The 72,089-nt window shown below is 44.4% G+C and overlaps 2 long non-coding RNA genes across 2 annotated transcripts in view; one reads left to right on the forward strand and one right to left on the reverse strand.

Moving 5' to 3' along the window:
• Positions 1 to 30,182: 30,182 nt before the first annotated feature.
• LOC125701607 (uncharacterized) lies at positions 30,183 to 31,263 on the reverse strand. Its single transcript, XR_007380294.1, has 2 exons — positions 31,038 to 31,263; positions 30,183 to 30,534 (listed from the first exon to the last, which is right to left on the reverse strand). It is a non-coding gene; the product is annotated as an uncharacterized LOC125701607 (long non-coding RNA).
• Positions 31,264 to 70,294: 39,031 nt separating this feature from the next.
• LOC125701605 (uncharacterized) overlaps positions 70,295 to 72,089 on the forward strand; it is a 6,642-nt gene continuing 4,847 nt past the window's right edge. Inside the window, exons 1-2 of the long non-coding RNA XR_007380291.1 lie at positions 70,295 to 70,708; positions 71,574 to 71,655. This is a non-coding gene — a long non-coding RNA (uncharacterized LOC125701605). The remainder of the gene's footprint in view (positions 70,709 to 71,573; positions 71,656 to 72,089) is intronic.

Raw genomic sequence — 72,089 nt, forward strand, 5'->3', positions numbered from 1 at the left:
AATTTGGAAGCTGCCTAAAATAGCCACAAGGCCATTTGGGGAGAAATATTCACTTTAACCACACTATCCTTTAGAAATTTACACTTCATGACTGTGCATATAAATTGCTCATGTCTTAAGAGACCAGGGCTTTGAGCTCCCTTCAGAAACTTTGGAAACTATTATTCTGTTCTGTCCACAGCAACAATCACTCACAACTGCACTATTAGTCAGACAGTTTGACATCATTTGCCTTCTTCTTAAAAAGAAAGCATCTCTGCCCAGTACTACTAGTAAACTGAATTGTGCCCCTCTTATCACCTTAAAGATCAGGGCCATGGATACCCAGATGGGACAGCCTTCGGGAGCTTGGATGACACTGTTGTGCTTAGTGTAGCAGTTCCTTGACCAGCAGTGGGATGCAGGAAAGCCCAGAGACAGAAGGATGTAGAGCTGTGGCAGAAACTGAGCAAATCATAGAATCATACGATGTCTGGGGTTGGAAGGTACCCCAAGGATCATCAAGTTTCAACCCCCCTGCCACAGGCAGGGCTACCAGCCTCTTGATTGACTGGTATTAGTTGCTTTGGGCCCCATCCTTGAACACTGCTAGGGATGGAGCATCCGCAACCTCTCTGGGCAGCCTTTTCCAGCACCTCACCGCTCCCTCTGTAAAGAACTTCCCCCTGACATTCAATCTACTCTTCCCATCTTGAGCTTAAAACCATCCCCCCTTGTCCTATCAAAGAAATGTCCTTCAAAGATCCAGACCTGAAGTCTTTACTACCTGACAGTTGAGTTTATGCAACATTCCATTAAAAGAACTTAATGTCACCTGTATGAGACATCCTTCATTCCTTCCCTCCAATTCCAGAATGTCTGTTTTCCTGGTCCTGCCACTGGATCTACCACAGAGCTGCTAGATGGCCAAAAAGAAACCACTGCACTGCTTTCTCATGTGGAAAACAAAGGCACTGATCTCAAAATCCTAAAGGAAATAGTGCTGCAAGCAGATTGAGAAGGAGATAGCACCGAATCAGCGTTTTGAGATGCTACATGGTTATGACACAAAGCAGCAGGATGTCAATGTGATTTTGAAATGATGGAAAATACATTGACAGAAGCCTTTTAAAGTGTAACCGAGAAGAAAAGGGATAGAAAACCCAACCAGCTTCACAGAGGGGAAAACTGGGAATGCTCCCTCCTGCATGCCCTCCCTTCTAAGCAAAACAAAACTAGGAGCCAACTACAAGAGGGACCTGTTGCTTCAAATCTGAATGGAAAAATCCAGACAACTCTCCCATGGCATTCTTGGAGCAGAGGTTAAGAATGAGGGGTGAAGCAGAAAGGGGAGATGGAAGATAAGTTGCTTAGATTCAGATCTCCCCATTTCCTCTGCTTCTTAAGAACTGGGTCACATTATAAACTTATGCAAATGTGTTTACTTTACATTTTATTTTGGTCTTAGCTGTGCAGTTGTCAGCCTGTATCAACAAGTCAGTCTGTTTGTGCAAACAATCGTTCCTTCGTGGAACCATTTCAGTAAAAACAGACAAAATGTTATGACATACCAAAGAACTTCCTAAACATGACAATAAAGGAAAAGCCACTAGAAAAGGATATGTTTTCCCTAGCAATTACACAGCTTAAAACAGAAGAAATCACTCAGTGCATTTGCAGGGTGGGCGCGAGCAAAGAGAATGTCCATCAGCACTGCCCATGTGCAATCTGTGCCACCTAACGAGAGCTTCTCCATCTCTTCCCCATGCAGCATCCGCAGATGTCAATGAGAAGTGGAACCATCTTTCTGCAGTGGTCAGCAGTGGCCACTAAGGCTGGAGAAATATCAAAATATCAGGGTCTCTTGCAGAGGATGTGAGGACACAGGAGGGCTGGAGGTGGGGCAGCAGAGGGAGGGCAGCTGCAGGGAACAGGGAACAGTGCTGGACTGAGATCTCAGCACTGTTTGTCTTGGTGCCAGCTCTCAGCCGCTCTGCTTCCCCCGTGATGTGGCAACATCTGCCCTGCACTACTGTATTTGCCTTGCGGTGTAACGCACTGCACCACGTGATGCGTTCTCAGAATACGAAAAAAAATCTGGACTAGCTCCTTACGCAGTTTGCCCAAATGAGAGCAGGACTGAGGTCATGCAGGGAAGTGAATCTGTTTCTTTTGAATTTTTTCCTGCTTGGAAGCACTAGTTGGGTTTGTCAGAGGCATCTGCTGATATTTTCTTGCAGGGAAATAGGAACAACGGAGACTCAACCCCAGGTCAAGTACTGACACTGAATGGCTCTCGAGCATCAGTGATTGTATTGTGCAGGACAAAGAGCACAGCACAGAGCTGTGCTGCTTGGCCAGGCAGTCTCTTCTTTCAGAGCTGCACTGCTGCTTCCACAAAGCAGATTTCACACCTTCCCTGCAAGGCGAAGCACACCATGCGGTGGTAATGCAAAACGAAAAGCCACAATGTAGGAGAAAAAGCCACTTCCCTGCAGACTCCACAGCTCTTGGTGCAAACCCCAGCACATGGAGCTGCAGACACCAAGACCCACTATCAGAGCCTGCAAGGACCCACCCAGGTGCCTGGCCTGGCCTCGCTCTTGATGCAAGGCTCACCTATGACTAAGGCAAGGCACACAGATGCCTTCAGCTAGGAAACACTGATTGAGGCCTCTCTGTTACCTTAGATGCTCTCAAAATCTTCCAACAAATAATTAAAAGCATTGTCAGCGTGAAAGCACCCTTGTCTGAGACAGGAAGCATGCTGACGGCACCTAGGAGCTTACCTCGTCACTGTAGATCAGCCTTGGGCGCCTGGCACTGATGGGATCACGCAGCCCCAGCCCTGCTCCCCACGCACTGGGAACATCCTGCTCTGTTCCTCTGGAGCCTACAGAGGGCATTGTGGGAAGGCAGAGGAGGATTCCCAAATAATCTGTCTCTCAACGCACTGGTGTGTTGGGTGGGCAGTTTGGGTGAGGTTTCTCTTGGTGCTGCTGGAGCCTTTGGGGATAATTCTCCTGGCCGAGGAAATGGCCTCTTGGCTCGGAGACAATGTGGAGGTGCATGCCTGCTGCAAGGCTGCAGTGAAACAGACCCAAAACATGAAGAGAAAGAGGTTTTATCCCTCCCCTGCCAGGCAGCCTGCGTCTTTGTTGCACAGGATTTCAGTTAATGTAATGAGAGTGGTAAGGGCACGGAGTCTAGCTTATACAAAGGCTGCAATCTTGTTATTGTTAGCAGGCTGAAGCTGCCTGGGGTCAAGAATCACTAATTAATTACTAAATGAAATGTAGCTTTCAGGGCTCAAGTCTTCCTGCTCTGCACACGTTGCACAGAAAAGCAGGGCTGACTGGCTCAGTGTGGGGCAGTGCCCAGCCAGCCCAGCTCCCTCCACTATCCCCTCCTGCCCCTGTCCTGCCAGCTGCAGCACCTGCACTGACAAACCAGCACCTGTATCTGCTGGGACAGATCCAAATGTATCTGTTGTGACTCATCCTGCATGGTTGGGGCTGCCGGAGAGCTCCCCTCCATGTGGTAACTCCAGCTTTTCTTATTGCTGTAACATCCGGAGGACGTTGTAGGTTGTTCTGGGCTTATTTGACAGCCTGCCTGGGTTTTCAGAGCAGGGGTACCATTTAGTAAAGCTTGTTTCTGGTGCCCCAGATCTTCTCCAAACAGTAAAGTGGAGAAGCTCACTTTTAAGGGTTTGTGACCTTGATATCTACTCACCCTCTTCACATCAATCTCTTTGTAGGAAGATTTGGACCCTGACCTTTGTAGAAATCACAATGTATGGTTTCTTGTCCCCTGGTACAGATATTCACATCACTCACAGTACGACATGGCACATCAAGGTGTGTCCAGGACTCATTCACAAGGATAGCTGCTCAGAAAGAACTGTAAGCTGTTCATTTACCCCTCTGCTCTCTTATTTGAAACTTTCACAAGCTTTTGTGAGCAATGTGAGCTTCCAAAGACCAAAACCGAAGCATGTTTATGCATTTGGGTCCAAGAGCCTGCTGAAATTTCATATAGTCCAGCCTCTCAGGGCTTCTCTCTGCAGAGCCTATACAGCTGCTTTTGTATGGAACTGGAGCTGTTACTGGTGGTTGTGTTCCCAGCCCATTAGAAGGAGGAGGTCTTGGCTTTTGACAAAAGAATTTTTTATCACAAGAATCTAAATTAGAAAATTAGGACAAGACTTCAAAGTTATTGATAAAAGGAATCTGGTGACCTAATGTCATTTGACTTTTGGGGCTTCTTATTTCCACAGTGAGAATATCTTTGGCATGTTTTGGGAGAAAAGCTGTTCTTTTTCCAAAATAAAGTTCTTGGAAGAACAGTAACACTTCTCAAAATATTCCCATCTCTTCAAGCATAATTTAAAATCTCCAGCAAATTTCTGTGGAGGTTCTCATCAGGCTGGAGTTACCAGATATTAAAGTCAATGGAAGTGTCTTCATGGGGCAGCTGGAACTAGGAATCTCTTCATTTCCCGCCAAGGGCTGGAAAAGTAGTGCAATCCTCTCCATTCATCTTCCCACCTTGTTCTCTGCCTAGGGCTCTACTGTGCCCTGAAGATGCAACACAGACAATACGTGAATATCAAGCTATGCTTTGTTTTGAGTCTACTGTCCCCATTTCCCTGCACTATAACACAACTTCCAAGCCATGAAAAGCTTTGTTTCATCCTGAGAAACTAAGTGTGTTTGCAACTTGACCTTCGCTCATCAAATACGGGTTTTGGCAGAGTGAGAGGATATGGGCACACTGCAGGTGGCCTGCAGGTCACACCGAGGCTACTTGGTATGTACACATACACTACTGCATCTTCACTGCATCTGTGTCAATGATAGCTAGTACAGATTTGCCTTGAGGTCTTTCAGGGAATATATCCTTAAACTCTCCTTGCGGCTCACACAGCAGGTTTCAGAGTGCACTAAAGATTTAGATGCCATGTATTCATGTATAAAGAAAGGCCTTTTCTATGGGTCCCTTTACCAGCTCTCTCACTCTAACTGGCCACTGCAGCAGCCAGAGAGGAGTCTGTGATTAGCCACTAACAGCTACAATGTCAGACTTGCCTGGCAAGGGCAAGCGATCTTGTGTCTCTGAGTTACAAATGAAACCGTTGCTTAACCCAAATTGGAGCAAGAACCATTAAAGCTAACAGACATGCCATAACGGTGCTGCATTCAGCATCAGCCATGTTAAAAACAACAGGAACATCTCCAAGGAATGATCTTGTAACGTATTTTAAAAGTAGAGAGCAAAATGCAAAATAATTCTTAAAATATTCAGTTTTAGGTGTGTTGGAAGGAAGATGCAGCCGTTTTCTGACATTAACTAGGCTAAGTTGTGTACTGCTCCTGCTCCACTACTCCTTCTAAGTCTGCAGATTATTTAATATCAAAGGGAAAGGCTTCAACCTAGCTGAGAAACTGCAGGAATTCAGAGTGACCTGAAGGGAATTACAAGAATGCTGCTTGCTGATCAGATTAAAGGGAGAAGTGGCGGGGCTCCCAAGGGTCTTCTTATTCAGCCTCTGCTGCTTACAATGCTAGGCTTTGTCTCTGATTTCTGCTCTTTAAAATGATTCGAGTTACTGCACTGGAAACACCACTGCCTCGAGAGGCTTGTCTCCATCCTGAGTTTGCTGGGATAGCCGGAACACCTGGCTGAAGGGAGATGGGCTGGATGCTCAGGTGCCAGCCCCAGCACATGGTTTGCTTCCTGTTGCACATGATAACATCTAAATGCTGGTAGGCTCTTTTCTAAAGGATCAATGGCACTGTAAACCATTCATTCACCTTCCACAGGTCCAGAGCTGCAAAACATGTTCCAGAGAAGGAAAACATCTCCAATCTCTTTTGCAAGTCTGTGGGATTTTTCTACTTGCAACCTCGTCTGGCCTCAAAGGTGGACTTTAGCAAGAGTGGCCTTGCCACAGCCCTTTTTTCATTTGGGTATTCGCTTTCTCTTTTTTTAGGGTCAAACTGTCTTGTTGTACCTTCTTCACTGCTGCTTGAGGAGAATGTGGTCCTTCTTGAGAACTACCTCTCAAAAGGCTTCACAAAAACATGCAACATGATTAGGAAGTCAAAGACAAGTCTGGTCAGTGGTGCCCGTCCTGGATCATGTTGGCTCAGTAAATGTGAGAACAGAAGAAAGATGCTCCACCAAGGAGTAACGTTGCAGACAGGCTGCTAGCACTGTTAGTGCTCATGTGTCAGAAGCTATGGAAAGAGCCTGGAATGGCAGAACTTGGTTTGTCAGAGAATTACACATATCAATTTGAACACTTCCTTCTGACTCTTTCAGAACTCCAAATAACATTTTTTTTTTCCTTTTAACACTGAGGGTCTTTTAGAACTTTTGTCAGGGTGTCCAGCAGTCAGTTCTACCTTAATAGCAATTTCTAACAAACAGTTCCACTCTGCATCTACAGACCAACACCTCTTGCTCATGCCTCCAATAATTTAAGAAAGTAACTATGCACTTCTGATCATTTTTTCTTCTCAAAAGCCAATCAGATCCAAAAATACTCCATCTGAAGGGAAACTCCTCATATCTTTCTTTATGACAGGGATGTCCATGACTCACTCCTATTCCCAAGCATCTACCAAAGGCAGGGTGTGTTAAGCCAAATCCATCTCTCAGCTCGGGTGATGCTACTTCAGCAGGCCAAATGTGAGTCACTGAGATCACTGCCAAAGGCCACATGAGGAGGAAGTGCGCTGAATTCGCTCACAGCTCTCTTTCATGTGACCAGACCTATTTAGGTAGCATCTTTTGGTGGAGAGGCCTTTGATCTCTGACATTTCTGCCCTGTTTCCATGGTGACAAGTTGACCCTCTGTGTTCGTGAATGAACCCCATTGTGTTCCTCCCATCATCTTCCTCCCCAAATTACCTGTACCTGTTAATGCCAGCAAAGTGAGGCCATCTGCACAGCTTCCACCTAACTCAGAAGATTAACTGCAGAAACCTACCTTTCCCCTCTGCTCCTGGCAAACAAAATAACTTAATGACTCAGAACAATCCCCTGAAGGAGGCCAGGTAATTCTAGGGTTCATCACCGGGACACCCAGCTTTGCCAGCCTCCCCCTCCCCCTGCCTCTTTCACATGGCTCCCAGTGAGAAGCGGGACTTTGTCATTACCCACTGTGAAACCCAAGAGGGGCATGGGCAAAATCAAAGGGGAGCTGTAGGTGAAAAGGAGGCAGAAGGGTGCCTCCAGGGCCCCCTTCATGCCCCCCTGCCCGACCCACCAGTCAAGGCTCCTGAGCAGGAACAGAGATACCATTCAGGACAAATTTGGATGTTATCCCAGGGCACCGGGGACACCACTAAAGGGAAAGTTTTGACAGGTGAAATGACCTTAATATAATTAGCCCTGCCAGCCCCTCCTTCCTCTGCCTCCTTCACCTTGCCATGAAAACGGTAGTCTTTTAATGAGACCCTTTTTTTCCCTGTAATGCAATACTGTGTCTTCTCCACTCTTCTGCTCGCACGTTTCACACGGGACACGCATGGTCTCCTCCGCCCGCGCTCCCCCCACCCATGTGCAGCTAGATGGACATCGAGAGATATTGCCATTGATCCTCCTGCTGCTGCTGGGTCGGGTTGTTTTGTTAGAGAAAAGGCTGAAAGGAACCCCGGTAATAGAATGATTTGGCCTGCAAGTCAAATCCCCCTTGATGAACAATCAGACACAAATGTCAATAACAATTAGATTGGCTAAGGGCTCCAGTCACTTAGGACTTCAGTTTTCTGTCTACAGTGCTCGAAATGAAACCCTCAGCACTGTGATCTCCAAATCAGGTTTGGCATCAGGAATGAAAAGACATCAACAATAATATTATTAAAAGGCTGATGGCAGAATAAGAGCAAAAGACAGACAATGGGGTGTATGTGTGTGCACATGCGCACGTACCAAGAGAAGGGAAATAAAAAAGTGAGAGCTGATGTTAAAATCCATCAAGATATGAAATCAGTCCTGCCTAAAAGAACCTGAGGGCCTAGCCTCTCCTCCCAACAAGTTTTGTTCCTCTGGGCTTTCAAATTTCCACCTCCTCCTGTCCAAAATATCAAGCATGGGAAGTAAACGGAGGGAAGCAAGCCCTTAAGTGCAGGCTGTATTTTTTCCTGTTCCTAAATTGTAAATATACAGCGGAGGCAAGAAATGCCCAATCTAATTAGGGGCAGTTGAGAAGTATGGAGACAGGGTCCTCCCAACGGGAATGCTGCAGGTTAAAGAGGTTAAAAAGAGGAATGTTCTGCCTAATGAGGGGAGTGTACCATTATGAGCACACTTCCCACTGGTGAGGCATGGGAAGAAGCCATTACAACATGGAAGACACGGCTCCACAGCAAGAGCAGGCGTGTGCTTAGTCCCAGTGACAACAAACAATGAATGAGATGTTTTATGTTTGCAGCTTAGCTCAAAACACATCTCAGGAGGGTCAGGAGCTGCACTGAAGCCACTTCCCTAAGGTCAGAACCAGCCTGTTTTTTGTGCCTTCTCTGCGTGTTTGGGCTCTGCGAGGTGGCTGTGCCAAACCAGCAGCCTCATGCTCCCTCTGCATGGGGTGACTGCCCAGACAACTTTGTCACATCAGCAAAAAATGATGGGTTTATGCCAAGGCACCAGGTTGGGAACCAGTGCAGCTAACGCCTGGGCATGCAGTGCTATCTTCCCTAGCAAGGCACTGTTCCATAGGAAGAAATATTTCACACCTTGGCTCATTGTGCACAAGTTGGAGCTCTGCTGCAGCAGGTGAAAATGAGACAAGAGATGCTGTGGGCTGAATATTCCCAGCCATGAGCCAAGAGAGCCTTCATCAACGCCTGTATGTCAGAGCATGGGCTGGGGTCCAGCTGCTCTCCTGGCCACCTCCTTGAATAGCTCTGTGTCTTGGCCAGGCACAGCACTGCACCCACCATAGCTGTCCCACTCTCTATGCTACCCCGATCTCACTGTCCTTGCAGCCTGTGATGAGTGCTCTGCTATCAGTCTCCTCCCAGAAACCAGAGATGAAAAGAGCGCCTCTCAGCCAGGCAGATCTTTGGATCTCCAGCTCAGATCAGGCACTTGCCTCCCATGAACGCCCAACAGGACAACATGCCTGAAGCCCTGGACCAGATGTTCTGCCCTGGGGTGACATGGCAGCCCTTGGCAGTGCACAGTTCCCAGCCTTGCTCTAAGCTTTCAGAGTGCTTTGGCATCTCCTGCTGTATCTGCAGCAGATGAAACAGAAGTGCACAACCATAGAAAAGCCCCAGAGCTTTGGGAAGAAACACTGTGAAAGGCCTGAAAAACAGAAAATGCAAACCTGTGCTGAGCAAGTAGTGTGGCAGCAGCAATGGGCATCACTGTATGCCACTGGCACCACTCTGCCACCAATTGGCCCCATAGGGACAGCGGCCAGCCAGGTCCCCAGCCTGGTCTCTAGCTCCAAGAGGCCTCAAGGAAGGGACAGATTGCCATAGACCGCTGGGACACATCTGTCTCCGCATGGCCGCGACTGTGTATGCCCATTCCTGTGGTGGAGGAGCAAGGGGAGTGCAGCATCCTTGCATGCTCAGGGATTGTGGCAGCCAGGGACAGGACAGCCACCGATGCACAGGACTCCCTTCTCCCACCAGGGCAAAAAGAGTGTGCATGCTCACTTCTGCATAGAAGAGCTCTACCCCCTTCATTTCCCCTGCAGAATGGCTACAGCCCAAGAAAGTTAGCAATGAGTTCTTGGGAAGTGGCTGTGACTGCAAAAATAAAGTATTCATTATTGCTAAAAACTTTTTTCATCTTTGAGGGGAAAACACATACCACATGATTTCCAAAGAGGAGCTGGTCTGGTTTACAAATACAGTACATTAATAGCTTTGTAAACATTTATTCAGTATGACAGCTGACTGCAACATGTGGCATTAATTAGAAGACTCAGCAATGTAGCATATTAAGAGCTAAGTTAAATCTGAATTAGCTGGGTTTGTTGAGACTAAACACCCGTGGGGGAAGTCCTCGGATCTAATACATTATGACTCACTTGACACGGGAGACCCACAGGCCCGATTCCCAATACACTGGGGGGCCCTTATTCATACTCCATCTCCACACGAGAGCTGCAAACTCTCAAGATACCATAGATCAGAGGGTGTTGATGTTGGGATGTTGCGACAGAATGGGGCGCGTGACTCCCTGGCTCCCAGCTGCCCCAACCTTCCTGAGGAGGTAACAGCAGAGAGTCTACAAACTCGTTCCTCTTTTCCAAACTCAAATAGCAGAGCACAGACCAAAAGGATTTTATAACCCTTTGGGCTTGAGGATGTTGCTCAACGCTCCCATGAAGTTATCTCCCAGTGCAGGGATGACACAGCCTGTGCCATCTGCAGCCAGGGAACTCTGCATCCCCAGGATGTTCTCAGCCCTGCATCCTGAGCTCACTGTCCGCCACAGCCCCCACATTTGCATTTTGGCTCAGAGCATGGAGGCACCTTTGGGCTCTGCTTTGCCTCAGCAGGGTTTTGGAGAGACATGATTTGGAGCTGCAAGAAAGGACCAAGGAGATGGGAAATCCTTTGTTGCTCTTGGTTTCCCCTCCAGCATGTGCTGCAGCTCCGGCCGCAGCTGCCCTCTGTCCCCTTGGCTGGCCTCAAGGGTAGGTGTCCCCATCTCACCAGAAGTGGCAAGAAACACCAGCCTTGCTATCATCCCTGCAGAGCTGTCACCAGGACTGAGCACAAGTGGTAAAGCATCGAAACGAGCATGAGTGGTGCCCTGCAAGCACAGCAGGGTTGGTGGGAGTTTACTTCAGCTGCAAGAGGGGCCAGCCAGATCACAGAAGCCCAAATGGGGAAATGCTACTCATTAGAGAATTTCTACTTTCAGGTCCATTCTTATGTCATTTGCGTTACTTCAAAGCTGGGCATCTTGCTGGTAGTGACTGAACAGAATTAATTCCAAGACTGGAAGGAAGTTATCCATCTTCTATTAAAGAAAGAAGAGGATTACATAGCCAAGCAGAGGAATCAACACAGCCCAGGGTGTGAGCTACCACGTCCCAGCTGACCCATGCTCACAAACACACAAAATCCCGTTGCAAATACAAAGGCAGCCCTACTGTGATGGATATTTAGGACAAATGCAGGATAAGCATCTTGGTTTGCATTTAGCCCCTGCAAGAAGATGCTTTGTGAATGAAGACCTTAGAGTCCTCCATAGATCTCTCTCAGAACAGACTGCAACATCCCTTTGCAAGGGTCCAATGAGCTGATGGAGCTTGAATTTTCGACCTGAGCTGGGATCTGAAGCAACAGCAGCAGCGGGGTCCCTCCCACCAATCCCTGCAAAGCAGCCATGGGGTGGGCAATGGGCAGCTGCCCTGAGGGCTAATGGCTTTTCAGTCCACAAGTAACACGAGGGCAATGTAACACAAAAGCAAACACAGGGACTGGTCACAACTAGCTGGAGCACAGGACCCCATCCCAGCTACAGGTTCAGTGAGGAAGATTAGGAGGGAGAGAAGCAATGACAGACAAGCCTGTGTCTCACCAACAATGTATGTTCTGTTCAGACAGCCCAACCAAAGCACAGACATATTGAGCAATGCAGCTATGAAACATCCAGGGCAAGTCTGTTTCCACCTCACAGCATTAAAGCAATTTTTTTTTTTTTTTTTTTTTTTGCCCTGGGCTCTTTGTTGGATGCCTAAAACTTCATTTGATTAGAAGCACATATGAATGTACCTTCGAAGGTGCTGAGTCCATGCATCTTCTATTGAGTCAAACTCATGCTATTAGAGCTGGATGAACCATCTCAAAAGCAATAACATTATTATCCATGGCAGTTCCAGCTCCTCAGGTACAATACTACTAATGCTAATTGCCAGAAGCAAATAAAATAAATCTCTTCGTGGTTCTGTCTTCTTCACTTCCCTGGATCAGATGCTACCACTCTTATCCAAGTCTCTCTCCCTTCATCCTTTCATACACAATTTCATCCACCATAGATCTGCCAAAAGGAGAGTAAAACTACTAATGTGTGACAGCGACAGCTATTTCTGTAATTTAAGCCTTTCTGTTCTTATTAATGTTTCATCAAGGTATGCTCTCCATTGGCCCTCAACAATTGCTTTTGAAATGGGTCAAAACAAAGAGTGAATAACAATGAGCAATAAAGTAAAAAAAAAAGTGTTAATAAAATCGTAACACTGTGTTTCTATTATTACCTCAATTTAAACATGAAATAACAGAAAAATCTGGTCAAAAGCTGGATATTTGTAGGGAAAAATAAATCTTAGATATCCACATTTCAAATAATTGGCTTGGCTTTAAATGGGCGTGAAAAGCCCAAACTCTCAGACTCTGGGAGAGCTGAAAACTAATGACATTTTGTTGCAATTTTTTTTTCTACAGAATAATTTCTTTCAATCAGAACTGACTAATTTCACTTCAGCATTTCAAGCAGGGCTTGGATTTTTATACTATAAATATTGTTTTCTTTATACTGTAAATAATGTGCAGTATAATGGAGGAAAGAATTAAGGCAAGAGGAAGCTTTTCAAGATCACCAAAAAGAAATATTCTGATATATTTCTAATTCTTTCCAGTAAATTTTTTTTGTCAGAAAAAACTCCCGACTGCTGCTATAACAGCGATTAGTAGAACTAACAAACACCAGCAATAATACTCTTTGCACGGCAATTTCAAAGCCATCTAGGTCTTGCACACTAATAAAGCCTTCTCTAAAGTAAAATAAAACAGAATTGCCAACCTGTGACTTTAACACAAATCTCTGAATGCTTTATATTTACTTAAAGGCCTCAACTCCAGGAAACAAGCAATTATGTGAGAGTCTCAGCACTCACTAAAGGAAAATAAATAAATAATAAGAAGCAAGTTTCCTTGCTATTGCAAGGAAAAACTTGAGAGGCTGACTCACGTACATCCCAAATGCACAAAATCCAGAAGTCAAATAAACAGATTCCTTACTTTTAAAAATCTTATTAGCTTTTGATGCCTATCTCCTGTTTTTGGACCATTTCGTGCTAACAGATGTGAACACTGAAGCTTAATAAAACTCTTCAGATCGTTTTCCTTCTACTCCTTATTCCTTTTTCCAGCACAGAATTTGAGGTCTAAACTGCAGTTCCAATGGAAAGGTATTTTTAGAAATACAGTCATTTCCCAACATTTTTCGGAACCGAGAATTAAAAATTAAGAACGTCAGGGGGATGAAGCCAATTTCCATGTTCCATCCAATGGCTCAGAACACATCTTGCTGAAGAGCAAACCCTGCAGCTGCAATTATGCGCTTAATAATGCTGTTCTGCACAACCCTTCTTCACCGAGACCTGAAATCAAGGCCAGCTCATAACAGGACAGTGACTACATGGGACCACTGCTTTCCTTCAGAAAGAACAAAGCAGCTCTGGTGACTTACGGAGACACAGTGTGAGATAACAGCATGCTGAATGTACTTCCTTTTCAGCACAGGTTCCTTTGACATGGAGAAGAAAGTTCCTGTAATGCTCAAAGTTAGGCAGTGAATCCTACATGAAATTCTCACACATCCCTTGGGATGTATGCCTACCTCTCTGATCAGTCTGGAGAATGGCATTTATTTTGTGACTGAATGTAGACAAAGCAAACTTCATATAAGCTGACAAATAGGAAGAGGAAAACAGAATATGAACATTCACATTTTTCCGCCTAATAATGCTCAGCACCTAGAGCTTGAGAAGTGCCACAGAAATAGGTAGAAAGCGATATAGGGAAAGCATATGTGCATCACCAAATTGTCATTTTCTTTACTATTCTAAATGCAGAGATATCAAGCCAACTGATAACATTCCAAGGTTACCAGCAATGCACACAGGGAGATCATCTCTTTGTTGAATGGTTTGCCAAGCCTGCTGTTACTTTGTTCTTGCAGTCTCAAGGGTGTATCCAAGCTTTAGAGCATTGCTAGGACAACCAGAACCTCATTCAATGGCATCTTTCACCAAGACCTTTGCGCTGTGAATGCTCCAGCAGTGAGCACTGCTGTGCCAGCACAGAGGGGACTTGGGACAAGCTCACATGCTTGTGACACCACATTCATTCCATCCACCCATGTCCTGGGAGAGGAGCGAGTTCTGGGCGCAGCACTGTGCTAACAACTCCTCCATGTGGGAGTTAATGTTCTCTCTTAAATATCCCCACATGACATCTCCCTTCCCATTGAAGAAAAAAGCTTCAATACAGCTCAACACAATTCTTTACATGCCATCAAGCTCGTTGCTGGCCTACTACTCTGGTTCTTACGAAGTCCAGTGACTTGAAGGTTAACCAGCTTCCTAAGTTTCTCAGCCTCTCGCTGCCTTCCATCACCTCTGAGCACCAGCAAACTACCAGCATGATGCAACGGATGTCCTTCCCATACAAGCATTGTTGCTTATGAGTACAGCTCCCACTCCTCGGTTCTCAGAGTGGTAATAGATTCAGTATTTCTTATTTTGATGGTCTTTAACACTACTGTGAATCTAAAGATGGGAGCCAGAAAAATGTTATGATCCTCAGATCACAGAAGATTCAAAACCTAGAGAGTTGGGAGGTCTGGTTCCAATCTTCAGTTTAACACCAGGGTGTTACTTCAGGCAAGCCTGGGCTTCTCTTTGCTCCTTTGATTGTTTTCACTGTAAGCTCTTTGGGGCAGGAACTGTGTCCCATTGTGTTGTTACAGGGTGTAGAACAATGGGCCCCTGACCTCAGCTGGGGAATCAAGAGATTACGAGAATTATTTAGAGGAAATCTGCGGTTAAACAAGGAATTGGAATCAGACCTCAAGTCCCCGTCAAGTGCCAGTACCATATGACTATTCTTTTTTACCCTTCTTTAAAAAATAGAGACTTAATGCACATTTATTGTTGCCCAACATTGGCCATTTTTCACACGTCTGCTCGCCCGCCTACATCTGAGTGCTGCACTGTGGCCGCACGCTGGGTCAGCCTCTCGCTCGGTGGTGGTGCCATCGCAGTGCTCTGCTTCTGATAAAAGCATCTATCTGGTGGAAGGAAGCACAAAAAGGAAATCAAAAGGAAGCGTGAGGGCTCACTGTGTTTGTGTGTGCGCATGGGATTCTTCAGCTGTACGTAGGAAATTAGTTCCAGCCAGGGTGAGCTCTGTGTGGTCTCACTAGCCATCCAAGTCAAACTCCAGTTCACCCCGGCTGCCAAGCGGAGCTGGGGAAGAGAAAGACGTTCAAGACAACGTGGAAAAGGAACAAAGCAGCCAAATAGAGTGAGCTGTTGGTATTTTTCTCCAATTTTTGTTTTTCTTTTTTTTTCCCCCCCTCCCTTCCTCTGCCTCTCTTTATTTTTTTAAACAAACCACCTGGATGTTAAGATCTCCAGAACCCCATTAAAGGGCTTTTACTCCTTCATGAATTGGACACGTTTGATGAAAAGGGGCAAGGGGAGAGAAGTGTGTCTGCCTGCAGGAGGGGGAGAGGGGGGAGAGATAATGGGGCATGGGAGGCCCTAATTCCTCCTGTCTCCCTGCCGGTAATAGTGCTGGATGTAAACACTGCTCTGGTGAATGTTGGAGAGTGATTACAGGAGAGCTGAGGAAGGAGGAAGCATTTTGAAACCACAAGTAGGAAAGCAGCTCTTTGATGGAGGGTTAGGCAGATCTTTTTTCTCCATGCCCTTCTCCCTTGCAGAGCAGCCCCCCTCTCCCTCCACGCTCTACCTTCTGTAAACAGGGCGGCAGAAATTAGACATGGGCCAGTCTGTTAAATGTTTGAAGACAAAGTGGGCTCGGCAGCAGCTCTCACTCCATTGGATACAAAAGAAGAGGTTAATAACACTGTAATGGGCTCTTCTGGTCCTCTCCCAGCTGCTGAGAGGAAGGAGCTGCATGCTGTGGATGCAGAAGCACCACTGAGCAGGAGAGAAGTTGGGAAATGAAGACTGCAGGCACCACCCAAGTACTGGTGGCTGAGCTAGCAGCAGCTCCAGGGTGTTCATTGACATGGAAAGACCAGAGATGAGCTTAGTGGGGAAGAACTGAGGTTCATCTGAGATGGTTGAATGGGAGCATTACCAAAATCCTACATCCAGATGGGTTCCTGGAGTCTGGTGCTCACTTCTGGCCTGGGAGACTTGGGTATTCCAACTGCTTTGCTCTGCATTGCTTTTCCTCATGGCAAGGCCACAGGAGGCAATTATTGCTCTGGAAAGAACTTGTGATCAGTGGCTGAGAAAAGCTGGGAATCAATGATCCAGCTGTCTGCAAATGCATGGTTCGGCCCATGGGGTCATCTGTCAGCATGAACTGGTTGGTCATCTGCACTCATACAGGAGTTTTCTGTGCTTCTAAACATCAGAAATGCTCCTGCAATCCCCACCTATCCTTGAGGGGAAGGACAGAAAGGACAGAAACTATAGAAGGTTTAGGACAATATTCCTTCCTTAGCATTTAGGCCCGCAATGACTGCTTGTTGCTTTATTCCTGTAGATTGGAGACAGCAGGAGCTCACAGTGCATCCCAAATACAGTGTTTGCTTTCCAGTATTCAGCAGAGAGCACTTTTCCCTCACTGAGCCAAGTCTATTCCTGGCAAAGGGCAGTGATTTTACAAGATTGAGGATAAATTTAACCTTCAGATTCTTACTAAGCACTCCAGAGACTTTAATGAGATTTAAATGCCCCCACTCTATACAAATCCCAAAGGTATTGGGTATCTAACTCTGCCAACCTCCACCAAAAATTTGTTCATGAACCTCAGATGGTGATTCAGCTCTAATCAGTTTTTAACTGAATATATTCCTTAGCTGGAAGAGATCATGATGGTCCTTTAATTAAATCTCCTGCTTAATATATCCAGCCCCCCGATACCTAATACTTTTTGCCCCAGGCTCACAGTGTTTCCTTGCACGACAGCACCCCCACGAAAGCCTTCATTTAAACAACTGTAAATAATGAAGAGTACACATCCTGTGCTAAACACGCATGCTTTACAAGCTGCAATACACCGGGCAGCTTTGTTGCATGTAGAGTCATAGCTATAAAAAGGTCATTATGTTTCTATTGTTTATTCATGTAAGTTTGCTTAACATATATATTTATGTATACATTGATACATATGCATATATATAAAGCAAACACATATATATTTATATACATACATAAAAGGCAAACCAACAGCTATTTATAACCAGTCTTCTGTTACATCTCCTTCAACGCAAAAAGGTATGCATTCACTACAGGAACTGACCAAAATGAAAACTGATGAAGAAAACAAGTCTTTCAAACAAGGTGGCACAACCCCAGTTCTTCCAGGCACCTACCCAGCACTCATTCTTCCCGTTACTTCCCCTCTCTAGCACTATTCTCAAGCTGTTTGGTCCATACGCCTGTGATAGTTGAGACTGTAGGCTATAATTAGAGAGTTTCAGCTTTAATGCAATTATACCCGATTTTGTGACCATCACAGCTCTCGGGTTCAGTGCCACCTTTGGGTGTCTGCCATCTAAAGAATAAATGAGCTACCATAAAATCATTTTTTAATAATTTCTCTGGCACTTTGTTTCAGTTTTCATTTCTACAAAGGTCCTATCTGTTGTAGGCTCAGCAATAATGTGACTAGGTGATGAAGAAGCACAGTCCTATGCAGTGATGATTCCCGACCTTTCCTTTACTCCTTTTCCCTGTTCCCCTAGACCAGATAGCACTGTTTCTTTGAAGAGGATGGAAATAAGAGATAGTAATATCAAATACTACCTTTTATTCCCTCCTTCTTCTGCCTGCTTCTGGTATCTGAATAAATCATTGGAAGGTTTATTCCCATCACCAAAACTAGAACAATCATACCAGTGCCTATCACAAACACAGGATCGTTTCCCTGACAGTGAAACAGATGGGACAAGGCTCTCTATCACCAAAAGTTTTCACATCAATGCGATCTTATAAGAAGGTCTGGTCCTACTTCAGAGAAGTTTCCCTTCCTGATGAACTGGGATTTTCTTCCCTACTCCCAATCCCTGAATATATAGTTTCCTACCCTGGGAACCACCAACCCTGTATTTCTGAGCCCTCCTTGCAGCACTGGTACAGTGAAGCACCACTCTGTTGGGCAGAAATGGTAAGGCAGCCACAGGGCAGATGAAGCAACACAAAACAGACTACAAAAGTTGAGGTACAGCAGGGCAAAAGCAGTTACAATATCAGGGCATAGTGATTTTGGAGCTGTTCAGTGCTATGCACATTTAAAGTCACAGTATGACATGGCCTTAGCTCTTGTTTCTGATGTCAGAGCTCTGTGGAAAAAGAGATGCTCTCTGTCGGCTTCAGGATTTGCAGCAGCAGCAGCACAGAAGTGGAGCAGGAGCCAGCAGGAGGTTTGTTGCCATTGCTACCACACATACCATACTTCTACCACCCTCCCTCATGCCACTTTGCTTTACCTTTTCCTCTGTCAAAAGCTGGCATGCGGTCTAATGCTACTTTTGTTAATGAACAATCATGATTTAGCCATAAAACAATAAGTGGCGCCATGAGCTCATTAGACATTAACAACACTCTGAAGTTCAAGCATGTTATCTCCAGCAGAAAATTACAGGGAGCGCTTATCATTTGGGGAAAGCTGAGCTGTGGGCTCCTGGGAGGGTTCAAATGTCATCTGTGGATGAGGAGGGCGAGAGGCAGAGTAACTGGAGATGATCAATCACAAAAAGGCCATAACTGAAAACTTAAGAAGATATGAAAGCACATTAGTTCCCACAAACGGCTGAGGATTAAACCCAAGCATAGTTATAGCCAGGAGCACACAGCCAGCGAAGGTACTATTGAGGCGTGATGTTATTACTTCCAAGGGATGCCATTAAAATTTTGTTTACAAACCTAATGTGCCAGGGAATGGGTCAAGGAAAGAATTATTAGCAACAAAGCTATTTGATCTCTTTTATGATCCAGTGAGTCATATCACTCCGTACACTAGAAGGTGAATAATGAAAACCTCAAGACTGTTGATTTATACATGTGTCCAGAATCCTGTGTTCTTTAACCTCAGATGCCCTCTTAAGTGTGATTCATCCTAAATCAAATGGAAGGTTGGGTGCTATCATCCACATTCTCTCCTCCCACACACTAATTGAAATGGTGATTGACATCATGGTAAAATAAAATACCAGTGCCCAGTGATGGATGGCCAGGGCGGAGAATAGGGTCAAGATACAAGAGTTGCAGATATAACTGTCTTCCTCCCCATATGGGATGGTCCTGGTTTCACCTAACATTCCCTCTGGAATGTTAGACCCAGAGTCACTGAATAATTTAGGCTGGAAGGGACCTCTGGAGGTCATCTGTCCATCTGGACACACTTTAGTGCGGCAGATCTGAGTGGATATAAAGGCCTTTCTTCTCATGTCTCTTGCTGCTGTAGCTTCACCAAAGGCATGTAACCATGATCCCAACTGGCTCAGAAATTGCATCAGAAAACTGCAGAACCCAAACAAGTCAAATAAAGAGATGTTCCTTAATGACATGCTAGTCTTAGCAATATCCTGACATAAGCCATGTGGGTTTCCAACAGAAATCTGCCTCTTTATTTCAGGTCATTCTTTCAGCTTCTCAATAGCTCACTGCTGGGCAAGTCTGGTTTTGAGGATCCCAGAGGAAACCTAAAACTCATAGCAAGACTTTTTGGCTTTAAGAAAGATAGACTGCTCTTCCACCAGAGCAGCCCAGATCTCCAAGGTAAGCCTTGAAAAAGGCTGCAGAGCTCAGCCCCATCCCTAGAATGCTGTAATGCATTTCCCATGATGCTTTTCCCAAAAGCTTTTCCCATGATGAACTGTCTGGGCCCAAGGCAAGTCAGGAGATGCATATGGGGCTGGGGGAACATCTGAAGAAGTTCAAAATATAACTTCATTTCAGCAGTGAAAATTAAATAAAAACAAGGGGAAACAATCTTGTTTGTGTGTGTTAATAAGAAAATGTTTGGCAATCATTCCAAATTTCAAGCAAAATATCACTGAAACAATTGTTATGGTTTTTCCACTGGTGGATAAATGCCATCCAGCACCTGGCCATGGTCTCATCAAACTTCTTTGCAGCAGCTATTCAGATTTCAAAATTAGCACTTTGCATGTACCATCCATTAGCACCCAACTGGAGTGTAAAAGTAATTTTCCTACATAATATTATATTCTCTGAACTTCACATATTTCGAATGAGGAATTCAAAGAATATTTTCTGTCATTTCCCTGCCTATGCAAATAGTTACCGTAGAGATCTCCCCAGGTTTTGGAAATAGAAACCACTTAGTTCAAATTTCTACTCCTCTTCACAGGTCAATGCCTCACTAAATGTAAACACATTCAGTAGGAATCTTTTACCTGTGGGGAAAAACATGGAGGGTGTAAGAATCTGTTGTTGCCATTGTGAAAGCAAATACTGTGGCTCAAAGCTAAGAAAAAAAAAAAAAGCTTATTCTTATTTTCTAACAACATAACATCAAAAATTCAATATTCTTGAAATGTTGTATCTTGCAAATTTTCTCTGCACATCTCCAAGGCATTTGGGACACTCAAAGAAAATATCACTGAAACAATCTGAGGGGAACCAGAGGCCTTACGTTTTCCAGCATGTACATACTTCTGCCCGCCCTCCCTTTCTAATAGTTTTACAAATACCTGGAGTTATGTCCAACCCTGGAGGTTTTGAAGCACTTCCAAGATGTATGGCATAGCCATGTGTATTTCTGGACCTTGATCAACTGCTTTGCTGTGCAGCAGAGAAAACATCGCAGGTCATTAGTGGTCTTCTAGTCTGTCTTGCATTATTGTATCCATTTTGTCTGTTTGTCACAGGCTGACTATGGCTGGGAAGCAGTTTCGGACACCAAGCAGGATTCTGTTATGCAGATCTGAGTTCTTTGTAGGAGATACCAACAAAAACCCCAAACAGACTCATAGGATTTGCTAATACCCAAGCCCTGATATCTATCCAAGATGCATGTTTTTCTTGTGATGAGTGAATGCAATGAATCTTGACATGGTATACATTGTATTTTTCATTATAATGCAAAATTTTATTGTTATTTTCTCCACAACTGAAGCCAGGAAGAAAGAGAAGCTGGGATGACAGAGCAAGGCCATGATTAGACTTTCACAGTGTTAAGAAAGCTACGCAACCAAACTGAGAGATCTTTTGCATTGGCACTGCTTTGAATTTGCTTTTCAAACCTACATAATCCTTGATATTTTTCCCTTTGATAAGCAACTTTCACAAATGCAGAACAGAAGCAAAAATGTGGATTAGAGGGATAAGAGCTGCACTAAGCAACACTTTTGAAGAAGGTGCTAATACACAGAGATCAAATGAATGAAGCCTATCAAAGATCAGGAATGATGCTCTACCTTCTATACACTATATCCAGTTATACACTCATCTCAGCACCGTGTCACCAAAATGATGAGGTCAATCTATTCCAATTTGTCAGATACATAAAACTACATTTTAGACAACAGGTTTGAAAATGAGCTGATGTACACAAATACATAACCTGTTCGTGAAAACATTCTACTGAGCTGTCCCAATATTGCATATGACCTTCGCAGTTTCAAACAGTGCAGTGAGAAATGAGTGTGTAGCAGAAATTTAAGCAACAGTCAATTTGGGATCTCAAAGTGTTTTTGGATTAAAGCTTACTTGCAGATTGCTTCTGCATAGGAATCTTGCATTACAATTTAGATTTAGAGAACTGTCAGGTATGCCAGTCTTGTTCTGGCGCTTGTAATTTTTTCTAGTATCATGAAAATTAGGCCTATTAGTTCTTGTCTACTGCCAAACCTGGACAATTAATGTCTGCTATCTTTACAACGCCTCTTAAAATTTGACAATTCTTCCTAGCATACAGCATAATCCCAGAATTTCCACATTCAAAGAGAAGCAAAAGTCCTGTAGTTCCAGTTAAGAGTACTGGCCATCAGCCTGCTATCTCCTTTCTGTTTGGTAGAAATATACATGCGTGGAATTTAGATATTTGTTTTTACTTTTTGGCTATCTAGCCACAAGCATAACTGCCATGTGTAGTGGTTAACAACTACTGTTGTTAAGAAATGAGTAAAACCATTGAAAACTGGGTTTCAGATTTAACCTGCATGTAATACCATTGGTCACTGCATGTCACAAATTACGTGATTTCAGCAGAAGAATTAGCACCATCAGATCTAACAAGCCACTTCATTTGCAAGTACGGTCTAGAAATTTACAGTGCCTGGAACCGTGATGATTAAGTGAAAATAGAGTTGGATATACCAGATACAGATAATTTCTAATTTACCACTTACATCCAGTAACCAATCATTAACAATCCAAAGTCCTTTGGTCTTCATTTTTCTCACACTAGAATTTTCAAACGAACAACAACATAAAAAGATACATCACCAATGTTACAGTAGTGGAAAATCAATGACAGATATGAGGGTAGTCACTAACTCCCAGCCTCAGGTGTCCTGCTTCCAATTCTGGCTATGTTGGGAAAAATTAAGAGAAATGCCAGAGAAATGACACAAAACTGAAAAATAAAACCAGACTTACAGAACATGCACCTTCAACTTTTTCTGATGCAGAAAGCCCAAACTCACATATCCAGTTTCAGAAAATTCATCAACCCCATTCCTGTGAGTAAAGCCTGGTCACATACCAATAGACCAAGACCCCAGACTAAAAACACAGATGGTTTACAAGAGCTGAAAAAGAGTAATTGTCTTTAAAGAGCAAAGATCTGAAGAGATGCATTGGTTTTGATGACTTATAAAATGAAAATGTCAGAATATTTGTTATACTTCCATATTATTTGCCACGATAAAGAAGCTCATGCAAATAATCCCACTGAGAAAGCACTTTGTTACTAGGGTTTTTAAGTTGCTCTGCAGGACTCGATGAGTTTAACATTTTATTCCCATCGGGAACAATCTCTTCCTCCCTCACAAAATGCAGAATTTCTGAGAGAATAGAAATTCTCCTTGGTATCTTCTGTACTGCAGATGGCTACAGGGAGGTCTTTGACATCATTTTTCAAGGTTCCCTTTCCAGTTCAGGTCACTTAAGTAACTATAATTCTACCACCTCTTTATCTTCCTTTGTTTCCTCACAGAAATGGGTCAGAGTGGAAGTAAATAATTCAGCTTTCATGCCCTTTTTCTTTTTCTTTTTCTTTTTCTTTTTCTTTTTCTTTTTCTTTTTCTTTTTCTTTTTCTTTTTCTTTTTCTTTTTCTTTTTCTTTTTCTTTTTCTTTTTCTTTTTCATTACAAAAAGCTTAAAATTTACTTGCACCAAGGTTTTTACTTATGTCATAGCTTGGGTCAGTTTTAATCCACATTCACCTACCTCAATCTGTGACCTCCCCAAAACAGGCCAATCCACCTGGAAAAATTAATGCTTCTCTCTTTCTTTCCACATTAAAGTAATGAAATAAAATAATCAGATGCTGGAATGTGTCTTGGCATGAACAACAAACACAGACAGCTAGCTTTATTAGCTGCTTCTCTGGAATAAAGCTCCCATGGCCCTACAAATATTTACTAATATGCACTGTGAATGACCTCAGATCTTCCAGGCCAGGCCAGGGCAAAAGCTCGTTTAAAAATCTTTATAACTCACTATATACTTCACTTCATGACTTGCAGAGAAGGATGGAAAAACATTCCCATTGCCTGGGAAGCCAATGGAAGGAAGAATGATGTATTGCAAGCAGGGACTTGGCACCACAGTGCCTCACAGACTGGCTGCCACAGCATGTGGGTTACACTCAGCTGGTAGTGTTTAACAGTCCACTCTATTTTGAGACAGGGAAATGCTTGGGATCCCTGCAGAAGCCTGTGCAGAACTGCAGGATTCTCAATCTTGGAACTGTCAGCATTGGAGAAAAAAATCGATAAAACCTGCTCTGGGGATAGGAATGATCCTTTGGGTTAAAGTGCTCACAGTGTGGAAAAGATGTCTTGATATTCCAGTAGCAGAATTCTGTTGTCAGAACACCTCTGGCAACAGCTGCATGGCCTAGCTCAGGTGATCCTCACTGTAGAAGGGATCATACGTTCAAAATTAATGGGTTACTAAAAAGTGAGTGTGTAACAGAGAAGTGTCCAACTGGTTGCTCTCATGGAAACTGTCAGCTCCACTTTCCCATTGTCCTGAAACTTTGTGTTGAGCAGCTAACAGAGATCTACACTATTAGACACAAAATCTGTTTTGTCTCCTGTAATGGGAGAAGTCCCAAATGGGGCAATGGGCTTCCACCAGCCACATGCTTGCACAGCATCTGAGCAGCCAGAATTCTACAGCAAACTAGGGCAAGATTGAGGGATGGAGGGCTGCAGCAACAGAATATGAAGAGAGAAAAGTAATTTATATGTAGCTCATCCAAGACAAGAAGGAAAAAATGACCCAGAGGTAAACAAAAGAGTTGGATCATGGGAGACAGAAAGCAGTTAAATGTGTAGGTAGAGGCAGATGACTGAGGTGCAGGGCAGAGGTGGGTTTCTTTAAACAGCAGAGGTCTTCTGAACTCTGCTCTCATCTAAATCAATCATCTCAGCAGTTTCAGAGAGATGTCAGCCAGTGCTGGGAAGTCCTGCACGAATGTCCCCTGATCAAAAGGGACAAGTGGGGAAGTACCAACTCCTGCTCTGGCCATAGGGAAAATAGGTGGAGGTGTTTCCTAACCTACTGCATTCTTCACCACTAGATGTCAAAAACACTTTGCAAAAACACTCAAATATTCCTGCCTTCACCACAGATAGACAAGACTACCCCAGTTTCTCCAAGTTCATCCTGCAAACCCATTTTCAAGACCAAATCCAGTGCTCCGATCAAAAGAAGTGTATGTAGGACCATGAATGGCATATTGGAGTAAGGGGTCACTTAGCAAGCCAATTCACTAAACGATGAAGCCTAATGAGGGCTTATGATGTTTCAGATGGGTAGTCAAGCCTTGAAAGCAAAACACTGCAGAGCCCAAACCTTGAAAGCTTCTCATATAAAATCAAATTGACTGGGCCTGATGAACAGAGAGTCTTACTTATACCCCAGTAACTCCATTCATTCAAAGGCACGACTTTCAGTGATGTCAGGACAAAAAAGAGTAATTGCAATTCTCACAGTCTCTGGAGAGAGGTTTAGAAATTTTCTCTTTGAAGACGCCTCATAAATGAAGCCTTAAAATTCCATTTTTCCCCCCAATTCTCAATCTGATGCATAAATATTATTTAAAAAAACCCAACACTTGTATAAATAAAAATATAAATGCATCCTGTGTTCTCTCCCACACCCCATTCTTCCTCCCTCCTCTTTCCTCATTGTTTGTTCAACAGGATGTTGGCTTTGCTGTGAGGTACACCAAGCCATCTGTCAAAAACATGGAAACAGTTAACGACGTGCACACACAGAGGCTGGAACGACATGTTACAGAGCCTATTTGAGGTCAGAATTAGAGACCATGCCTTGAGAGAGCAATCCAAGCCCCAAAGCTGTGTCTACTTAAACCAAATTATAGCTTTTCCCTTCTTACAAAGGGAATGTCACTTTGCTTAAGTGGTAGCTCTTCTGGGATACACAAGAGCTGGCAGTACAATGTTCTGAGAGGATCACAGGAAGGCCTGGCACATCCAGGAGCAACTGAAGTAGCATGGTTTGCTAGAAGTCAGAAAGAGTTGTTCTGCATACATGAAGATACCAGGGGAATAGGAAGGATGTAGGAACAGTTTTGGAAGTTTCTACTGAAAATAAAGGATAATAATAATAATAAATTATCACAGAATTTTAATCTCTAGTGACCTCTTTAAAATCTTCCACCTGAAGATAGATGAGCTCTTTGTAGAGTCTTACTCTAGGTCAATCTTTCAGCTGATGCCTGTGAACATCAGAGACTCTCAGGAGATCTTGCACTGCTCTCAAGTTGGGGAAGATGGATCTGCCTGAAATGAGTGGTTTGAAGCCATATCTTAATTTGCTACCCTCTCCAAAGGGTTACAGAAGGGAAAATATCTACTTCAGAACTGCAGTCTTGCATAAGCTGATTTGGCTGGCAGGAAGTTCAAGAACACTGTACTCTCAATCCCAGGCTGGAATACCACATCTAGAGAGGGATGAGTGGATGGTTCCATAGCCTTGCAGTCCTCTGGCGTGCTGAGGCCATCCAATAGAGCTTCTAAGCAGCAAGGTTGCACAATGAAATATGATTCTCAGGAAAGAAGAGACCCCACCTCATTCTGTGATGGAAGAGAAGAGCCAGATGCTGAAGCCAACACCACACATGACACTGGAGCTGAAGACATACAGGTCAAAAGCTCCATAAACCATTACCAGGAAAACACACAACTGGAAACAAGTGGCAATAAAAATTGCAACACTTAGAGATCAAAAACCTTAAATCACCATATTTCTTTATTTTAAAAATACAGGATGAATTGAAATTAAAATGTCCTGCAGCACATTTACATCAACTCATTATTTTTCAAGCACGTCCCTAATTTATTTCACAGCACAGGTCTGAGAAAGCATTTGTTATTTACCACTAAACACAGATGGAAGACGCGGTTTTTATAAAACCACACTTACAAAGGTTGCTCTCTCCTAAAAATGCTATCAACAAAAACCTGACAGCAATAGAAAATGCGAGTGGCTTTAACTCTAGACATCACTGAGAACCATAATAACCCTTTGAAAAAAGTGTCCTCTAGGAAGTAAGACAAAGAAATATCAAAGCCAATAATACCAAGTGCTGATCTTCAGGTCAAGTTTTGCTTGAAATCACTATTACAGTCAAAATTGTGATGAAGGAGTTAAACCTTTATGTTTCCTTCAGCTTCAAAAAGCTGGTCTGAACTGTTGGCAATCTGTTGAAGGATTGAAACATCCTGGGCACCTCAGAGTCCCTCTCAAGACCAAGTTCCCCAGTTTTGAGGGCTCCTCACAGATGCCCACACACTATCCAGACCCTCACATATCCTCAGCATGCATCAGTGATAAAGGAAACCAAGGTGGTTCTGTAGCTACTAGCACTGAATGGAATTAGCTGAAACAGCATAGCAAACGAAAATACAGCTGAAATGTACTACAGCATGTGAGGGCTAAATAAAGCCAGCTTCTTTACTTCTTGGTCCCACTCAGTTTTCAATCACTGAAAATGAAAACCTTGTCCTTTTTAAGAAGTTAGACTGCTCTGACAACAATTTGTCTAATGTCAAAGAGTTGTTTGTTGATTATTTCCCTCCACAAAATTCTAGATTACTCTTGACTGGTTTACAGAGCACTTCTGTATTTGAAGAAGGAAAAAAGCCCACTTTGATCCTAGTGGCTTGTCTGGTACCTGGCCAGGACGTATGTTGAGAGCTATCTGATCCAGGATTTTGCCCTTACAGCAAGAGACATGACAGACTTTTTAGGGTCCTGTCCATATATCATAATAGCATAACGGTAGATTTACCCCAAAACAAAGAACCCAAATGGACCACGTAAAATACATCAGAATTTTACACATTTGGGTCAGTACTAAGGAACAGTATGGCCCGTTTATCTTCTTTAGTGTTTCCCAAGAAGCACACCAACTCTTATACCTACACAAGTCAATGGGGAACAGGGTCAGGCTCCAAGCCAGGCTCAGTGTGGATGTAGCTCATACTCTGCTCCTGAATCTGCATCTGGGCTTCACATTTTTCCCTCATATCCACAATGGCATAAATGCAATAACAAAGGTCACATTTTCGGTATGAGCATAATGAAGGAGGCTCTGCTTAACAACCAGCGCTAGCCCAGCTCTGGTAGCTGCCTGGCATTATCTTGTCTTCTGGCCTTTGTTTGATGAAACCTGAAGACTTCCAAGATATGGTATGCCAAACCACCAAGTTATTGTCTTTCTCATGTACCCTTCCAGGCACTTCCACATGCCCCAGGAGGATGGCAGCAGTTACAGGACACTCATTTGTCATTTTTGTCATTTGTTTTTTTCCTCCAATATCTCTCCTGTCTCTATCTAATCAGGGGGATGTTTCCTGTCTTTGTTCTCAACCATTCATCCTACGGGAATGATTATTATCATCAAACAGTATTAAAATAGAAAGCCTGGGGCCAGCACCCGATTAGCATGGAGTTAGGGAGCCCTGGAAGAGAGCAATGGAACAGACCAGGAGCAGCACAAATGGCAAAGAATGGATGGTTTAGGTGCCATTCAAACACAACATCACCCATCTTTAGAGATAAATCTGGGCTTCAAAGCCAGCATGGACAAGTTTAGAATCAATACATTTCACATACATCTGGCACGTCACCAGTAGGGTTTGAAAATGACACAACTGCCAGCCCTCCAACAGTTTAAATCTTAGGCTGCCTGAAAGAGAACTCCAAATCTCAGAGCATGGGAAATTGTTCAAGTTTCCTTTGTGCATCAAAACCCTGCTTCCGGGAAGCAATGTCAATTATCTCCCAAAGGAACAGTATGATAATGGATAGGTCCTCAGAGTGAACAAGTTATTTTAAGCCTAGGATCCATACTAGAAAAAGACTACTTCTACAACCCCCCACATACACCTCATTGTTATAGTTATAAAAGTTGATGCTTGTACTTCATGTACTTTACATATATTAGCGAAGGACAAGTGGCTAATTGGAAGACCTTTCCAGCTTGTAGGGGGTTATAGGTAAGATACGACCAAAACTTAGGCTGTCTGATCAATTTTTCCTCAGAAACTGTCCCTTCTACATATTAAAAAAATATATATTCTTGAGATAATAAAAGGCATCATTATGATATTGGTTTTTATTTTTGCAGAAAGAGAAATCAACTCACAAAACCAAACTTGCTTTACCTTGATTTCTAGTTAAAAAGAAGAGTCAATAAATCAAAATATTAACTATTTGAAGTAGGAAATGAACATTTTACCATTTTAATTTGAACAGTAAATTAGAATAAGGTCAGTCTTTTAAACCTTATCAAATTAGAATTTTTCCAATCTTTTACAAAGCAGTTTTCATGTAAGCCACCCAGGGCAGTACTGAGGAAGATTTCCCCTGTACTTGGCACTGGTGAGGTCTCTGTTGAGTACTGTGTTCAGTTTTGAGCACCTCAGTATATAAAGGACATGGAGGTGCTGGAGCAGGTCCAAAGAAGGGCAATAAGGTTTGTGAGGGGCTTAGAGAATATGGCCTACGTGGAGAGACTGAAGGAACTGGGGCTATTTAGTCTGGGGAAAAGAAGGATGAGGAGAGACGTTATTGCTCTCTTCCAATACCTGAAAGGTGATTGCATTGAGAGCAGGGTTTGTCTCTTCTCATTGGTGACAAGTGACAGGATGAGGGGAAATGGCCTCAAGTTGTGCCAAGGGAGATTTAGGTTGGATATCAGGAAAAACTTTACAGAAAGGGTGGTTAAACACTGGAATGGGTTCCCCAGGGAGGTGGTTGAGTCACCATCTCTGTATGTGTTTAAAAGCCTCTTGGATGGGGTGCTCAGGGACATGATTTAGAGAAGGGTTGTTAGAGTTAGGGTAGTATGGTCAGGTTGGACTTGATGATCTTTAAGGTCTTTTCCAACCTGAGCAGTTCTATGATTTTATGATTCTATGATTCTAAGAGCTAGGAAAGCCCAGAAGTGTTCCTGCCTACCCAGCCAGGTTTTCTCATCACCTCAAACACAAAGCCACCTGATGACAGAGTTGATGGGATGATGCTCTTCCACCACCCTCTGCATTAGTACAAGTTGACACAAGCGCCAGGTCATGTACACAAGGACAGGTGCAAGGTTGTGCTGTCACTTCTCCTCACTCGAAGTATCTCTGGTTTGAACCTTACTCTGGTCCCTAGTTTCTTCACCTGCTACATATACAAAAAACTAAACCGAGTTGGGACAGTGCTCTGACTTTCTGCATTGCTGTGCCATTATTAATTTAATTGCTATAACTTGTTTGGGGAGGAAAATTCCAAGCAGTGGCCTTTAAGATGTAGAGAAATTCAGAACTGAGGTTTTGGCTCACCACTTTACTGCCCAGTGGAAAAGAACAGAGTTGGGTTTAAAGACATATTCATAAATTTAAAGCTTGGGATTGTAATTATTGTCAGTCTATGTGTTTTAATTTTCCATTTTTCCTACTTTTTAACTGTTGAATAGTAAGAAAAGCTCTCATGCTTTAAAGGACAAGTCTGTGAAGTCACATTTTTCTTTTTTTTTTTTTTTTTTCTTGCTTGTCTTTATACAGCCTGGCGCCAAACATTACATTGGTGTAAATCATGGAGTTGATGGGAACTTTGCTCATTTATATCCAATAAGCGTCCAGCCTCCAGTATCTTCAGATAAAGATCTTGTTGTGTTTAATGCTGCATAAACACACAGGATGATGCGTTCCCTGTTTTTAAGAAGTTTGTTTAACTTTTTGTGTCTCATCTTCAGTTACAATAGCAAACAACGGGAGGGAAGGGTGGAGAGAGGGTGAGATAGCAGCAATGAGATCATGCAGCACAGAATCCGGTAAACTCAAGGGTGAGAAGTCTTTCAAACAAAACTATCTCTGCAAAATCAATGGGAGAAAAAAAAAAAAAAGAGGCTAAATTAAGCCTTCATTCTATTTAAAACCCATATACAGCATCTCACATAATTGCATTACATAAACACAACTGTGTTATATTTACAGTTCAAAACAAAACAAAAAACCCTCAGTTGTAAGACAAAGTCCCACCCTGCTATGGCATTTGCATGCTGAAGAAGCACATCCACAAGTGAGATGTGTCATGCTTGCAGATGTCCATGTCCTGCTGCCCCTCCAAGACCAAGAGCCCTGCTGCAGGGACAGCAAGCCCCAGGCACCAGGTACAACCAGTCCCAAAATACAAAAACACCCATCAGCAACGTGGTACAAAGCATTGGCCTGTGAACAAACCACGGGCTACGATTCTTGCTCAAGCCATTTCACAGTTTCCAGCCCTTCTGCAAACGGCTCTGGATGTTTCCACAGGAAAATCACCAGCCATCCCCCAGCCAAATTCTTCACTGCCCACTGGAACATCTGCTTACCAGAGTCATCCAGCCTCGCCTGTCACTGCTTTCTGAGTCACACGGGAGGCCCATACCAGTTGCTCTGCAGGGGTTGCACAGAATTCAAGTGTACAAGTGAAGTGGGAACATTCAACACCCAACAGCCTGTGGATACCAAATCATGGCCACTGACACAGCTTCCACGGAGCCCTTTGGATTCAGTGGCAGGGCTGGAGGGCACTATGCAAAAGTTTCCCAAGGTGGAAGGAATTGTGGTCCTGCTGTTGTGCAACACGTGAAGTCACCAGTGGTTGTATCGAAATAAACCTTGACTAACGTGATGCAACAGCCTTGGCACAGATTTTGGTGTAAATGATTGCCCTGCAGGGCACAAAAACATTCATCTCATTGGGTAGAGGTGTAGCAGGGAACCCACAAAGCCCTATTTCTCCATTTCTCTGTTCTGGTTTCCCTCTCCACCTAACTTGCAGATCAGGATTCCTCCAGGTGCTCTTCTAACCCACCTCACACATGTTACTGCACTAACATTGGTGCCAGCTGGACTCCTGGAGGACTTTCACACCTTCCTACTTCCTATCCCTGGATCACTTGTCCTCACTTCTGCTTCTATGAAGTTCTGATGTGCCTTGATCCATATGTGAACTAATATTTACCAAAAGTACTTAAATAAGACCTTAATCTTGTGAATACCTAGGACAATTCATTGCAAGCACCATACATTGGCTTTCCAGTTGTTAAAAAAAAAAAAAAAAAGGAAATAAACCAGCCTTTCTTCTCTTTCTCATTCACAGTTCCATTCAGCCCCAGTCCTCTCCCTTCCTCAGAGTGCATGGGACATCAGTGTAACAGTTGTATTTACTTCTTTGCAGTTTCCCTCTGCCATTTCCACTTGAATGAGGTATTTTGCAGCTGATGCTCAGCTCCAGCTGTTTCTAGGCATAAGAGGTGGCTAATGGGATCAGGGACCGACCTTGGCACACCAGGCATGCAAGCATTTAATTCTGCCACCCGATTTATAACCTAGCAGACACTCCTGTGGTGATAGCACTTTGCAGCTACACTGCAGCCACCAATGCGGAGGTGATAGACACTGCTTTTTAAAAAGACATCAGCTCTTCAGGGAAAAGAGGGAATCCAATTATAAAGAAAATTAATTTCTTTTTTGCCATCATTATCCTCAGTCTGAAAGAAATCTCAGACAGAATGACTAATCAGGCTCCAGCCAGCACAACCTTGGCTGCTGGCAGGGAGAAGCAGGTGAAAGCAGAGTCAAGCAGCCATGGGTCCCTACACCAAACACGGGGATGCTGCCGGAGAAGGGTATTGCAAACTGTGGGAGGAAAGGTGGGCAGTTGGACTCCTCTAAACACCAAAAACAGAACAGAAAAAATCAAAAGAAGAGATTCCTTGTAGTCACGTGACTTTAGAAATACATTCTATAAGGGATCCTGCAACATCAGCTGGTGGGAGATGGTGTAACCTGCAGCGAGAAGCAGCAGAGAGAGGAGCCCAGCTTGGGGGAGGGATGGATGGATAGCTAGACCTGTGGGTGCTGTGCACATGCTGGGCACATGTTGGTGCACATGCTGGGCAGTGAGCTCTGAGGAGTGCCACTTTCTCCTTGACTTTAGGCTCTGGCTAAACAAAGCTGCATTGTTTTGTATCAGGTTCTGCTCCTGCAGCCTTGCTGGGGCTGAGAAACAAAGGGGGCTTCATGCAGGACAAAAGGGGCCTGTTCTACCTAATGAGGACCAGTTGAGAGGTATGGAGACAGCACCCTCTCAGCATCAGCCCTGGGGCTGCGAACAACTGCTGTCCCGCGGCTAATGAAGAGCAGTTGAGAGGTGCAAGCGGTGCGAACAGTCCAGCCAGCAGCAGGGCCAGCCTCAAGGGATGGCAGCCCGGTCAGGGCCGGACCAGTGCAAGGAGCCTGCTGGGTTCATCTGTCACCGCACTGGCTGCTGACCTGGGGCCCTGGCCTCGCTCCCTGACCTCTGGGCACGACCTCCCCACTGAGGCGTGGGTGCCCGGCCAGGAGCTCTCTATTGACTACCTGTCAGAGGGCACCTGCTTAAGGAACCCCATTGAAATTAAAGTCAGAAAATGAGTCACGAGGGACTGGTTGAGCTGGGAAGCTAGCATTAGACCCTGGTTGGTAAACCAATCTCCCTAATTATCTGTCAGAAGAATATCCCTCGCTTTTCTTCTCTTTTCTTTTTCCCCTTCCCCCCCACTGCTCTCTTCCCAGTCATCTCCTTGGCTCATTATCTTAATTTCACATTAACTGAAGGGATTAAAAGCACCTTGTGAAGGGAAGGGGGGCTGGCAGAGATTGAAGAAAGAAAAAAGATTCAAGGCTTCCAAATGGAGCCTTTGGGGAGCTGAGCCAAGCAGCAGTGTCACGAGCCATGGGGCTGCTTCCACCCTGGTGATCTGTGTTGGGGTATCATGGGCGTGGGTATGTGGGTGTATCATGTTGCACTCTGCTGCGCTTTCATATCCAGCCCCCATATCTAGCATAAAAGAAAACAAACCCACAACGGAGCAGAGAAACCAAACCCTGTTTAAGGGAGGACGTGTGGCTGGTGCTCATTTTCCCACCCTTCTCCCCTGCAGTGTAATTTCATGCAGCTACTGAGGTGTTTCTAAAGCTTGCGGGCACGCTGCAAAAGATTTGCTGTTACAAAGCCCATGGAGCTGCTCTCTGCTGCTAGCTAGGCTGGGTCTCACTGTGGCACTCCCTGCACCAGTGAGGCTGAAGCCCTATGGATGAGATAGACTCCTCAGTTCTCCTTGAATGAAAATTTGTGCTGCATAACATTCCATTACTTCTGCTTTACTCTGATAACATTAGGAAAGGCATGGGAATGTCGTGGTTTGCCAGACTTGGGTGTCTTTTCTTTACTCTCCCTCGCTTAGATGGGACGAAGGTGGGAGTGCTGCTGCTCCCCACCATACAGCAGGGCTGCATAGAGCAGAAAAAAGCCCAGGGTGGGCTCATCTCCTGCAGCTGCTCCCTATGCCCAGCACCTTCAGTCTGCTGACGCACAGAGCACATCAGTGGGTCATAGCTGAGGGTCCTCCCTCTAACTCTCTTAAGCCAGTACATCCCACACTCAATTAGTGTTATGGCCTGAAGGTCATTAAACACGTTACTTATGAGACTGATAATAACACTGCACTTCTTGAGCAACTATATTTTCTTTATGCTTTTTTTTTTGGAAGGGAAGGCAAGGTTAACGATACTCACCTGCCCAACCTCCAAGGAAGCCATCCTAAAGCAACCACACCACTTCAATTTCAGAAAACTCCAACAGAGCCAGCCAGAATTTGACTGTAGACCTGAGCAATGATCTCCCACAAGTAACAGGAATATTTGATCCAAAACCTTTTCTGAAAAGCTGAATGGGAATCACCTCTCTTCTGGCTGCCTGTGGTGCCCAGCAGAACATCCTGATGCATCCCATCTGGATGCCAGGGCCAGCACTAAAAAGCTCTTGCTCTAGGAAGACAATTGTTTATTATGCTCTGAAACTTCTTAATTACAACAATAGCAGACAAATCCCAAATCGTCAAACCAACAACCCCCTAATCTGAGATGTAATTTGTTCCCAGCTCAAACGGTTGCTCTGAGAAATGAGGCCAGGTGGGCTCGAGTGCCTCCCCCCAAGGATCACGTCCAAGGGTTTATGGCAGAGATAGCTAGCAGGGAATTTTCACATGGGTCTAGGTTTCAACATGAAAAACTTTGCCCTGTACTGCTCCTAACCCCTTGAAAAGACAGGACTGCATTTCAAGTTTTGTTCACAAATCTGGCTGTAACCCATTACCCTGTTAAAAGGCCAAAGATTTAGTAGTATATAACTCTGTAGCTAGTCCCATTGGATTCCCTGGGATTAGTTTTGCAGCCAAATACTTGCATTAAGTGTGAATAAAGACATCAAACTACAGCCTTACGTGTCAATGATTCATTGTCAGAATTCCTAGAAGAGAAGGGACCCACACAACAGCCTCATAGCTGTGAAGTGACCTAATAACATGTTGTCACACAGATAGGAAAACTGCACCCACTGAGAGAAGAGGAAAAATATATTATCTAGTGGGGAAGTCACTGGAAGCAGAGCTGAGCTCACCCCAGAACAGTTGGTTTAAGCAGAACTATGACTCTCCTCCTTTACCCCTAGAACCACTAGCAAGCAAATAAATGTTGGATGGGTCTCAGAGCCAATGCTCCTATCACACCTGAGGTCAGGTATATCTGGTCACTCCACAATGAACCCAAGAAGTTTTGGATGCTGTTTTATTGGGTGAAAACATTTGCTCACAGTCAAATGATAAGGAAGGCTTGATGCAATGGGCAAAAAGGACAAGGAAGAAAACAGTGGTAAAAAGACATTTTTTACATATTTTCTCCTGGTCATCTTCCAGGAAACTGATAAAACTGGTTTCAGATGTAGTTTTTATTCAAAATGCAACCACATATCTTTTGATTGAGTAGAACCAAGCCTGTAGCACAGGGATGGAGGGAAGGCAGCTTGCCCTGCTTAATGGCCCACAGCCGTGAGAAGGCATTGTAACTGCAGCAGGAAAAGAAAGCAGCACAATTCCCATTTCCCATCCCCACTGGTACCTATGAGGGAGCTGAAGCGTTTCCAAAGAACTGTCTGTGCTTGCAAGGGTCTGTGGTTTTACTAGAGATACCTGCTGAGAAACACTGTTAGCTTAGCCGGGAACAAATGTCATGAATGTAGGAGCATACACGTACAATTCAGTGTCATAAATGGGAAAAGTCATCCTCTGGGCTTCAGCCTGCAACATCAACAGGCCTGAAAACCAAACACTGAGCAAAGATAACTCATCCCACCTTAGCGAAAAGACCTTTTGCCTTTTCCTCCCAGTTCAGTCTCCCTTTTTTCCCCCCATTAAGGACTTTGCTTTATCCTCCCATGGAAATTTCATGCATTTTAAACAGCACCATTGAAAAGAAACCCCTTGAAGTGGAGCATTAGGACAACAAAATGGAACATCAGCATTACCCCTGGGACACTGAGCAGGCCCAAAATGTCAGTAAGTGGGGAGGAAGCCATACTCCTCTAAGCTTTGAAAACATCTTTGTTTCAAATGCTTCTCTGAGGATTAAAACCCAAGAAAACCTCATTTGCTGCACTCAAAGGCAGCTTTCCTGAGGCACATTTTGGAGTTTTCAGCACCTCCCATTCTTGGGCACTGTGGCAGGGCACAAAGCAAGGCTTCCTGGCTGTCTGAATTTCTAGCGTGACAAAACTCACTTAGATCCCCATTTGGAAAAAAGCAGCCAAATTCTTAAAAGCTTTCTACAAAGTGAAAAGTCCCAAAGAGTTTTCATTGGTGAAAACCATGGAGTGCTTTCCTGGGAAGAAAAGCATATCTTTTCTGTTCTGGTAAAATAAAAGTTCTGCCATGAATGGGAACAACTCAGCTGCTGAGAACTAAACAGAGGAAAGAGAATCAGCTTCTTCTCTGTGCTTTAGGTCACCATGGCTCAAAGCATTGCCTTTCCTCCAATCAACCTGCAAAGCCAAAGACCCGGCTAATCAGTCCCTTTGGTAGGAGGTAGGCAGGTCCCACCTGTCCCCATTAAGTAAAGGTCTGTTACACTTGGCATTTCAGCATCATTGCAGCACCAGAAAGTTTATTTACTCCACAAGAGAAACCAAAGTGAAGTGAGATGATAGTGCTGAAGTTAAGATTCTAGACCACTGAAGCAAGAACCTTCTGATGGGAAGGGAGCAGGTTTACTGGGTACATGCTCAGATTTGTGCTGCATTTTGCCAAGCAAACACTGGCAAACCTTGGAGGATATCTCTGGAAGAAATCCAAACCTGTGGGCTGGCTCCCATTCCCGCAGGCTGGAATGGGGCAGGGCCACCTTTTGCCTCTTTTTTTTTTTTTTAACCAGCCTGCATAGAGACATTCTGTTAGTACCACAGTAGTGAAATCAGTGCCTTAGAAATGAGTCAACACAAAAAAAACAAAACAACAACAACAACAACAACAACAACAAAAAAAAAAACCACAAGGAACCAGCAGCAACACCTCTTTCCTTGAATGCACAGGAGTGAGAAGCAAATGCCAGCAGGCCAAGCTAAGGGTAAGAAACCCTGCTGAGGTGGACAGTTCCTCAAAGGAAAGTTTCTACTGAGCCTTCAGGCTAGGTGACAGCTTGGTACAGACCACAAGTCAGAAATAGCAAAGCTGTAAATTTTACATGTAACAAGGAAAACAAGTGTAGTTGATACCACATGTGAGCAAAGCAGCTGAACTAATGATGTCTCAGCCTACTTACAATGTGAAGTTTCCAGATCATGTGGGTTGGGTTTCCTGCCCTTCATGTTGCAGCTAAACTACTTTTACAAATGTAACAAGCCAGAATCATCTCTTACGCTCATCAGAGGATACACAGTAAATTCAGCTTTTGGCTACACCTGTTAGTTCAGGCTGCAGAGAGTAGTTCAGCTATCAGGGAAAGCCCTGATGCAGCAGAAGGCAAGTAGGAACTGACTGCAGATGGTCACTCTCTCCTCTCCAAGACTACAGTGCTCAACACCCCCAGAGTCTGAGTTCTGGGAAAGTTTCTTGCAGAGTTTGCAGAGATCCATCTCTTGCCCCAGCCATGCACATGCACACACTGGGCTCTTGACTTCACTTCAGCCCTGCAACCAAATAGACAAACACCAAGTTAACATGCTACACTGGGACATCTCTGATCCTTGCTCAGAGGCTGCAAGAACAGCTTTCTGCCTGTGGTACATCAAATATAAGAACTCACATGCCTGCCTCCCAGGCCAGCCAGCCCACTTCATCCAGAACAGCAGAAACGTGGATCCCGCTCCAAACTGGCAAACAGTGGCTCAGAGATGAAGCCCCAGGTATCATTGCAAGGCCTTTCTACCAGGCCCAGAGATACAAAGACAGAGAAATACATGGAAGAAACAGATCCAGATCACCAGTGTTTTATTTGAGAAAAAGGGAAGAGAGGAACTCCTGCTTAAGCACTTGAAGGATGCCCCAAGGTGCTGAAGCCCTGGGGTTCGAGTCCCATCACCACATTCTTCTAGATGTCCGTCTGCAGCAATCCCTCTTCTCTTTTTCTTTTCCCAGACTGCTCAGTCATCTCAGAAATGGAATGAACCATTCATGTTCAAACTCTGACTGGAGTTTAAAGTGAACTCACTATGTAATGGATCTCCTTTTTCTCCTGTTTGGCTGCTCTGTGCTGCTGTTGAGCAGCTGCTGCGCTCCATCTGCAGGGCAGCATTTTGGGGTGGGCAAAGAGTCCTTCTGGTGCCTGTGCTTTGGCAAAGCACTCAAATGCATTCCCAGTTTTAGGCAGGTGCTAAAATTCCACCCAAAATCTTTTGAATCAAGGCCACAGAGGGTCCTGCACATATATCCAATGCAGTGGCTAAGTACTTAAAAGGTAATGGTTAAATGAAATTGTGGAATTTTTCTTTTCTTTTCTTTTTATTTTTCTTTCTTTTGGTTTTTCTATACTCGGTGCCAAATGATTGCTGGGATCCTTAGTGAAAAAATAACAAAAAACCACAACAGGATGTGTTCCAAATCAGCCACATAGCACAGCAAATAAATTCAAACACACAAGACTACTCCCTTCAACACTATAAATAATAAAAACAATATACCTAGGCTACAGAAACAAAACCAAGTAAGAAACAAACATGTCTCAAGCCACGGGTTGATCCATATATCTGAATATCCATCACCCCTCAGTTTCTCTGTCTATTTTGGCATGTGGCATTAACCAGATTTTTAGAGACGACCTTTAATTTGTTCACTCTAAAGCAAGCCTGTCTTGCCAGAGACTTAACAGATGATATACTCTGGCTCCAAGGAGTCAGCGCTCCAGAGCCTTTGAGCTCCAGATCCGGGACAAAACAGGGCTAAACGCAGCACGTAATACTTCCACTGCTCCCCTTCGGTCTCTCAGACCTATGGAGTTATTTACTACCTGGTCTGACTGCTGGGAAGGCTGGGGAGGGACTGGAGTCTCCTGCGAGAACCCTCTGGGTCTGTGGTATGCCCCGGGCTATCTTCTGGATTAAGGAGTTTCCATTGTGTTTTCTGGGGGAGATGGTGGGGGACATTAATAGGAAAAACATTTTCACAAAGCTCAGCCGCCTCCCATGACTCACTGCGTGGCCCTGACCAGTCCTGTGTCCCCCATCAAGGCGCCAATAAGCACTCAGCAATGTGCTCTGCTGCAGTGCTTGGAGATGCCGGGCTTCCCAGAGCCCACCCCTCCTCCTGACCCCTGGCATGATGGAGGCTTTGTTCTGCTCATTAGGTAGGAGAGGAACTCTTCGATCCGTACACGGAGATGGAGAGCAAGAACACAACGTCCACCCCAAAGCCCCAGCCCTGGGAGGCATCTGTCCTGGCCCAGGATCAAAGGCTCCGTTCCATTTTTATCCACTGCCCTGCCCCACCTTACAACTGCAGTGCATCCAAGCATGTTTTCCCATCATTTCATTGTGTGCCAAAGGATAAACAAAGCCACCCCCTCAGTCAGAGGGAAGGATGCATTCTTGAGAACTGCAAACCGTCCTCCGCAGATAAGTGCCTTTCCCACTGTGGACTGCGACAGCTACTGTAAACCTTGACTGAGCCAGTTTTCCTGAGCTTACATGACACTACGGCGTGCTGAAGAAGATGGATGGCTTTATTTTTGTTAAGAACAAATCTACAGATGTTGGGTTTAACCAATAGAAGGAAAAAAAAAAAGCTCTGTGAGTGATCGAGAGGCAGTGGGAGGGGAAGAAAGAGCAGTCCAGAGATACATACAGACAAGTAATATATACAAAGTGCTTAAAAATAATGCCAGTGGGAGCTGACATCATTCGTTTACTAACGGTCTGCTTGTGCGTGGCTTTGTATAACTGAGGGAAGGGCAGCAGGACACATGGGGCCTCGCCCCACAGTGCTGGTCCATGGATCCTGCAGAGGGACAGGTCACGTACAGCTGTACCTGTTCTCCCTGTAGAAGGCCCAGGAATCCTCCTGTTAGGGGCAGGGATGGATATCGACAAATGGGGGATGTGAAGGTTGCTCCATCTTGCGTGGGGAACACAGCCAGCCCTAGTGCTTCGTTGTCTCTAAGAGGTTCTTCATCCTATCACCGCCACCCACAGCAATGTTGAGCAAAACCAGAAAAATATTCGTTAGAAGTTGTCATGTTCCAAAATTGTGTCCTAATTACAATGTCTCCAAAAGCACAAAATGGCAAAATAATGTATCCCGTAAGTGTAGTTTTTATTTTTAGGCTTCATCTGAGCAGCTGTTTTCAGATCCATGATGGAAAGAGAGGGCACACATCCTGGCTGAGGGAGAAGTGAAGAGCATTGATGGTCCATATCCATTTACTGGACCTGACTCAGGGCCAAGGTCCTGCACTTCTCATTTTGGAATATGCACGCCTTCATTTGTTCTCTCTGTACCTCAGTTTCCCCAGCTGGAAATGGAGATGAGTGTGCAGCCCTACGCTAGAGTCATGTTGCAGATGCATTAATGAAGTAACGCCTGTAAAATGCTTTCCAGGTTCTACTTTGAACCACTTTGGGGAGAGGCAGAAAGCCAGTGACATCATTTTAAATGAAGTCCAGTGCCATAATGTCTTCGATCTGTTTGCAAAACATAAATCTCACACACATCATAGCTTTGATTGCTGACGGGTGAGCATCAGGCAAGGAGGTTCTTGCCACAAAGCATCATTCCTTTTGTATCTCAGTGGGAATGGAAGATGTCTACACAGCACCATCACTCTCAACTAGTCTGCTGCCTTCCCACCTTACCAGTTCCTCACATGTTACATTCACCAGTATCCCACCTGACAAAACTCCCCCTGGAAGCGAGCAGGCTGTGATTCCATCTCATGGCCTTCTTCAGCCATTGGGCTGGCCAGCAGCCAGGTGTGTTTGTGTGCATCAGCCCCAGGTACCTGGCTGTCAGGAAACGGGGTGAGACCATCCACTTACTGTACATAAGCCATCAAGTGGTAACAACTCTCAGTCACTGGTATTGACTTGAGCTGCAGTTGAAAAGGCACTGGTGAGATGAAAGGCTCTGTATCCCATTACTAATCCCCTGAGCTATCCAGTCCCCCAAATTTGGTGGAAGTTTTAAGTTTCACCATGAAATGTTCATAAAATGAAATGCACATTTTTTTGCCAGCTCTGCTTATTCCTATCCAAGCATTTCCTCACACACTCTCCCTAGGAGCATTAGCAGCAAAGTCTCTGCTGCTGCTGGATGCCGTTCCTTCTCTCTGGCCTCTCTGGGTACCAGGGATTCCTGCAGCCCAGGATGACCCCCTTACCTATCTCAGAAGGCTTTCAGGAAGTCACAGTCTTTCTACAAGCACAGCAGGTTGCAGACAGATTCAGATCCATCGCCTGCAGAAGCACAGGGTTGGGCTCTTGTTGCCCTCAGCATCTTCTCTCACAGAATATCACTGTGCCTGTGATGGTGGTTGCCTCTGCCACGCAAGCAGCCTGTCCCGACTGCATGCATCGGGTGTTTGTGAATTTTGCTGAGATTTTGGAGGCCTGTGCCGTGCAGCTGGACCCCAGAAGAAGGCTGGGAACAATGTAGGAACATGCAGAAATATTCATGTCCCACTGGAAGGCCTTTTTTATCCTTTCCCCAGATCTGAGCCACCCCCAAAGAGGAAGGCAAACACAATGCTTATTAGCAGCAGGGAAATCTCTCACACATTTTCTCCAGCTACAGACCAGGGGGCAAAGCCCATTTATATCACTCACATGCTGCAGAGCATCTTCACACCCGTGCAAAGGCTGCTTCTAAATAAGAAACAGCCTCACTAAATACGGACATTGCAGAAACCAAGCTAGTTTGGGATATTGTTGCTCAAGAGAACAACCTCTTCTCAGGGAGATAATGAAGAGCAAAACAGTCACAGGAAGGGGAGCAGCTGTACCAGAACCAGATTAGTACTGCTCTATTCGCTGGGAGACTTTTGGCAGCATGATGTCCTCCCTTGAGGAAGGGTGAGAGGCCTGCTGACAGTTGTTCAGCAATGTGCTGTGGTCACTTGGGAGAATTCTGCACATGTCCCAGCAATGTGTCATTGCCCACAGGCACATCTTGGTCCTTCAGCTCTCTCCCCTGCGGACCTGTAGCTGCTGAACTGCAGAGCCAGACCAGAACGGGGCTTTCTAGGAAGGAACCCCTTGACAGTGCTCACCAGCAAAATAACCAGCTAAAATAACTCCTTTCTTTTCCTCCACCTCTCTCTCTTTAGACTTGTGTATTGTGTCCAGAGACACTGGCCTCATGGTTAAGAACACTTAGAAATTACAGTGTTTTGGGTTGCCTGCATGAAGTGGGCAGAGTTGATGACAGTGCTTAACAGAAGCTGCAAGGCTGATCACCAGCACACTCACGCAGCCTGATGCATCTCTGGGAAAAGCTCCCTGCCCACCCTCCTGCAACTTCACATGTCTTTCTTTGCCCTGTCTGGAGCCAGACCTGGCAATGAGGAAGCTGCAGAACCGACCAGGTCAGTGACTTGACCCCAGAGGAACTCGTCTCTTCCACACTGAGGTGTGATTTTCTTCTGGATCAGCTGATTGATGCAGCTTGTCCTGTGGCACCAGGGGCAGAACAAAGGATGCAGTGGGATCAAGGGTAAGGTAGCTGCCTATGGGCACTCAGGGTTGAATGCAATGGGAGACAAAATCCTTGGTGTGTCATCTCACAAAAAGCCAAAACTGTCTGAAATCTGTCTTTTTATGCCTTGCTCTTCTCATTAACCCCCTTCCTCCATTGGCATGAGCATGCAACAGGCTAAGCATCCACCCAAGGATCCACCACCACCAGAAAGGCTGTTTCTCTTTAAAATCAACAACCTTGGGGTAAAGTCCCAATTCTGTAATGTTTTAGACAGATATTTATTACAACAACTTTTTGACCTAACTCACTACCAGAGCAGCCAAGAGTGTTCTCTGCTTTCAGAGCAAAGATGCTTAGAGCAGCACTGTTCAACTGGAGACTCATGGCTATTTCCAAACTTGGAGAGTCTTGTGGCTCCTCGCAGAAAAGCTGAGGCTCAATGACACTGCCCACAGCAGTAAGCCCAGCGTATCCCATCATACTCCCCCTTCTTCCTCCATCCCAAATCACTCCCAAATCCTGATCACCCCTCAACTGTGCCAATCCAACTGCTCATGGAGCCACATGGTGAATCAGCCGAGGGAGCTGATCCTGAAAAAATTCCAAACACTAACTTTGCAAAAAAAAAAAAAAAAAAAAAAAAAAAGAAAGAGAAAAAGAGAGAAAGAGAGTGTTCAGTAAGAAGGGGCCTTAACAAGAACTGTAAAAATCCATGGAGGCAAACTGGATTTTTAAAGGGTAACTCAGTATTGCGACTACTGCCCTCACATCTGTTTACTGTTATCCCAGCACAAGCGAGGTTCCGGATACCGGCACTACAGGGGCTGAGGCATAATAATGCATGGCACTTGGCTTTTCTACTCCTATTAGAGCTGATTACAACTGTCTGAATTTCAGTGCTGTGGATCATTCTGGGGGCAGGGGGGAGAATATAAGAAGGAGGCTTTCAGACTGTTAAAAGACTTGGAAAAAGTTTTCACAAACAGCTTTCAAATGTCTCCTTCAAATACCTTGCAGCTCTCTTTTCTCCCCCTGATTATCCAAGGGGGTTATCTTTAGGGAGTAATGCTGTGCACATAAAACCCTGCACCACTCCATGCTGATCTGTACAGGTAAAGGGAACATTCAGCAGTTGGAGAGGAAGCAAAAGGAGAGGAATGGAGTCGCAGACAAATCACCAAAACGCAGCTTTTTAAAAGTACATTTTTCTTTGCATGAAAGAACTTGATATAAACATAAACCTCTGCCCCCCCAACTCCTCCTCTCCATTTCCCTGACACAGTCATTACTTTTCCACAATAAAAATGCCAGATTTATGCAGTAATATGGCAAACAACAGCAGAAATTTAGGTTTCAGAGGATAAACTCTTCTAGTACTGAAGATCCAGTCTTGCTCAGGTGATGCTCCATAACTACTGGCCTGTCCCAGGCATCCCTCATCATAGTAGGCAAATCTCCCTGCTGCTCGGAGCTGGCAGCAGGAATCTGGTTGTGGAAAGACAAGAGTGGAGAAGTAGAAGTAGTGAATTTCTGTGTTGTGGGACACTTAATTAACCCAGTTTGATCTCCAAGTTTTTGTGGTTGTGCTGAACAAGATCATGTTTGCGTTTCCCAAATGACAAGGAAGGGAAAACTGATTTGTTCTTTTTTTTTTCTGAGCTCAAAGGGTTTACCACAGAAACCTACAGCTACAATGCAAACATCACGCAACCAGAGCAAAGGAACAAGCCCCCAAACACCACCACACATCTCCCACAACAAACAGTGGTTGACAGGAAGCTGCAGCAACGGGAGGGAGAGAGCCGTGGTGGTCTGCACAGTTACACGATAACCAAGAAATCAGAACTTGGGAACGTGATGACCACAACAAACAAGCAGCCAAGGACTCAACAAGCACAAGAACAAACCCACCGTCACACATCACAGGCAGAGATGATGGCTACCGCCTGCAAGCAGCCCCATCACTTATAAGCTATTGAGCCACAGTCAGCCAAACCCACAGCACATCCCAGCACAGACTGTTCCCAGTAACTGATCCCAGTTGATTAGTTGAGAAACCATCCAATCCCATGACAAAATTAAAACGAGTCTCTAAGACATTCAAAATCATTAGCCTATAGAAGTGGAAAAACACATGGGATATGACAACAAAACACTTTATGTGATCGTCTGCATCTCACCAGGGTACTTGGCCATGAACGACAGCAGCTAGTCTGGCAGCAGCTAGGAAATTAGGGACACATCAGTCTAAATGGAGATATGCTCCTTGATGTCAGCCTATGTGCTTTTGGAGGAGAAATGAGTGACACAGTCAGCTGGGGAAACTCCTTAAGAAGGCAAAGACACAACTGTCAGAAGAATGACTAGATACACAGAGGAATTCTGGTTGTGCAAAAGACTAAATTTGCATTCTTCTATTTTCTTTTTCTTTTTTGGTTAGGACTTGGACTTTTATCAGAACTGATGTCTGTAGTCTAGTAATTTCTGATCCTACACAAAATAAATGCAAAATCTTTTCTCTGGCAATCAAAACAACCAGAAAGGTAAAAATGGTCCTGTGTTAACCTTTTCTTGGTGGTCTCAAACACAAGTCCCTGTTACAGGGAGAAAAAACAGTTTATCCTGTGTCAAGTTTGGGCAGTGAGGTTTGACTGCCCCATTCCCTTGGGGCTGCAGCCCTTCAGGTCACACCTGGCAGGAGAAACACCAGCCCCTTGCAGAAGGTGTGTTGGGCAAGTCTTTGGCTCACTTGCTCTATGGACAGAGGTTAGCAGAACTATAATGCAAGCTTATCAAGGCAGATGATATAAAGTGGGCAGTGGCTTGCCATCTTCTTGGTGCTACTTGATCTGGCAATGATGTAGCTCAGCCAAGAACTCAGGGTGCTAAAAGTCCAGAACTACAAACAAGAGGGCAAATTCCTTCTCCTAAATGAGATTTTCAGGTGGTTTGAGGCTAAATTAGCTGATGATGTTTGTACATTTTGTAATCTAAGTCATTTGAGGGGGGGAAATTGAGGTAGGTACGTCAGGATATAGACACATCTCTGCATCTCTTATAGGCTGGACTTGTCAGTCAAGTTGAACCACATGCCCCAACAGCTTGGAAAGAGATCCCTGTAATGAGGGGCAAGCCTGTAAAGCAAGCAAAATCAGAGGTTTGAGACCAAGCTTCAGGTTAAGGTCCATGCTTGTTCCATCTCAAAATTCCACCAGGAAATCCAGAATTATGAACTCTCAGAAACAAATCCCTCTGATGCTTCCCCCTTTTGAGGAAACAGTGCCAGAGCAGAATAATCCACTTGATTTGCCTTGACATCTACAGAAGGCTGCAGCCTACAGCATCCTAAATAGACCCCATTCCCTGCATGCATACAAGGGGAGTCCAGATTGACCAGCTTAGGCACAGAATCCTCAGCGCAGACATTTGTGCACCCTCAGATGATGTGCCCCCAGCACAGCACGTGAGAAACTTGAAGATTTTGCAGATAATTACTACTGCCCCTATTTAATGACATTTTGCCTGACTTCAGTATTTACAGTAATTCCCAGCACAACACTATCCGGAACATGGCAGGATCGGGTCCAGTGCCCTTTTTCAGCTGATTAAAGCCAGACACAGATGACAAGATCCTAGCATGCACAGCTATGTAACACCTACTTGGGGTGCAATCTATTCCCTATCTTTTTTTTTTTTTTTTTTTAAGGTTAAATAATGATGCAGAGCAGAACGAGGGAAAAATCTCTCTTCCAGCATCTCTATCTGAGCTTTTGGAATGTGCTATTTTTAGTTGTCCTCCTGCCACTTGCAGCTTCATAATATAAATGATTGCTCTGGGCATCTTGAAGTAAAACAAATTAATTTAGTTAAAAAAAAAAAAAAAAAAGTGATTTCCAGTGACTTAGTAACAGCACTTGACAGTCAAATAACTCAGGGCTTGGAGTCCCTGAGTGCCCATTGACACAGAAGTCAGAGCTGGCTTCCAGCACATGAGAACTCTGAAAGGCACAGAATGCCATGAAAACATGTTTTTCAAACAAAATAAATGACATCCTGTAATGCAAAAAGCAGTTTCAAAACTTGCACACATCTGCCCCGTTCCTCCTCTCGCTCTCACACTCTGTCTCCCTTCCACAGAATCTATTTATTTCTCCCACTGGTCTCAGGATGTTTTGTTTCTTGTTTATCTACAAGCATGTCCACTTATAGCTCTGGGAGACTGTGTGATTAGACCTGTGTGAGTTTCTTTTAGGACTGTTTGTGTGGAAAAGAGAAGATTTCCAGGACTATAATATATCACAAACTCCTCTTGATACGGCTAGTTTGATATTTTTATTTACTTCCAATGCTAAAGCCAACAATTTAAAGTTTCAACACTTTCAGTAACCATTTCAATTTGAAAAGACTATTCCATATATTTTCTTTTTCATTGCATTAGGTAGTATTGCAACGTGAACACAATTGCCACTGTGTAAGACAAACACAAAATCACTCTCTTTGGACTTCTAAAGTTCTCATTATACATTAATCACTACTGTTTTTTTTTTTTTTTTTTTTTTTTAATTATAATCTATTTTGTTTGGGGTCTTCATTTTGTGTTTGGTGCTGTCCTCTCACAAAACAGATGCTGAGTGCACAGGTGCTACATTCTGAATTTGTCTAAGAATGGGCAGAATAATGGAAGCTCATGAAGAACGCAGGGCAGCATCCTGCCCTTTGGACACTTCTTGCACTGCTATAAGCACAAATCCCCCCAGAACCAAAGCAACATGAGAGCTCAGCTGGAAGCACGGAGACCAGGTTTGTTGCTTCAGCACATCTATACTTGTGCAAGGTGGAGACCAACACTCTGCAACCACTCCAAGCACTAGTGCAGCCTGCAGCCCAAGAGCAGCTGCGCTGAGCAGGAGGCACGGCCTGCAGGGATATCAGGCTCGACACAAGCCAGCAGCACACCCGCAGCACAGCCAAGGCAAACCATTTATCCAAAAAAAAAACATGGCCAGCAGATCAAAGAACACTATTATCCACCTCCACTGAGCACTGGTGGAACCCTATCTGGCCTGCAGCCTCCAGCTATGGTTTTGCCTGCTCACAGAAGGCTCCAGCCTAACAATATCTCTGCGATTTCACTATCCTTTCATTCGGCCAAATGCTGCCCAGTGCAGCACTGACACAAAGCCCAACAGTGACAGCACTGACACACTAGAGGGACGGAGGCCAGGCTCCAAATGTGGGGAGCAGGAGCACGGAGGAACAACAACAACAACAAAACAAGAAACAAAGAATGTACGATTGAAAATGATGTTTCAATTAGTGCTGGTAACTAGCAACTGCGTGACATGCATCGAGCACATGGGCTCTGCACGCAGCTGCAAGCATGGCACGAGGAGAGATGCAAGTCAGCAAGCAGTATGGCCAGGAGCACAACCATAGCTCCAGGGGACACGAGCCTCCCACTGCCCTCCTGAGGCTTGCTGACTGCACCAGGGGATGTGCAGATACGTGGCTGCACGTGCGGTTGCCAACTATGCCATGTCATGGAGTGGATTCCACTGAAATCTCTCTGTCTTGCCCCTTACTGAAGGAAATGGGGAATTTTTGAAACAAGGGGTTCTTGGTTGCTGAGGGCAATGATTATTGTTCCCTTTCATTCTGTCATACTTGTGGACTAATGCCAAGTCAGCACAGATCCTCCTAATTTAAACACCACTGGACTGGGGGCTTTGAGATCTTCCATCAGACAGCGTGTTGCTGGGTGGGGAATAAACAACAATAACCAGACACAATAATGACATATTGTGGACTTTTAATTTTAATTGAGGATTGTGTAACTTCAACCATATCCACAGCTGGCAGAAAAGGAGAGAAGTACATGTGCATTTTATCAAAGAGGTGTCTATTTTCCCTTGGCCTTCAAAGCATCAACAGAACAACAGAAGTCCCTCCAATTCAAATCCTCCAGTTCTGCACGTCTTTGATGCAACTGTCCCTTCTGGCATCACAAATCTGTGGATTGCCACCTCTTACTTATCTGCCTATCAGTTTTGCTCCTGCACACAGATACATACAGATGTTACCTATCTGTCACATATACTACGTGTCTAAATACACACAATATTCTCTTTCTTCTCTTTTTCACCGGGAAAGAGATAACAGGTAGGCAGACAGACCAACACATGTAGAATATTAGCTATAGGTCCTGTAAAGCTTATCTTATCAGCTTCATTTAAACCTCTACTCACAGCCTTTTGCTGCCAAAATCTTTAATTCAGAAAATGTGGTGCTGCATGGGGAACCCTGACATGTGCTGAAGAGCTGAGCAGAAGTGCTATCAGCTCCCTGCCGCCTCCCTGCCCAAACCACAGCCTCCTGCCCCCCAAAACCCAGAGACAAAATGAAAGGTTGAAAGGGAAAAGAAACGGCTTGGGATAAAATGGGAAGTTTTAGATCTCACAGGAGGAATGCTGCCGAAAATGAGAACCATTTGAAAGCTCTGGGGGTTATAAAGTGGAATTCCCACTCATACAGTACACAAGAGTTATTAAGTGTGTATATGAGACTCCTGTTTTACTTCATGTACATGATTATTTTATACAGGGAAGTTTGGAAAGAATTATAGACTGAGCCTGAGGCCAAGCCAAGAAGCAAGATGAGCAGCAGCAGCAGCTAAAGGAGAAAGGTTGAGCTGGCAGTGGAGAAGCAGCCGGCCAGACAAGGGTTATTTATAGTGCCTGGAGCATGAGAATGTTAATTGAAATCAATCAGTGGCCATGAGGACACTAAGTTGGAGTGTCAAGCTAGAGCAATTAAAAAGCCCTTCTCAGGGGATGAGCATGTTCTGACTTTTTCTTTTTCCATGGGATGGAGATTAAACAGCCATTTACTAGAGAGCGAGGAAGATGCAAGGTGGGAGCACTGCGCATATATAAGGCAGGAAATCAAACCACTACTGTTGTTTAAAATACCCACTGGAAGCACCAACAACTGTGCTTTCCCTTGTCAAGTATTTCTATCAGGGAAAATGGTGGACTTGGTGAAGAAGCACATAGGAAAATGGACAATTTGCCAAAAAACAGGAAAAAAAGCTGTTTTTGAGTGTATTCAGTTTGCCTTTCCTCTTTGGCAACAAGGCCATTTGGCCACTCTGACATCTGACCTGTGTCAGAGAGCAGCAGTTTGCTGTTGTCACTTAATTATGCCACGATTAAGAGAAAAATGGATTAAAAAAAGTGAAGCAGGGGCACTACGGTGCCCTTCATCATGCCAGGGAGAACAGTGTTCTGCTATACAGACAAAAGACCTTAAACTGAGCTCTGTGAGGAGGAGATCTCGCAGAGAGGGGCTGTGTAGCAGCTGGGTAGAGGCACCGGTGGTCCAGCTGGATGCCAGGCAGTTGAAGGAAAAGAAGAAAGTCAGCATCTCTAGGCCTGATACAGTTACTGTGGAAGAGCCAGGTGTCAAAAACTTGGCTTCAGCATCAGGCTGACATGGAACCAGGGCAAGTGAAAAGCGAATCAATATGTATTTTAATTGCACTCTTTCAATTGTTGACAGAACACTTCCCACGTCTTCACCTTCAGTGAGGTAAGGAGAGCACTCTGTTAGCTCTCAGATAAGCCACGTGTGTGTTTTGTGTCCTTTCATTTATCAGGGAGATAAGCTCCAATTGCCGAGGTTACAAATATTGGGAAATCCACAGAGTGCATTTTAAGTGCTGCTGGAAGGGGGAGGATGGAGGCTTGGCAATGCTGCATGTTGGTGGGAAGGAGCAGGAAAGACTTTTCTCTCTTTGGAGCACCTGGCAAATTAGCTGCTGGAATCCTGAGGGAGAATCTCTAAAAACAAAGTGCACTCCATGCCTTGGAGAGAAATCTCCAAGATGCCTTTTGTCAGTTATTCATCAAAAAGGTTGTACAGTTGTAAAGCACCATTCATTCATACAAAAATAAATGGTGAACACTTCATTTTCCCCCAGGACTTTTATTTTTTAATTCTTACAGAACATTTCTGTACCTGAAAATTTCCAACTCTTGCAGAGTGCAGAAAAAAAAAAAAAAAAGAAAAAAAAAAGAGAGATTAAAACTCAAAATTGTTCCAGCTCCTTTCCTGGAATGCTAATTCTCTACACACAATTGCGTTTCCTTTGAACCAGGACCTCACGCATGAAGAAAATCTGCCTCCAGAACCTGCTCTCCTTGCCTTCCCCGAGCTGATACCAGGAACACAGCCGGCCCTGAGTCTCTGGGAATGCGGGGCCTTGGCTGTGACAATCACCTCTGGATCGTGTCTCCAGCACAGCTGGATCTGCACATGCCAGACCTCAGCCCTGGCCAACAGTTTGTACATAATTAACCCTCCTGATGTTGCAACTTGAAGGAAGTTCAGCTGAGTGTTGGCAGTAAAACACCCAGAATCTGCTGACACCAACAGATTACACAGTGAAGAAAGCTTTGGGATTTTAGGTTCGGCAACAAAGGACGATTCTTTTCTTCCACCCACACTTTGGAATTCAGATGATGCTGTTGACTCAGTTGCATTTCTCCTGCTCATCAGAGGAGGCTTGCACTGGGAGCATTCACCAAGGTGCTTTCGCTAAGCTAGCAGGTGCACTGACCGCTTAATAAAGCAAATGCAGCAGATGCAAAGGTGGGGCTCAGCTCCTCAGCTCTTCGCTACAAAAGTGCCACAACAGGTATTTCTGTATCAAACAGCAACCAGATCAAGAGCAACAACAGAGTGTAGTCTGGCATCGCTTGTGCAAGGATTCCTAGGACTGAGTCAGCAAAAGAGTTTGCAGCAACAAGAATAACTTGTGTGTTGCAGCTCAGCCTGCTCCTTAGGAAAAGCCTATTTGCAGGAGATAAGTACACGCATGTACCTACGTGCATGAGAAAGAAGAAAACCTCTTTGACAGAGGCTTCTGTAATTAAGTTGGGGTTTGTTTTACCATGGCACCCCCACCTGCTACCCTCTTGGCCACCCAAGTTGCTAGATGTTCTGTTGACTCTAGGCGTTTCCATTTTTTTTCACAAGCAGGATAAATTACAGAGGAATTTTCATATGAAAATCTTTCATTTGAAGAGATTTTCAGTACCGCAGGAACAGAGAAGTTTGCTGTTTATTGACAGAATATGGGCTCACATGTGATTTTGAGGGCATATAAAATAAGAAGTGTTATTCCATATACGTAAACAGGAGGCAATGGAGATTAAGGGGAGAAAAGCAACACAGAGCAAGTAAAAAGCAGAGAAATTGCTTGACTCACTGGGAATACTGAGATCACAACTGCGTTGATTTCAGACCAATTCACTTTTCTGAGTCCTTGAACTGTGTTTGTTTTACATCAAAGACCAATGAATTGGCACAGAGGCAGAGGAATGGAGCTGCCTCTGCATTACTTCTTCATGAGCATCCTGCAGATGTTCACCAGGGCACCATTTACCAGCACCACATTTAGCATTTCTCACTGGTGTTATGGTACAGTGAAAAAGACAAGCCAAAATCTCTCATCACAGGTTCCTGGGATAATCTGATTAAAATTCTGCTATCAAATGGTGGACTTTGCCTTGGTCTTTCTGATACTCCTCCAGCTCTGTATCGGGAGTTTAATTAAGGTCACCACACCACAGATGTCCTTGCACATGTCCTTTTTTTTTTTTTTTTCCTTTTTTTTTTCTTTCTTTTTTTTTTTTTCTCCCAGAGACAAAAATCAATCTCAGCAAAGACAGGAGTATCAGGATATTGGTTTTGTGCAGCAGCTCTAACTAAGCACCCAGATATCTGGAAACACCACAATGACAATGGAGCGGATCCAGGTTTTGGCACATGCCAGACTGCCAGATCCAAAACACATGCACCGCACTGTCAGACCATGTCTGCAGCCAGCAGGTCTTAGTTGGATTTATTATACTCTGACACATCTGCCTATATGATTCCATCCAGGAAACCAAGGCAGAAATTTGCAGGCACTGGGGTTCATCACTACTGTTATCAGTGACTCAGTGCTGATGGATCAGGATATTTAGGGAGACTCTAAAGAGGGAATTCACCTGCCAGCATCTGTTTTCCAAAATTTACTTTCAGGGAAAGACGTTATCTTGCAAATAAACACACACCGACACTTGCAGACACACACTCCTGATTGCACAAGCTGAACTCTGTGCTGTGCTATCAATACTCTTTGTGTATTTTGCAGCAACAACATATAAACATTTCCAGCAAAATAGCCTTCATTTAAGTTTGTTTGCCAGGTGACTCTCCCTCCTTCCTTGCATGGATTTCTGAGAAAATTGCATTTCAACAGGAGCACTGATGCACTGCAACTTCCCTCCCTCAGTGGTGCAAAAACAGCTCAGGATTCAACACCCATTAACAGCAGGGGAATGGTAGGAGTCCTTGTGAAAATCACAGGCTCAAAGAAAGGTGCCTGAGGCAGCTGTTCAACCTCTCTTTGAGATGCACTTGTTCTGGGATGTCCTTCCTCTACCTTGGCACTAAAATAGGTCTTTTCAAAGCCTTTTTGACTACTGTACTGATTTGATGCCACGTATTTTCAGGTGCTTGGGTATAATCCAGTGCTGTTTTATGTTGCAAGATATATTGTCTTATATTGATATATTGTCTTATATATATTGATATACTGTCTTATTATTGTAAAAACTACCAGCAACATTACTGCACTCAGACTACCTGCTGACACCCAGCCTGGGCATAGCCTGTTTTGCTGCTCACACTAAGTGTAGTTGAGCTCACACTAAGGAGAAGGTTGATCTCAAGGTTTTCCCCTTTGCTGGAGTACCCCAAACTCATCATATGCCCATGTTTTGGGTGGCTAGTTGTGCTCAGAGCACACACAGCCAGCTTGGTCTGAGCAGAGGTCAGGTACATCCTCAGAGTGGCTGCACAAATTTAACTCTGCAATACACTCTCAGAGATGTTATTGGTTGCAAGTAAAGGTTCTGAACATGGTCAGAACCTGCAGGGCAGATCCTTACCCTCCCTCACAGATTCTTTATATGCCCACCCCCTGATACACAGGATATTGCTCACGTGTGTGAGCCTTCCAGCTGAATCTCTACTAAGTAATGCCTTGAAAACCAAAGGAGTTCAAGCTCCAAAAATCACCTCTTGATCAGTGGCCCTGCCATGGACCTCTTCACCCAAGTGTACCCAGCTGAGCAAGGTGCAACCCCTGTTGTGGCTTTGACACTTTATCCTCCTGTCCCAGCTCTTAAATCTGAGCCCTCAATACTGTTTGCTGAAAGGAAAAGGCTCCCAACAGCACAAGCAGAGAAATCTGAACCGACTATGGCATTCTGCCTGCATTTATCCCATGCCTCTTCATTTGCCCTGCCAAAACCAGCAGGTTCTCTCACAGAAATGCAGAGGACCACAGTGGAACTATGCCAAAGATAGTCCTTTGCATGTATAAGATCTAAGTACTGCTAAATATCAGTCCTCAAGTTAGATGCCTGGTGAAAACGGCACACCACTTGCCATGAGAAACGATAGGCTTGGCCTTCTGGATTTTTATTTTTTTTTCTTAAGAATCTCTAGAATGGCAAACAGCTCCCAGATCTGGCTAGTTAGCATCCTGAAGCAGTGCCCCAAATGTTTCCTATGAGGTCATTTATTGCTCTATAAGGCTTTGGAAACAAGCAACGACAGAGAAAAAGTGGCAGATGAAGGTTATAGACTGCAACAACCATTTTATTGGGAAACTCTGCCCCAGCATCTCAGAGGGAGTAGAAGAGACAGTGACTGCTGCAGACACGGTCCTCCAGGGTCACTAGTGCTTGCCCAAGCTCTGAAGCAATCAAATGCCCAAGAACAGTGCCAAGACTTACTGCAAAATAGATATGATAACCTTCTGCAAGGCATCCTTGTGGATGTCATTTCACAATGCCTGACTAGTAGCTCTCTTGAGCAAGGCACAATACCAGAATTACCCAACAGTGTCAGGGCAAAATGCTGCACACCTTTCTTAGAGTACAAATAAAAGACAGCATAGGTCTTGTGTCCTGACTGGCGGGACACTTCTGGAGCTCTCAGGTCTCCCAGAGACACACTGTTGGTCTGTTGTGGAGTTATTACCTCATTGCAGAGGACCTTTTACTCAGAACAGCACAAAACATGCTATGAAACAACTGGGTGACCCTTTTGAGGGATAAATCCCTGAATTTTATGCCTGAAGGACAATTCCTTTCTCTCTCCCCTCAGTTCCCTCCCACTTCCTCCCTCCTCCCTGAAAGAAAGATGAACGACTTTGCTGGAGGAAAGGGTGAAATTTCATCCTGGATCAAAACCCATGAGCAGAATACCCATGTGACTGCTCGCAGAATGTGTTTTGCATGCAAATATCATACATGCAAAGTGAAAATGAGTCATTTCACAGCCGCTCTGGCTCTAGGCACAGAGTGACTTCTCCTTGGTGACTCCTGCAGTTGCCTGCTTCCCCTCATTCACCAGCTCCATCCCTGTCATCCCCAGCTCCGGTGGTTTCTTAGACCTTTTTTCCTGCTTAGGTTCCACTCAGTCCAGAGTGAATATTAGGTGGGAAGGAGGCAGGGTGGTTCAATTAATTAATTATTTACCTAAGCTGTTAGTTTTGATTTACATTCCAGTTTTCACAGCTTTGAGGTTTTCATTCACTTCTTTCGCCATCGGCTTCAGTCACTGTGTTGGCTCCCAAAATCCAGAGAGGCCAGCTGAGTTTTTAAGACACAGTGGTGGTATTTGTATTGGCTGCTGAACCTGCTTGGGCATGGACATGTCTTGGCTTTCTCTCCCCATGCACATGAGCTGATTTCTTTCATTACGGCTTTTATTGTTTGCTTTCAAGATCTAGGTATGGGGAAAATCAGTGTAGGAACAATCAAAATCAGGAGAAAAAATCTGGGCTCCTCTTCCCCATCCCCCCTGTCCACCCCTGTCCCCCCCTTTGTCATTAGCTGATCGCACAGACTTGGAAATCAAGGGCAGGATGAACCCTCTGCACTCCATGTTGGCACAAGAAGGAGAGGGGAAGCTGGAGGTTTTGGCTGCCTGGATGGAAAAACAAATCTCTTCCCACAAATGAGCAACTCACAGCTTTGGATTAGTTCTGGCAAAAGCCACCTAGGAGCTCCTTCAGTGATAGTACTGGGTCTGAAAAGATCAGAGTGGACCTTGAGGCTGTGAAGAAGATCCCTGCTGAAGGTTTGCATGAGTCAAGGTGCATGAGAGATGTGGAGGAGAGGAAGAAGCATAACGATAAAGAGAAAACACACGTTTTCTAAAAAATTACAAACCTGCAGGCCAATACTAAATCCCACTTCTCTTAAATCAAACAGTAGCTAAAACAGCAAAAGAGAGCCCAGGTTTCACTTGGAAAAGCAAAGCTTTAAAATCGCCCGGCCATTTTTCTGGCTGCGATGCAAATCCAAAAGCCAGCAAATAGCACAAAGAACAAGAACTGACTGTAAAAATGAGCGACAAGACCTTGGATCTCAAGCAGGCGTCCAGCCAGTCTGTACACACGGAGTGGTTCAGAGCAGCCATCACATTCAACCGAGAAGCTGAAACTATTTGTCTGTTGTTTACCTCCCCACCCCGCATCCCCCCTGCCTTTCTTCCCAATTCTTCCCCACCACTGACCTCCTCCTCCTGCCCTCCCCACCAATCAGCCAAGCCTGCCAGCGCAGGGGTTACAGCATGACATAATTGCAACATGCATAAACAACATTTGCCATTAAGGGATACTTTTAATGAGAAACAGAGCTGCGAAGGGGAAGCATCAAAGTGGCTCACGGAAGGAAACCGCCTGGAACAAAATCCTACTTGATGCCCCAATTAATATGTTCCCTAATTCTATTTCCTGCACTTGTGGTCCCACAGCCTCCTTGCTTTAATTTCTTTGGGAGGATGGAGAGGAAGGAACCTGGAAATGCAGCGTCTTCATGGCTGACTTGATGTGCAGGCAATGCGCATATTAGAACAAATTAGAGAATTAAAAAATAACCGACGACAGACTGAGGAAATGTCATCCCCAGGATAATAGTATTAATTGAGACCTGGGTTTTGCAGGCCAGGCCAGCTTTTGAAAAAAACAAAGCCGAAAGCTGGAGTAATATGACTGGATTAATTACACTGGGAGGTATTTTACTCTGCCCAGCTTCAATCTTTAACTCAGCAACACTGTTGTGCGTTACTGCGGCATCCTCTTGGCACAAAGGCAAATGTGTTGTCGGCTCTCAGACATGGCAGGAGGGAGCTCTGCAGGGCTTCTGTGCCAAAGGCTATGCAGGTCCATTTGTAGCAGAGCCTAACCAAACTTGGATGCGTCCTAACTGACACGGAGACAACGCCTTCTGCAGATCTGCCGTGTTGTGAACAAAGCACAGCTGAGCACCTTATGTTTTCCTGACCTTGAGCTTGGCTCCAAAGAAAAGGGTAGAGTATACTGTTTACATTAGCATTTAACATATGTATTTGTACACAGCTGACACTCTGTAGTCAGAAATGAACTCTGTCTACACATCAGATGTCACTACAGCAGGTATGTCCAATGATTCCCTGACTCATGAGGCAAAGAGATATATTGAGAGTAAAAGAGAGAAAGAAAACAGTTCCTGTTGATAAAACGCTCAACAGCTGAGCATGGAAGAGGGAGCAAAAGAAACAGAAATACCCTTATGAAAGGAGAGACCTGGGAAGATGAGCCATGTGGTGAACATCTCTGTTTAACCTTCACCAACAGCTTGAAGCTAAACAGAGTCAAGACTCAGCAATGATGTAAGCCTTTTCTTTTTTTTTTTTTTTCCCTGATTCCTATGGAGACAAGACTAGTGTGATCAGGGTTTGTCCGCCCACAGTTACCTCATCATCTCTGAGCCCACAGATCTTTATTTAGTTGGAATACTTGGTTTTTCAGTAGGGTAGAGAACTCAGAGTTATGTAGTTCTGACAAGTATTGCACATACAGGAAGCCAGGTGGAAAAGAGCTCCCATAGTGGTCCAGAAAAGGGGAAAATGAAACCCTTAGCAGCCACCAGAGAATCCTACAAGAGAGAAATTCGCAGCAATTCAGATTTCATTACTTTGCTTGTTGAACAATTCCTTTTAAAGGGCTCTGCCTTTTTCTGCAAGTCTAAGCTATAACTTAGAGCAGCCAAAATTATCACAAAGATGAATATTGCCTTTGAAATTCTAGCAGGAAGTGGAAGAAAATCTTCTGAGAAATCTCAAACAGAAGCTTGCTTTCTGCAGAACTTCAGTCATCACATGAAGTGCAAGCAGACTGCATGACTTGAGATTAAATTCCTACTTATGATCATGAAATAAAAAACACCCTCTTCCACCTGTGAACCACAGTACAAGTGACAACCAGCTTGCAGGAGATCCCCTAATCATTTATTAGATAGAATAAAGAGTAATTTGACAGAGACTGGGCTCAGAAGAGATGTGACTCAAAACCCTCATTAACATGTCCAGCTTTGGTCTCAGCACTGTGAGGAAGAGGATGTGGGGAAGTCATAGTCCCCCACATCCCAGGGCTACCATAATTTGTGGTAAGATTGTAGGACAAAGAGAAATTTAAAAAAAAAAAAAAAGAAAAAGAAAAAGAAAAAGAAAATGAAAGGAGAGAAAAAAAAAGCTGGAACCTAAGAGCTGGAGGAGCAAGTTTCTCCTGGTTTGCAGCTGTTGAGAAGTTCCAACAAGACATCAAAAGCTCTGCTCACACATTGCACTGCCCGGTCTCCATCCCAGCTGATGCCGCAGCACAGCCAATGAGAAGTTAATGGACTGTTGGGTATGGTAACATGGTAACACACCTGCCAGCCTGCCTTGTGCTCTTCAGGTCTTATGCACTGGACACAAAGCTGCATCTCCTCTGCTCCTGGATTTGATTCATGAGGTTTGAGTTCTGCTCCCAGGCACTCTCTCCAGAGGTGCGCGGATGGAAAGGCTCTGGCAGCTTTCAGTATGTGCTAAGAATTTCACAGGAACAGCCCCAAATCTGCATCAGACTCTGGATGACTGGATGGCACATGCAGTGCAGACAAGCAGCCCTTACTTCTCTCATTCCGATTTTACTCATTTGAGATTTGTTAGGGAGACCAAAGCATTTGTTTATGGATACAAAAGACAATGACAGCTGGCTTAAATTCTTGGCATGAGAAGTGTTTTATGTTGAAACCAGTCCTTTCCCGTTTTCAAAAACAAAATTTTTAGCCAAAATTTCTTTTTACTGTCGGCATTTTCCAAAGCCTGCTGGATTCTTTTGGTATAATTTATCAGTATCTTTATTGAACTTATTCAAACTGTTATCATAACAAGAGTGTACTTTTAACTCCTTGCCACAGCCGCTGTTTTAGGAAAACGAAGTTCACTATAATCAAAGATACAGAAGCTGATTACTGAAATTAGTTTGCTAAAGCTATTTGAGAAAGGATTGATGTTCTAGAGCATTTCAAACCTTGCGATCTAAAAACAACCTGAAGTTACAGCTTTAAAATATTTGTGATACAATCTGTCACCAGCTTTAACTGGAAACTTGTTTTGCAACAAGGACCTTTTCTCCTTGTGGAGTTACACATTTTCACCTCTTTCCCACTGAAACAGATTGAAACTAAATTTCAAGGTGTATTCCACAATGCAGGCTCAGGTCTTTACAAGGAATCTCAGAATACGACATTGAGCATACAGGAAAAAAAAAAAAAAAAAGTACTTTCTGAACATTTGCAGACTCTGTTATCCAGAAATCATTTCAAAATGGTGTTATTATACACCAAATTCACTAGAAGCGTTGGACTTCTCACTTACTGAGAAAATATTTAACATATGGGAAACCATTAAAATGCTTCGTGATGAAACAAGAACCTACACAGCCTTTCCACTTGGTTCAGTTTGAGCTCAGGACTATCACAACATGCAGTGGATCCCACAGTGGCTGCAGACATACAATTCTCCTCAGAGATACCACTTGTCTGCAGGTATGTATGTTCTGCAGAGCTTTCTCCATCTTTCTCCACTATTTATTAAGATGCTTGGGCAGTTTCTTGATCCTGGTCAGGCTGTTAGTACTCAAGTCAACATCCTGAGCAAATGCAGAGAAGTTCTATTGCTGGCTTAGGCCCTGGCATGGTCAATACAAACAAGTTAGGGTGAGTTTTGAATATAAGTGGACTTAAATTTGGAAGAAATTGGGTGATCCGGAACACTTAGGAGAAACACAGCAGGTTTTCACCACAGTTTTCAGATGAACATAAAACTATGGGCAATTCAACCATTTCTGTCATAACACAGACCTAAGAAATATTAAAACAGTACTTTCAAGTAACTTTTCCAAGTCTGGGGATTTGAAAATGTGATTTGTTGTAAGGCAACAGGAGAAATATTATGACACTTTTCAGACCAGTCCTGCTGCCATTCTGACAGTCTTCAAATCCACACGTTCATCTAAAGAGAAGCATCAGCAAGTTAAAGGCTTTGGGTATAGGAAATCAGGCCATGAAAGAGAATAAAAATATAGATGCTTCTAACGCTACATCAGCATTTTCCTTAGGTAATTTTCCTGTACCTTGCCTATTGCTTGACACATCATTACCTGGTAATAGGTCTCTCAGCTCTGGGTGGGAACTGGTGGAAAGAGGTGCTGGGAACTTAAGGACCATGGCAAGTCGTGGGCTTAATAAAACCAGAGATGCACGTCTGGAAAAGGTAGAGCAGACATATAGAATTGCAAAAGAGGCCCTTGCTCACATGAACTGGGGCTCAGCCCTGCAAAACTGTCGAATACCTCCTGCAATGAGTGGGAGTTAGAGGTGCTTGCATGACTTTACCGGATCAGTTGCTCATTCATTGCTCGACTCCTGGTTTTACTATTCTCCTTAATGGACTCAACTTCCTCTCTTTTCCCTGTATGAGTGCATTGAAAGGATCGGACCTCCACATGGGCTGACTCTCAATTGGAAAACACTCCATTATAATTCACAGGGAACTCTCTCATCTGCTGTCTGTGACACCTTCCCACAGAGGATGTGCTTTGTACTGTCCTGCATGGATAAAAAATATTGCAAAACAAAACAAGGACAATCATTTTCCTTGTTTAGATTTCATTGGAGCTGCCAGAAAATCCAGCTGGTTGAAACATACTACATGTGTTTTGCAACTATTTTCCTTAAAGTTTTCTTTTGTAAAAAGTCTTGAATGTTTCTTTTGCACACACAAAGAAAAATAACGCCAACAATTCTTAAGAGAATTTTTGCACTTCTCTTTCTAAACCTTTACTTCAGAAAAGAAAACTCAAAAACTTCGAACAACTCAGAGCTTACTTTCTTCTGCAGATTTTTGGTTTGAGTGAAGGTCAGAGCCTTTTAAACATTTTCACCCTTCACTGAACAAACCTTCTGATACCGACATCTATCCACATATGAATGCATGAAACTGTTTGCTTTATCTGGGTTGCAGCCTTCCAAGACATCAAACCCTCAGCTGAGAAATGGATGCAGCTACCCTGCCTTAGTTAGAGAAAGCACTGCAGCCAGTGACCCTGCCTGGCTTGGCAGTTCATGGAGAGAAATGCACGCCTTGAGGGACACAAAGGGCAATTGCCCCCCAAGTCACTTACTTCTCTTCAGGGGCACATGTGGGATCTGCTGCTGACTGGTTGACACATAGCTGCCTACTGCCAGAGAAGCCAAGCCTGCCAGTCCCGTTAAATATTCCTGGCACTCAGACAACCCAATATTCAATGATTAAAGAGCTTGCCTTGTTCTTTCTTTCCTCGAGACAGAAATTAGCCACCTGAGGTTTCCTCATTGCTCTCCACAATCCCAAACAATCAGAAGGCAAATTTCCAACCTCATAACCCAGACTTTGGGAGTCACTCCCTAATCTCCCTGGTTTATCAGCCACATCATGAGATTACATCATGGCCTGGTCTCACCCAGCCTAGCGCCAGCCAGCGGGCAGCCACACTGCCATTTAGGATTGCTTGTTGCTCTGTTTCTAAGGAATAAATTGAGCCTCTAGCATATGCAATGAGGCTGAGCAATGGCTGGTTAATTTTCATTTTCATTTTATTGTTAATGACCAGCTCATATCCTCTCCTCCCTGTTCCTCCTTCCCAGCATGGGCTGACTGCTACAGCAGCAGAATTGTACCTTCTCTGGGTGCTTTCACTTTCAGCCAGGATTAACATGGCTTCTTAGAAATCATTAATATTGCCAGCAGTGAATCTGCAAAATATGAGCATTCAAGTCCAACCGGTTTAATTTGGAAAAAGATCAAGAAGATGCAGGTTATCAGATTCTACTACATCTGAAACACTACTCCAAGTGCAGGAGCTCAGCTGCTCTAATTTGGCCCCAGTAATTTACAGGAAACATTGTGCATCCTCCCTAGTTCCTCCCCACCTTTAGAACACAGCGTTTATATATAAGGTAAAAGTGCCTCTCAGATGTACAGTTTTAAAGCCACTTCACCTGTAAGAGCTCAGCTGTTTTGCTAAAAGCTTTGCATAAATACATTTTGTTAGGGGTCTGGCAGACCTGGCAAGTCAGTGACAACACATTTCTAAGTATAAACAGGCACAATGCGGGTTCCTTGCTAGAAAGCAACATAGCTCCTACAAGATTCCTTCCCAATCTGTCAAAATTACTTCCAAGTCACAATGCCATGCCTGGAGATGCTAACAGATCCCCTTTGAATTTCCTGTTTCAGACTGGACCTCCTTTTGGGCTGCCTTTGTCATTCATGTATTTCAGTTGCCAGCTGCTGGAAGCAAAGATTGGGAGTGTGCCCACTGCCTAAAATTTTGCAGGTGACTTCACCTTAGCTAGTGCATCTGTGAAGTGAATCAGAAATGACAGGGAAATGAGAAGTCTCAGTCCAAAATGACTCAGTTTTCCAATCTGAGCTCACTTTCTTCCTCCACCACTTTGCAAGGCTTTGTGGAGAAGAGAAGGGATGAGCAGAAATGAAGTTGTATACATTAATTCCAGCCTTCCTTCATGGTGTTTCAGAGTGCTGAAAGACCTCAAAAAGGCATCACACACAGCACAGCCCAGTGCCGGAGTCACTTCTGCAGCTCAGCCCTCGGCTCCCCAGCTCAGGAACTTGGCTCACCAGCCGTTTCATTACATGTGAATGGCTTTTGCATTACCAGATATCAGGCCTGTTCCTCCACCTCCCAGCCCCCCCAACACCCCATGTACCACCCCTGTCACTTCCTGCAAGCAACAGCACAAGCCTGGCTTCAACCCTCCAATTTGTCTGTTTAGTGTCTTCATACAGGAGGTAGAAAATGAAAGAAAGGCTGGGGGAAGGGGATGGGATGACTGAATGAGTAACTTGTCTCTTTAATTTCTCTGCGTGCCCCCCCATATATCCCCTGGGGACAAAAGCTTCAAAGTGAGCTACAAATATTTACTAATTCTATTAACAGGATACAAATTGTTTTCAGGGGAGCATCAACCACACAGACCCGTGTCAGTCCCCTTCTGATCACAGACCCCCGGCGCACACCCCCACACTGTGCAGCCACATGCGCTCCATGGCCGGCCGCTCCTTCCCGCCCCCCCAATTTTTCCTAAGTTCAAGATGAGTTGAAGGGTCAAAAAGGCAAAGGGTGTTTCAGAAGTTTAGCAGACAGCATTTGGTAAAGGGAAGGCAGCGAGGGGCGGGAGGGGGCGGGGGGAGAGGAGAGAGGAGAAATCTGGCATGCATTAGGCTGAACAGTTCCAAACATCCATCCTCCACAGACTTGTTACTTTCTTTCTTTCTCACAAGAGGTTTTTTTTTTGTTTTTTTTTTTTTTCTTTCTTTCATAATTTGTGGTTTATTTAAGATTTTTTTTTCATATCGGCCAACAACTGTATTATAATCTCCTTCTCCCACTCTCCTATTGTGCCTGCTTGCTTCCAAAATCTCACTTGTAATAATTGACAACTCTCCTAGTGAAGCTCTCAGACACATACTACACGTGCTACCAAGTAGTTGCAAGGACAGTTGCTGGAAACCAGAAAGCTGAATAAAATGCCTTATTGTGGACAAGCAAGGTGCACAATGTGCTCAGATGCTCTATTCCCAGCAGAACTGGGGAGGGGAGGCACGGTGCTTGCATCTGGGCCCATCAAGAGCATCCCAACATTCAAATGGAATGCCAGTGGTGAGCTCTAGAAAGGAGAACAACACTCACAGCTTTAGGCAAAGGGTGCAGTTGCTGCTACAGAGTTCAATGGAGTATAATTAGAGCTAATACCAGCTAAGCCTTCGGCTCCACAAAGTCTTCCAGGATGTAATTTTCCACAGGACTTAAATGTTGACCCATATCTCGTTATGTTTTATGAGCTTCAAATAAGAGAGACACAGGCTACATATTCAGAAGAAATAATACTTCCCAAATGTCCAGCTACTTAAAGCAGATCCATCTGGTTGGATGGACAGATGACCAAAGCACTCCCAAGGATGTCAGGATGCCATCGATTGGGGTTGTTGCATGAAACAGGACACGTCTGACCTCTGGACACTACGTTCTCCACTGAAAAGTTATGGACAGGACATCACTGTGGACAAAGTGGACACTGGACAAAGGCATGGAAAGTGACTTGTAGAAGATGTGTCCCTTTGCTAGTACCGGACTGCCAGGTGGGATGCAGGGGAGATCATTCTCCTCCCACTGAGCTGATGTCATGGGGAGGAGAAGGCTGTGCATCACTTTATTTTTTAACCTTTTCTGGCATGCCAAATATTTTCACTTTTGTTCTGGGTCAAAGAGTGCTGAGGATGCAGCAGAGTGTTCAGCATATTGTGGAGGAGCTGCTGAAGGACCTGCCTTCTGCCAACCAGATGTGAGAGATGGAAATTGTGGCACAAGCATTTGACAAAGAACAAACAACATGACCAAAGACCCCTCCAGTATCACTTCAAATCATGTCTCTTTTCAACTCATGGGATACGAACCTGTCAGTCCTCCAGAATATTTTCTACAGCCAGGGAACAAATAGATAAAATCTTATGTTCTAGCGGAAATCTCTTCCCTCTTCAAAAAAGAGAACTCCCCCAACTTTTGGAAGGGGGAAAGGAAAGGGCACATGCACTGTGTGGATGATGAAAGGAAGAGCACTGCACCCTGTTGTACGTCACCCAACTTCAGTCACACGTATTTGAAGTCACGTTGCCCCTGTCTTATCACTGAGAGAAATAGGTACCTCCAAAGGGCAATTTAAATCTCAGGTGGATTGAATTGCCCTTTGGCACAAAGCAGTTCAGTAGTGCCTGAAATTAGCCAGGACGAATCTGGGCCTTAATCAGCAAATGGACTTTTCATTCCATGAGAAGTGTCAAGATTGCAAATTATTTTTCTTCCAAATGAGAACCAGAAAAACCTCACCAACATTTCACTTTTCCCATGATTTATATTTAAATTCACCTGAGCTAATCAAAATATATTTTTTCAGTCCCGTCAAAACATTCCAATTTAATTTTACACATCTTTAATTTGTCTAAATATAAACTACATTTTAAAAATTAAAATTCCAGTTGTCCCTCCCCTGCAAAGAGAAAGAATAAACACCGTTAATTTGGAACTACTGAAGTTGGACTTCTGACATTTTTTTCCCCTCTTACATAATTTAAAACAAGAACATCTGAAAATGTAACCATTTGCACATAGAAAAATAATCAGTTTTCCATCAAGGTGATGAGTTATTGTAGAAAAAACACATACAGTGGCATTTTCTTAATCGCTTATGGTGGGCAAGACTTAATTAGCCTATAGAGGAAGGTAAGTCAAAGGCTGGATGGGGCTTTGGTGAGTGTCAGTTAACTCCAGCCCAGGATACAGAGAAGCTGAACTCTTTCCTAGCTGCGTGTGATGAGCTATGTTCCTCCTACTATGTGCTATCGTGTGTGACTGTTACTTGAGCAACATGGACCTGTTAGGAATATCAGTCTACAGCAGAAGCCTTCTAACATATACTTTAAGTGGGAAGGAGGGAGGAGAGGAAAAAAAATCTAGCACCAAATCAGTTCTCTGATAGTTTTCAAATGTTCAAAATGTCAATCTCGTGGCAACACCTGCACATGGCACACAGACCTTGGCTTTCTGGAGTCCCTGTAGCATCTTTTCAAGTAATCTACAGAATAGAAGGATGCGGCCTTGGAAAAAAAACCTCCTAAGTGCATAAACAGCTGTGGCCACATTTCCTATGTCTGACATCTCAAGGTTGCTGAAGGAGGGGAGAATGAGGACAAACAAGGCTCTGTAATAGACTCTCCACAGAAAAGTATCCTTCATGTGTTAGTTACTCTTTAAAGAGCACAGCAACTAAATTTGTAGAAAGATTTTAGTTGCTTTCTGGTAGTTTTTTGCTATAGCAGTGGGGTAGAAGATCTCCATGCTGTCTACCTACAAACATTTTTGGGTACCTGAATATAAATGATATATAGATATTTGGGTAGATAAAGTTATGGATGTGGTAAAACACAGTAATAGAAGTATTCTCACTCATACAAGTGGACTTGTGAAGCATTAGTATGACCACAAAAGTCAAACTGATTACGAAAGTGAGAGCATTATGCTAACAGCAGATAGTCCCAAAATTAAACTGGAGCAGCTTCAGTTATGGTCATATCTACACCATCTGTACCACTTGACAACGTACCAGTACAACTGAGGCAGCAAATCATTTCCAATTGGAACCAAGCAGTCTCTCTCTTGGACGGATCCAATGACAGCACTCACCTGTGAGGTGGTGCAGTGGATCCAAGAGGCTGGCACAGTGATTAGTAGTCTGGTTAGCTCATCACAGAGCCGGAAGACATGAACACTGGTCCAAGGAGGGCTGTCTGTGCAATGCATGCTAGCACTGAGTGCAAGTCTATGAGGGGCCAGGGGTCCACAAAGACCCAGTTTGATGTCCAAAGCCAAAGCCACAGGCTGCAGGGATGAATATTGGCAGGTGGGCAAGGATGGCACCAGAAATAATGCCTTCAGCTGACAGAAAACAATCTGTCTGCTAAGAGTGATCTCAGTCACTGACTCTTAAATTTGTCTTGCTACACTCTAGAAATCCAAGCCCTGCACTCCTCATGCTTTCAAACAAAGATCACACCGAACCTGGGATGCCGATCAGAAGTACAGACAGGAATAAGTCACCTAAAGAAGGCAACTTTGAACACTGCTGAGCACTCAGTCAGGGACTGAAGAGCTACAGGGGCTGTGGCAGGTGAAGCCAGCTGTTGTGGAAAATGAGCAGAGCGTGAGGGGCTCTCCATCTATTCCCCTTGCTGGGCTCAACTCTCCATAATCCTTAAAAAGGGAGGAAACAAAACAAAACAAAGCGTCTCTGCATCAGCCTGTTTTGGCCATACATCCTCTCCACTGCAATGGCACTCAGGCCATCGCAGCAACCCAATGAAGTGTTGCTGTAATTAAGGTTTAATGGAGCTGCAAGGCTATGTCATAGCAAAGAGCCTTATAACAGAGGTGGAATGCAATTTACTACCCACCAGGTATAGAGCAATAAATCTGCAATATTTATTGGCAAGAGAGAGAAATGTGATCCAGAATTCCATATGCTGGGTTGGGGGAGGAGATGAACACCACTTCCAAGGGGAAAACTTCCTCTGCTACTCTGTTGATACGTCCTGTAACCGCATTTATGTGCTGTAGCCATTCCCAAAGATCCCAAAGCAACTTCCAGACTTTATACATGCAGCTCCAACCTGGCTGCTTCAAGGGCAGGGAGTGGCAGCTCCCTGTCGCCTGGTACCCTGTCAGTCATGGAGGAAAGGGAGCACAGCAGCCAGCACATCTGGCCAGCCCTGCATTCTTGCAATATGAGCCCCCAGGATAATGTGAACACAAAAACCTTGGGGCCAACTCTACAGCTGGTGTAAGCTAGCAAAGGCATACTGATTTGCACCCGCTGAGTGGCCGGCCTTGGGTTCTCCTCCACAACTTCTCTTGTGGGTATGCAGTAAACTGCATGCTATTCAATTTATTTTCCTCAGAAGGGGGAAAGACTGAGCAAGCTGTAGATCTGAGCCTGCTGTTCCCAAGGAAAATTCCTAGCCTGCTTCTTGAGGCCATTAAACTATCCCTTCTGATACCGAGACCAACTCTGGGGAAACTTCTGTGGAACCCCTAGTGCAAAAAATTTGAGTCAAATCACACTGCAGTGGCATACAGAGTGCAATGGCACTAGGGAAGTGGTAGGATGAAGAGGCACTGACCTGTCCTTGAAACACAGAGATTCCAAAGCAGTAAATAGAGAAGATCCATGCTTCTCAAAAGTCAGACACTGCACAACAATGACTGCGCTTTCCAGCTTACACAATACACATTTTTCTCTATTAATTTGTTTTTAAGCCAAGATGAAGGGATGGGGATTCCTGTGTGTGAATGGGGCACAATGTTTTCTTTGTTGCCCGGAATTGGATGGTCAAATGTCAATAGCTGAGAAATGCTACGTTAGACAAAAACAAAATACAGAACTACTGCCAGGTGGAAAAATAACCATAAAAAAAACCCCACAGCATCATAGTCCTAAAAGGGGCTGAGTACCTGTACTGGAGACAGTGAGAATGACAAATTGCTGGTCCGTCTCATGAGACTGAATTAGTTGTTTCCTATGTGTCCAATAGACGTTTTCTCTCTGAGCAAAACAACTAGCAGGTGGCTAGTCCTGCCTTCTGAATTGGCTGTGGCAGATGCAGGGCTGTGCCGAAGGGGAAGCTAGAGTTTCATGTCCCTTAATTCCCCGCTAGCTAACTGGGTTGTCGGAGGGTCACCAACATTTGTTTTTCTGCATGTGTGAGTGTGTCAGAGACGGAGCAATGGGCAAGAGGGAGTTTCTCAGCAAGATTAATCCTCTACCAGAACTGGCTGTGTCCCAAGAGCGACTCTTGGAAATGCTGGCATAAATTGGCAATTAATATTGTTGCTTCAATGGAGTTTCTTGGGAAGGAACTGTTTGGCCCAGTGGGTGCTGATCCCATGGTTTATGCTCTCATTTTCCCCTTCTGAATTTTCCACATGGATTTCCTACTCATTTCTACAGTTCAAATGTTTAGGGAACAGAACTACTTCACTCTATAGGAGTGATTCCCATCGAACACTTCAGAGAAGACGCCTTGGCAGCAGCACAACTCATACCTGGTACCAGCTATTGTACCTTCATGATAACGTTAGTGCTCTGGCTCTTTGCAGGCAGAAGGAGAGCAAGGTGACAGGGTCAGGGGTCCCTTTCTGTGGTTTCAGCATTTTAGCATGAGTGCATTGCAGTCTGACAGCATTTCAAGATAGCGTCCAAGTTCACTGAAGACGTGCCAAGTTGATAACCTTGGCCATATCTGCTGAGGCAAAGGTTTCAAAGGCTCTTCATGACTCTGACTTTAAGTTGAAAAAGCCCATCATTTATTGTCTTAGGGAAAGAGCTTTGTTGCCAGCTGGGAGTGCACTTCAGTTGAGTAACCCTAAGAAACTGTGAATCTACCCAGTATATGGAGTCTTGCTCTAAGAGGTGTTGCATTAGCAAGCAGCTTTTCAGTTCACTTGGCATGGCAGCATGCCTCTGTGCTGTTGGCAGATGTCCCCCAGCCTGCAGGGGCTAGACAAATTACAGAGCTGGGCAATCACCAGCCACATGAAAGGTGGCCACAAGAGAAAGTAATGGATTCTGCACCTTGGAAGGACAAACTTTGGCTATACACACAGACTGGTGGGTGAGACACTGTAGCAGCCCCCTTGAAAGCAATCTGGGAGTCTTGGTGAACAGCAAGTTGAACATGAGTGTATCCAGGCAGCCAGGAAGGCCTACCGTATCCTGACATGCATCAAGCATGGCATTGCCAGTTGTGTCAGAGAAGTGATTATCGCTCTCTACACTGCATTGGTGTGGCCCCACCCTGAGTAATGTGAGCAGTTCTGTGTGCCACAGAACAAAAAGGACATAAAACTACTAAAGCACATCCAAAGGAGGTCTGCAAAGATGGTGAATGGTCTGAAGGAATGATTGATTGAAGTCCCTTGGATTGTTCAGCATAGAGGAGACTAAGGGGAGACCTCATGTCGGTCTGTGGATTCCTTGTGGGGGGGGGGGGGGGAGCAGAGGGGCAAATGCTGATCTCCTCCCCCTAGTGACAAGTGATAGAACCTGAGGGAACAGCATGGAGCTGTGCCAGGGAAGGGTCAGGCTGGATATCAAGAAAAAATTCTTCACCAGAGGGTAGTTGGGCACTGGCACAGGCCCCCTAGGGAAATGGTCACAGCACCAAGCTTGCCAAGGTTTCAAGAAGTCTGGACAGTGCTTTCAGACATATAGTCTGATTTACAGGTGGTCCTGTGTGGAACCAGGAGTTGGATTTGATGATCCTTCCAACTCTGGATATTCTGTGATTCTATGGTTCTACCATCCTGTCCTGCTCTGCCCTTGCTGCCAGTTCCAATGGCTAATTACCCTCACAAGGCTAATTTCAGCCTTCAGACCCTTAAGACTTCAAGTCTAACACTAGACTGCCTATAGTGGGCAGTTCAAAGACTCATTTTTTTTCATCTAGATGATGGATCCCTCTGAGCCAAACTTTCTCTCACCTCTGCGGCTCCCACTCCACTTCTGGCTGTACAGCACCAAGGGCTAACCCTCCTGAAATGAGCCCTTTCTGCTCAGAGAAAAGCCCCATCTCTGGCTGAGGGCAGACAATTCCTCCTTCCTGAGGGCCCTGTGAAGCTGCGTGCTGCCTAAGCATAGCAAAGATTTTGTTGTTGTTTTTTGTTTTCCTCTCCTTCTCAGTGCCTACAGAGCCAAAGGGCCTGTTTGTTTTCCTTTTAGTTATCAGAAAGGTTTATTTGCAATTGCTTGAGAGGGGAAAAAGCTCTCTGTAGCCACAGGCAGACAAGCTCAGTGCTCAGGAACATAATGGCTGGAGCCTGCAGGCCCATATGCTCGCCATCCTGCGAGGTGGAAGGCCAGCTCCGATCATCTCTAGCTGCTCAGGATACAATTGATCAGGTATGGCTGAATGTCAGAAAATGGGGTCAGGTTGGCTGGAGGCTGCGGCAGGCAGGGGAACGGGCAAGGAGCTATTTAAAGCGTGGCAGAACTGGGAATGTTCCTCTTTGGAGATGTCAGGGCTGCAAACACAGACACATACACAATCCCTGAAGGGAGGGAGGGAGGTTATATTTTCCCTGTCAGCTGCTATAGCATCTTCTGAGCTCCATGAGAGAATGGACTGAGCTTGGACTGCATTGAATAATTCCTGCATTTTTAGGTTCCTGTTTCCTTCTCCCAAATGAATTAAGACCCAGGAATTCAGCTTGTTTGTTGTTTCTTTTGTTACTGAATATCCATGAAAAGCTCAATGTCCCTGGGAACTAATTAGGTATTAACCCTGCATTATTGCTGCATATCAGCCATGGAAACATGCCATTCAGATAAATCTCCTTGAAACATGGAAATACTGAGTGATCAGGTGGAATGGCTAAAGAATAACTTAAAAAATATAGGGTTTCTGACACAGGGAAGGAAAAAAGAAGTATTTCTAGTGAAAGCATATACATGGTATTCTTGTATACAATTTCTATGAAGTGATGAACAAAATCAGCAGATAGGAACAAAACTGTTTGCAAAAAAACAGTAAGGTCTAAGCTACCACTAGGAATAGGCTGGGAGAGATGTGGGTGGGTTTTGGAGATATACAGGGTCCTACTCTAGCCTAAGGTGTACATTTTCCAGTTGTTTTGTGCTTAGCACCTCACCCTAACCTCAATGTCTTTGTGAAATACAATTTTGGAAGATCACCAGGTTGCATCTTCAAAGACTGGACTTTTAGTGACATTAGGTTTTGTGCAGACAGTGATTTTGTGTTTCACAGGGTCTCCTAAACACTCCAACCTTTTCCAGCCCACTATTACTTGATGCAGAAGCACAGACCGCTAATAGCATGAGATGAATAAGTGAGTACATATCTATTTTTTATTACTCAAGCCATTTCAACAATTCTCATAATTAACTCTGAATACTTTTTCATCTGTTTTCCCTCAAAAATCTTCCCATTTGACTTAAAACCCTTATTTGCGGTCCAAGCAGCAGCACACTTAATCACACTGAACAAGGCACTGCAGCTCTGAAGATGCCTTAAAGCAACTGAAGAATCTGAAACCAAGACATAGGATTGCTCTCATGCAGCCTTTCCTTGACCCAAAAAGCAATGTGCTCCTCTCTTAGGCCTTAGCAGACAGCAGAGATCCCAGCTCCAGTAGCAGGGGATGCAGCACCCTCCAATTTGGGTGTTTCTACAACTCCATGTCACCATAGACAAACACTGACTCAAGGCAACACACTACTGAACCAAAATATTTTGATTTGATAAGACAAACTCAAGAGCTGT

The sequence above is a fragment of the Lagopus muta genome, chromosome 17, assembly GCF_023343835.1.
Source record: "Lagopus muta isolate bLagMut1 chromosome 17, bLagMut1 primary, whole genome shotgun sequence".
In the NCBI taxonomy this organism is placed as follows: Eukaryota; Metazoa; Chordata; class Aves; order Galliformes; family Phasianidae; genus Lagopus; species Lagopus muta.